The sequence below is a fragment of the Heptranchias perlo genome, chromosome 20 (genome assembly GCF_035084215.1).
Source record: "Heptranchias perlo isolate sHepPer1 chromosome 20, sHepPer1.hap1, whole genome shotgun sequence".
Taxonomy (NCBI): domain Eukaryota; kingdom Metazoa; phylum Chordata; class Chondrichthyes; order Hexanchiformes; family Hexanchidae; genus Heptranchias; species Heptranchias perlo.
The window spans coordinates 13,639,889-13,711,977 of record NC_090344.1 but is presented as its reverse complement, the minus strand read 5'-3'; the positions used below and the strand labels follow the sequence as shown (position 1 = coordinate 13,711,977).

At 44.2% G+C, this 72,089-nt stretch overlaps 8 non-coding genes across 8 annotated transcripts; 3 read left to right on the top strand and 5 right to left on the bottom strand.

The window, feature by feature from the left end:
* Positions 1-4,362: 4,362 nt before the first annotated feature.
* On the bottom strand, positions 4,363-4,455 carry trnay-gua (transfer RNA tyrosine (anticodon GUA)). The gene is made up of 2 exons: positions 4,419-4,455; positions 4,363-4,398 (listed from the first exon to the last, which is right to left on the bottom strand). It is a non-coding gene; the product is annotated as a tRNA-Tyr (tRNA).
* Positions 4,456-8,037: 3,582 nt separating this feature from the next.
* Positions 8,038-8,130, bottom strand: trnay-gua (transfer RNA tyrosine (anticodon GUA)). Its single transcript has 2 exons — positions 8,094-8,130; positions 8,038-8,073 (listed from the first exon to the last, which is right to left on the bottom strand). It is a non-coding gene; the product is annotated as a tRNA-Tyr (tRNA).
* A 3,584-nt stretch (positions 8,131-11,714) lies between these two features.
* trnay-gua (transfer RNA tyrosine (anticodon GUA)) lies at positions 11,715-11,807 on the bottom strand. Its single transcript has 2 exons — positions 11,771-11,807; positions 11,715-11,750 (listed from the first exon to the last, which is right to left on the bottom strand). It is a non-coding gene; the product is annotated as a tRNA-Tyr (tRNA).
* Positions 11,808-35,179: 23,372 nt separating this feature from the next.
* Positions 35,180-35,265, bottom strand: trnak-uuu (transfer RNA lysine (anticodon UUU)). The gene is given in 2 exon segments: positions 35,180-35,215; positions 35,229-35,265. It is a non-coding gene; the product is annotated as a tRNA-Lys (tRNA).
* Positions 35,266-41,565: 6,300 nt separating this feature from the next.
* Positions 41,566-41,637, top strand: trnaw-cca (transfer RNA tryptophan (anticodon CCA)). The gene has a single exon. It is a non-coding gene; the product is annotated as a tRNA-Trp (tRNA).
* A 17,314-nt stretch (positions 41,638-58,951) lies between these two features.
* Positions 58,952-59,025, top strand: trnai-aau (transfer RNA isoleucine (anticodon AAU)). The gene has a single exon. It is a non-coding gene; the product is annotated as a tRNA-Ile (tRNA).
* Positions 59,026-59,781: 756 nt separating this feature from the next.
* trnak-cuu (transfer RNA lysine (anticodon CUU)) lies at positions 59,782-59,854 on the top strand. The gene has a single exon. It is a non-coding gene; the product is annotated as a tRNA-Lys (tRNA).
* An 11,933-nt stretch (positions 59,855-71,787) lies between these two features.
* trnag-gcc (transfer RNA glycine (anticodon GCC)) lies at positions 71,788-71,858 on the bottom strand. The gene has a single exon. It is a non-coding gene; the product is annotated as a tRNA-Gly (tRNA).
* Positions 71,859-72,089: the final 231 nt, after the last annotated feature.

Below are 72,089 nucleotides of genomic sequence, written 5' to 3'. Positions count from 1 at the left end.
TCCACCATCTACAAGGAACAAGTCAGGAGTGTGATGGAATACTCTCCACTTGCCAGGATGAGTGCAGCTCCAATAACGCTCAAGAGGCTCGACACCATCCAGGAGAAAGCAGTCCGCTTGATTGGCACCCAATCCGCCACCCTAAATATTCACTCCCTTCACCAGCAGTGCCCCGTAGCCACACTGTGTACCATCCACAGGATGCACTGTAGCAACTCGCCAAGGCTTCTTCGACAGCACCTCCCAAACCCACGAACTCTACCACCAAGAAGGACAAGGGCAGCAGGCACATGGGAACAACACCACCTGCACGTTCCCCTCCAAGTCACACACCATTCCGACTTGGAAATATATCACCATTCCTTCATCGTCGCTGGGTCAAAATCCTGGAACTCCCTTCCTAACAGCACCGTGGGAGAACCGTCACCACACGGACTGCAGCGGTTCAAGAAGGCAGCTCACCACGACCTTCTCAAGGGCAATTAGGGATGGGCAATAAATGCCGGCCTTGCCAGAGACGCCCACATCCCGTGAACGAATAAAAAAAAACGACATTGATCATTTACTCCTTCCACCCAGTCAGCCCCATGTTTAATAGGGCTCGATGGGACAGAGACAGAAGTTTCAAAGATGAAAGCTTTTTGCGGACCAACAGATACCAACAATTTTGTCCCCACCATGAGCAACAATAGACCACAGACAAGAGAGTTGGGCCACGGTCCTTTTTCTCTCCATCTCCTTGGATCGTGGCTGGATTCATTATCGGAGACTCTTTATCAGCGGTCATCTGTCGGAGAAACAAAGTTTTCATCGCTCACTCCAACATTTTCTCCTTCTCCTGAATGTTGCTCAGATTTAAGCCGAGTCAAGCACATACCAGAAACCAAAAAAAAGACACCGCTGCTTGTGGAAGGCGTCAATTTCTTATCAGGAAGAAGACGGACCCAGACATCACTAACCAGTGTCACACAGCTTCTCACATTTTTCAATTAAACTTTTCTTTTAAAACTTTGCCAAATGAAAAAGAAAAAATATTTCCACTTTTTCAGTCTTTGTGCCTGCAAAAGATGCACAAAGGTCCTAATACAACTAAATCCGGATTTATTTTAAATTGTCTACTCTGTGAAACAATGCTGCAGCGCAATCTACAAGATTTCACCAGTTTGTTATCACAGAGACAGCAGTTGATCCTTTAATCATGAGGGAAAAATGTAGCGACAGCCAATACCATCGAAACATTGACACCGGCTTTTATAAAAAGACAGCATCACACCGACTTCCTACAGAGACAGGACACTGAAAACAAAAGAACTTCTGCCATAGGCTAAAGAATCTTAATGCTGTTTTTTTCCCCTCATTTCCCCTTCTGTATTCCAAACGTTTTAATTTGCGTTACATGCTTCCATGAGACGCCCAATTACCCCAAGTTGACAGCATATAAAGAGGGACCCAGCCTGTCAACGACTGCAAACCGAACTTTCAATTTTGTGGAACCAAAATGTACCAAAGGCCTTGTCATTCAGGACCATAACTTTCTGTCCAAGCTCCATTTCAGAAATATCTGACCTATCATCACACCGTACAATCCTACGGACAAGGTTAGTTTCATCAGTAGCTCCCACACTCACTTGTACAGCGAGGAGATGCTCTTTAAAGCGTTGCTTCCACTCCTGATACAAGACCTGTGTCTGATCATCAGGGGCAAATGGAGGAAGAAGATTCTTCCAGAATTGCATTGGACGGCCCGTGCTTCGTGCCAACCCTGTAGATTTGCACATTCCAGCACGGATCCGCATCAAAATAAGGGGAAGGACCAAGCCCCAATTGGAACAGGTCCGATTCAGAGATTTGACCAGTTCCTTTTTGATGGGGCCATTCATACCTTCCACTTGTCCTGCTGCTTGGGGTGGTAAGTAATATGGAACTTCTGATCAATCTCGAGTATTTACAGGATAACTTTTACCACAGCCCCGAAAAATGAGGATCCATTATCAGAATCCACTATCCGAGGAATTCCACACTGAGTAAAGACATCATAAACAAGTTTAGTAGCGGTAATTTCAGCTGTCTGATTGCAGGTGGGAAGACCCCTATGAATGGATCTCCACCAACCAGGAGATATTGATGACCGGGTGAGGTAGTCGGTCAGGGCCCTATATAATCAATCTGTATCCGATCCCATGGACCCGAGGGTGGTTGTCACATCCTAGCCCCCCGTTTGTGTTTCCTTACAGGGTCAGATCGAGCACCAATCACACATCCCGCCACAAGATCTTTAATATCCTGTCTCATACCCGGCCACCATCCAATTTATCCTAATTTTTCCTCCATATCTTCCCATTCAGGGTGTCCGCCTGCGTTAGAGCCACGGATCCACAGCATTTCCGAATCGAATTGGGAACCTCTTGAAGTAAATCACTCTCCTCCTCACAGTTTATTATCCTCACTGTTCACTACACTTTTAAGTTTTGTGTCATCTGCAAGTTTGGAAATTGTGCCCTGTATACCCAAGTCAAAGTCATTAATAAATATCAAGAAAACCAGTGGTCCCAGCACCGACCCCTGGGGAACACGACTGTATACCTCCCTCCATTCCGAAAATCAGTCATTCACCACTACTCTCTGCTTCATGTTATGCAGCCAATTCTGTATCAATGCTGCCACTGCCCCTTTTATTCCATGTGCTTCAATCTTGATGACAAGCCTATTATGCGGCACTATATCAAACGCCTTTTGAAAGTCCATACACACCACATCAACCGAATTGTCCTCATCGAATCCTCTCTGTTACCTTATCAAAAAACTGTATCAAGTTAGTTAAACACGATTTGCCTTTAACAAATCCGTGCTGGCTTTCCCTAATCCTTGTCCAAGTGACTGCCAATTGTGCCCGGATTATCGTTGCTGGAACTTTCCCCACTACCGAGGTTAAACTGGCTGGTCTGTAGTTGCTGGGTTTTATCTTTCACCCTTTCTTGAACAATGGTGTAACATTTGCAATTCTCCAGTCCTCTGGCATCACCCCCACACCAAGGGATGTTTGGAAGATTATGGCCAGTACTTCTGGAATTTCCACCGTTATTTCCCTCAGCAACGTAGGATGCATCCCATCCGGACCAGGTGACGTTTCCACTTTAAGTTCAGCCAGCCTTTCAAGTACCTCCTCTTTATGAATTTTTAGCCAATCCAGTATCTCAACGACATCTTCCTTTACTGACATTCTGGCAGCATCTTCTTCCTTGATGAAGACAGATGCAACGTGTTTATTTAGTACCTTCGCCATGCTCACTGCCTCCCACTGCTACTCCATCGCTATAACAGGGGCTGGTGGTGCAATGGATAACGCATCTGATTATGGATCAGAACACTGTAGGTTCAACTCTGATTTGGCTCGCATTTTTTTTTGCAAACTGTGCATTATTTTATGGCTTTCAATACGTTGCAAGCTGTCCAACTTGGTGGTGCTGCCTGGCTCCATAAGTGCCTTCTCAGTGCCAGCAAGCAGTGCATCATTGTCATAATCTGAGGGTCCTGAATTCAATCTTCAGAGAAGGCATCAGGGATTACGAAGCTTTTTTTCCATCTCTCACCTCATCATCCCATCTTTGCTGCAGAGCAAAATCAAGAGCTTTGCTGCCCCTTGACCACTCTGTACCCAAACAAACAGTGAAGTTTAGGAAGTTCATGGGCTATGGAATCGCTGACAACACTCTTGTTTCTGTATAATTGCACCAAGACAAACGGTGAGTGGAGAATATAATCAACGATCCCACTACTTCTCACATGCCAAGTGAGCGCTCTACCAGTTGAGCTAATTCCTCGTTTGCTGTTTGTAAATCGCCCTTCACAGTTCCCGCCTCGCACTCGCCTCCAAGCTGCTCCACGACCAGCAGAGAAATCTTGCCTTGGGTTGCCGCACCCTGAATATATGAAATACTTTGCTCCAATCAGCGGTATCGAGCATCAGCAAGTGAGGAACAGCAGAACGGGAAGTCACAGTAATCATGAATGATGCTGAGAAGAGCCCGAGCCTGCGGAACGAAGATGAGGTCACTGGAAAGCAACAGCCGCCCGAGCTTGAGGGAGCAGCGTGAGCCCTGACTGACTGACTGATCGAAGACCTTTTTGCCTGAAATTGAGGGCGATTTGAAGTGTTGCTGCTCAAAGGCACTCCCTGCTGGTGAGCAGAGGGAAATGCTCGAGTGAAACAGCCGTGCTTGGGCAGAAACAGAAAGCTTTCAGGTTTGAGAAAGGAAAAGTGGTGTCCTGTGACTCAGTGGCAACATGTTAATCTGGAAGGTGCCTGTAAAGTTCAAAGAGCGACCTTGAGGTAATTGCTGCTTATTCCAAAAGCACACTCACTCCTTCGAGCCGGAATTGAACCAGCGACCAAAGGATTACTTCAATTGTTTAATTCACTACAGTCCTCCGCTCTACCAGCTGAGCTATCGAAGGGAAGTGATAAAAATTGATGTCTGTGGTGATTATTCACCGTGTGCCTGTTGACATGTTCAGACTCATGGACTCCAGTGCTGATCGAAGACTTCTTTCACCTGAAAGCGAGAGCTGAGTGTTTTGAAGTATTGCTGCTCAAAAGCACTCCCTGCTGGTGAGCAGAGGCAAAACAGCCTTGTTTGGGCAGACACAGAAAGTTTTGCGGCTTGAGAAAGGAAAAGAGGCGTCCTGTGCCTTCGTGGCAACATGTTAATCTGTAAGGTGCCTGTAAAGTTAAGAGAGCGACCTTGAACTAACTGCTGCTTATTGCAAAATCACGCATACTCCTTCGAGCAGGAATTGAACAAATGACGTAAGGATGACTTTATCTTATTTTCCACGACAGTCTTGTCGCGCTACCAGCTGAGATATCGAAGGGAAGCGGCAAAAATGTTTCACTTTGGTGATTGTTCACCGTGCACCTTTGACACACCCGGACTCGTGGATTCCAGTGCTCATGACTGAGGCTGACTCGGGACCTGCTCATACCGCAGTGCTGTGGGAGTGTGAGCTGCTCTGTGTTCTCCACAGTCTGGGCCAGTGACACAATGAATAATGTGACTGATTATTGATCTGGAGATTGTGGGTTTAAGTTTACGGAGGGTGTCAAGTGGAAGGCCGGGCCTGGAGAGCATTGGAATAGTCGAGTCTAGAAGCAAACAAAGGCACGGATGAGGGTTTCAGCAGCAGAACTTCATTCTGGCAGTTGGGATTTGTTTCTGCTGATGTTAATAACCGCTATAACTGGGCTGAAATTCAATATTCTGGATCTATGTCAAATAAATCAACTTTGTTACAAACGGAATGGTTCAATTACTTGCTGAATTCAAGATAAGAGACTAATTGATGTCCTAATTACCGATTATTATGCCTATTCTCCTTTCTCACTTCAGATTATTTCAGCTCGCATACCTTCAATTACTCTCATGGCCAAGTCCCAGTTCCCCGGTCCTTCCTGGTTGCCTTATCCAGCCTTCAGATCCATGGAAGGTATCGGTAATGTACCCGGGATCACTAAACACAAAACCCAGTCTGTGAATCACTTTCAGCAACTGGACTTATCGTGTGTCCCACAGCATCTCTCTCACCTTCAATGCGTGAATAGAGCATCAGGCCTGGAAATCTCGTCTTCAATTTAAATACACTCATCAAATGTATTTAACAAAATACAAACAAGTAAACACATCACGGACCAATAATCCAGCACTAAATTCAAAGGAGTAAGTCTGTTATCAAACTCCTTGAGTGGACAGAATAAAGAAAAATCCCAACTCTAAGATTCCCTCGAATCCTTTGCAAATACCTTACAAATCTTGACAATAATCAACAAGTCTAATTTAATGTTGACCTTTATCTTGAGTGGGGTTGGAATACAGAAGTGATGCTTCAGTTGTAAAGAACCTTGGTCAGACCCCATCTGGAGAACTGGGCACTGAACCTAAGGAGAGATAAATCGGCCTTGGGAAAGATACAGTGCAGATTCACCAGAATGATGCCGGGGTTAAAAGGATTAAATTATGAGGATAGGTGGCATGAACTTGGTTTTTATTCCCATGAGTTTGGAACATTGAGATGTGATCTCACTGAGGTGTTTAAAATAATAAAGGTAGACAATAAGGTAGATACAGAGAAATTATTTCTTCTGGAGGGGGAATCCAGAACAAGTCAGTAATATATATCAAGAATAGCAGTGGTCCCAGAATCGACCCCTGGGGAACACCACTGTATACCTCCCTCCATTCCGAAAATCAGTCATTCACCACTACTCTCTGCTTCATGTTATTCAGCCAATTCTGTATCAATGCTGCTACTGACCCTTTTATTCCATGGGCTTCAATCTTGATGACAAGCCTATTATGCGGCACTGTATCAAACGCCTTTTGAAAGTCCATACACACCACATCAACTGAATGGTCCTCATCGACCCTCTCTGTTACCTTGTCAAAAAACTGTATCAAGTTAGTTAAACACGATTTGCCTTTAACAAATCCGTGCTGGCTTTCCCTAATCCTTGTCCAAGTGACTGCTAATTCTATCCCGGATTATCGTTGCTAGAACTTTCCCCACTACCGAGGTTAAACTGACTGGTCTGTAGATGCTGGGTTTTATCATTCACCCTTTCTTGAACAAGAATGTAACATTTGCAATTCTCCAGTCCTCTGGCATCACCCCCATACCATGGGATGTTTGGAAGATTATGGCCAGTACCTCTGCAATTTCCACCGTTACTTCCCCCAGCAAAGTAGGATGCATCCCATCCGGACCAGGTGACGTTTCTACTTTAAGTACAGACAGCCTTTATAGTACCTCCTCTTTATGAATTTTTCGCCAATCCAGTATCTCAACGACATCTTCCCTTACTGACACTTTGGCAGCATTTTCTTCCTTGGGAAAGACAGATGCAAAGTATTTATTTAGTGCCTCCGCCATGCCCACTGCCTCCTATTGCTACTTGCTCACTCTATCCTGGGCCAGTGGTGCAATGGATAACGCATTTGACTAAAAATCACAAGATTATAAGTTCGACTCCAATTAGGCTTGGATTTTTTTTTTGCAAACTGTGCATTATTTTATGGCCTTCAATACCTTGTAAGCTGTCCTACTTGCTGGTGCTGCCGGGCTGCATACCTGGTAAGTGCCTTCTTAGTGCAGCAAGCAGTGCATCAGTGTCATAATTTGAAAGTCCTGAATTCAATCTTCACAGAAGACATCAAGGATTACGAAGCTTTTTTTTTCCATCTCTCACCTCATCTTTCCATCTTTGCTGCAGAGCAAAATCAAGAACTTTTGCTTGCTGCAGCACATCAAAAGATTTGCTGCCCCTTGACCTCTCTGTACCCAAACACACAGCAAAGTTTAGGAAATACATGGGCTATGGAATCACTGACAACACTTGTTTCTGTATAATTGCACCAAGACAAACGGTGAGTGGAGAATATAATCAATGATCCCACTACTTCTCACATGTTAAGTGAGCGCTCTACCAGTTGAGCTAATTCCTCGTTTGCTGTTTGTAAATCGCCCTTCACAGTTCCCGCCTCGCACTCGCCTCCAAGCTGCTCCACGACCAGCAGAGAAATCTTGCCTTGGGTTGCCGCTCCCTGAATATATGAAATACTTTGCTCCAATAAGCGGTATCGAGCATCAGCAGGTGAGGAACAGCAGAACGGGAAGCCACAGTAATCATGAATGATGCTGAGAAGAGCCCGAGCCTGCGGAAGGAAGATGAGGTCACTGGAAAACAACAGCCGCCCGAGCTTGAGGGAGCAGCGTGAGCCCTGACTGACTGACTGATCGAAGACCTTTTTGCCTGAAATTGAGGGCGATTTGAAGTGTTGCTGCTCAAAGGCACTCCCTGCTGGTGAGCAGAGGCAAATGCTCGAGTGAAACAGCCGTGCTTGGGCAGAAACAGAAAGCTTCACGGTTTGAGAAAGGAAAAGTGGTGTCCTGTGACTCAGTGGCAACATGTTAATCTGGGAGGTGCCTGTAAAGTTCAAAGAGCGACCTTGAGGTAATTGCTGCTTATTCCAAAAGCACACTCACTCCTTCGAGCCGGAATTGAACCAGCGACCTAAGGATTACTTCAATTGTTTAATTCACTACAGTCCTCCGCTCTACCAGCTGAGCTATCGAAGGGAAGTGATAAAAATTGATGTCTGTGGTGATTATTCACCGTGCGCCTGTTGACATGTTCAGACTCATGGACTCCAGTGCTGATCGAAGACTTCTTTCACCTGAAAGCGAGAGCTGAGTGTTTTGAAGTATTGCTGCTCAAAAGCACTCCCTGCTGGTGAGCAGAGGCAAAACAGCCTTGTTTGGGCAGACACAAAAAGTTTTGCGGCTTGAGAAAGGAAAAGAGGCGTCCTGTGCCTTCATGGCAACATGTTAATCTGTAAGGTGCCTGTAAAGTTAAGAGAGCGACCTTGAACTAACTGCTGCTTATTGCAAAATCACGCATACTCCTTCGAGCAGGAATTGAACAAATGACGTAAGGATGACTTTATCTTATTTTCCACGACAGTCTTGTCGCGCTACCAGCTGAGATATCGAAGGGAAGCGGCAAAAATGTTTCACTTTGGTGATTGTTCACCGTGCACCTTTGACACACCCGGACTCGTGGATTCCAGTGCTCATGACTGAGGCTGACTCGGTACCTGCTCATACCGCAGCGCTGTGGGAGTGTGAGCTGCTCTGTGTTCTCCACAGCCTAGGCCAGTGACACAATGAATAATGTGACTGATTATTGATCTGGAGATTGTGGGTTTAAGTTTACGGAGGGTGTCAAGTGGAAGGCCGGGCCTGGAGAGCATTGGAATAGTCGAGTCTAGAAGCAAACAAAGGCACGGATGAGGGTTTCAGCAGCAGAACTTCATTCTGGCAGTTGGGATTTGTTTCTGCTGATGTTAATAACCGCTATAACTGGGCTGAAATTCAATATTCTGGAACTATGTCAAATAAATCAACTTTGTTTCAAACGGAATGGTTCAATTACTTGCTGAATTCAAGATAAGAGACTAATTGATGTCCTAATTACCGATTATTATGCCTATTCTCCTTTCTCACTGCAGATTATTTCAGCTCGCATACCTTCAATTACTCTCATGGCCAAGTCCCAGTTCCCCGGTCCTTCCTGATTGCCTTATCCAGCCTTCAGATCCATGGAAGGTATCGGTAATGTACCCGGGATCACTAAACACAAAACCCAGTCTGTGAATCACTTTCAGCTACTGGACTTATCGTGTGTCCCACAGCATCTCTCTCACCTTCAATGCGTGAATAGAGCATCAGGCCTGGAAATCTCGTCTTCAATTTAAATACACTCATCAAATGTATTTAACAAAATACAAACAAGTAAACACATCACGGACCAATAATCCAGCACTAAATTCAAAGGAGTAAGTCTGTTATCAAACTCCTTGAGTGGACAGAATAAAGAAAAATCCCAACTCTAAGATTCCCTCGAATCCTTTGCAAATACCTTACAAATCTTGACAATAATCAACAAGTCTAATTTAATGTTGACCTTTATCTTGAGTGGGGTTGGAATACAGAAGTGATGTTTCAGTTGCAAAGAACCTTGGTCAGACCCCATCTGGAGAACTGGGCACTGAACCGAGAGAGAGATCAATCGACCTTGGGAAAGATACAGTGCAGATTCACCAGAATGATGCCGGGGTTAAAAGGATTAAATTATGAGGATAGGTGGCATGAACTTGGTTTTTATTCCCATGAGTTTGGAACATTGAGATGTGATCTCACTGAGGTGTTTAAAATAATAAAGGTGGACAATAAGGTAGATACAGAGAATTTTTTTCTTCTGGAGGGGGAATCCAGAACAAGTCAGTAATATATATCAAGAAAAGCAGTGGTCCCAGAATCGACCCCTGGGGAACACGACTGTATACCTCCCTCCATTCCGAAAATCAGTCATTCACCACTACTCTCTGCTTCATGTTATTCAGCCAATTCTGTATCAATGCTGCTACTGCCCCTTTTATTCCATGGGCTTCAATCTTGATGACAAGCCTATTATGCGGCACTGTATCAAACGCCTTTTGAAAGTCCATACACACCACATCAACCGAATGGTCCTCATCGACCCTCTCTGTTACCTTGTCAAAAAACTGTATCAAGTTAGTTAAACACGATTTGCCTTTAACAAATCCGTGCTGGCTTTCCCTAATCCTTGTCCAAGTGACTGCTAATTCTATCCCGGATTATCGTTGATAGAACTTTCCCCACTACCGAGGTTAAACTGACTGGTCTGTAGATGCTGGGTTTTATCATTCACCCTTTCTTGAACAAGAATGTAACATTTGCAATTCTCCAGTCCTCTGGCATCACCCCCATACCAAGGGATGTTTGGAAGATTATGGCCAGTACCTCTGCAATTTCCACCGTTACTTCCCCCAGCAAAGTAGGATGCATCCCATCCGGACCAGGTGACGTTTCTACTTTAAGTACAGACAGCCTTTCAAGTACCTCCTCTTTATGAATTTTTCGCCAATCCAGTATCTCAACGACATCTTCCTTTACTGACACTTTGGCAGCATTTTCTTCCTTGGTAAAGACAGATGCAAAGTATTTATTTAGTGCCTCCGCCATGCCCACTGCCTCCTATTGCTACTTGCTAACTCTGTCCTGGGCCAGTGGTGCAATGGATAACGCATTTGACTAAAAATCACAAGATTATAAGTTCGACTCCAATTAGGCTTGGATTTTTTTTTTGCACACTGTGCATTATTTTATGGCCTTCAATACCTTGTAAGCTGTCCTACTTGCTGGTGCTGCCGGGCTGCATACCTGGTAAGTGCCTTCTTAGTGCAGCAAGCAGTGCATCAGTGTCATAATTTGAAAGTCCTGAATTCAATCTTCACAGAAGACATCAAGGATTACGAAGCTTTTTTTTTCCATCTCTCACCTCATCTTTCCATCTTTGCTGCAGAGCAAAATCAAGAACTTTTGCTTGCTGCAGCACATCAAAAGATTTGCTGCCCCTTGACCTCTCTGTACCCAAACACACAGCGAAGTTTAGGAAATACATGGGCTATGGAATCACTGACAACACTCTTGTTTCTGTATAATTGCACCAAGACAAACGGTGAGTGGAGAATATAATCAATGATCCCACTACTTCTCACATGCTAAGTGACAGCTTTACCAGTTGAGCTAATTCCTCGTTTGCTGTTTGTAAATCGCCCTTCACAGTTCCCGCCTCGCACTCGCCTCCAAGCTGCTCCACGACCAGCAGAGAAATCTTGCCTTGGGTTGCCGCTCCCTGAATATATGAAATACTTTGCTCCAATCAGCGGTATCGAGCATCAGCAAGTGAGGAACAGCAGAACGGGAAGCCACAGTAATCATGAATGATGCTGAGAAGAGCCCGAGCCTGCGGAAGGAAGACGAGGTCACCGGAAAGCAACAGCCGCCCGAGCTTGAGGGAGCAGCGTGAGCCCTGACTGACTGACTGATCGAAGACCTTTGTGCCTGAAATTGAGGGCGATTTGAAGTGTTGCTGCTCAAAGGCACTCCCTGCTGGTGAGCAGAGGGAAATGCTCGAGTGAAACAGCCGTGCTTGGGCAGAAACAGAAAGCTTCACGGTTTGAGAAAGGAAAAGTGGTGTCCTGTGACTGAGTGGCAAAATGTCAATCTGCAACGTGCCTGCAAAGTTCAGAGAGCGACCTTGTGGTAATTGCTGCTTATTCCAAAAACACACTCACTCCTTCGAGCCGGAATTAAACCAGCGACCTAAGGATTACTTCAATTGTTTAATTCACTACAGTCCTCCGCTCTACCAGCTGAGCTATCGAAGGGAAGTGATAGAAAAGATTGTCTTTGGTGATTGTTCACCGTGCGCCTGTTGACATGTTCAGACTCGTGGAGTCCGGTGCTGATCGAAGACTTCTTTTGCCTGAAAGCGAGAGCTGAGTGTTTTGAAGTATTGCTGCTCAAAAGCACTCCCTGCTGGTGAGCAGAGGTAAAACAGCCGTGTTTGGGCAGACACAAAAAGTTCTCAAGTTTGAGAAAGGAAAAGCGGCGTCCTGTGCTTTCATGGCAACATGTTAATCTGTAAGTTGCCTGTAAAGTTAAGAGTGCGACCTTGAACTAATTGCTGCTTATTGCAAAATCATGCGTACTCCTTCGAGCAGGAATTGAACAAATGACATCAAGATGACTTCAACTTATTTTCTACGATAATCTTGTCGCGCTACCAACTGAGATATCAAAGGGAAGCGACTAAAATGTTTCACTTTGGTGATTGTTCACCGTGCACCTTTGACACACCCGGACTCGTGGATTCCAGTGCTCATGACTGAGGCTGACTCGGTAACTGCTCATACCGCAGCGCTGTGGGAGTGTGAGCTGCTCCGTGTTCTCCACAGCCTGGGCCAGTGACACAATGAATAATGTGACTGATTATTGATCTGGAGATTGTGGGTTCAAGTTTACGGAGGGTGTAAAGTGGAAGGCCGGGCCTGGAGAGCATTGGAATAGTCGAGTCTAGAGATAAACAAAGGCATGGATGAGGGTTTCAGCAGCAGAACTTCATTCTGGCAATTGGGATTTGTTTCTGCTGATGTTAATAACCGCTATAACTGGGCTGAAATTCAATATTCTGGATTTATGTCAAATAAATCAACTTTGTTTCAAACGGAATGGTTCAATTACTTGCTGAATTCAAGATAAGAGACTAATTGATGTCCTAATTATCGATTATTATGCCTTTTCTCCTTTCTCACTGTAAATTATTTCAGTTCGCATACCTTCAATTACTCTCATGGCCAAGTCCCAGTTCCCCGGTCCTTCCTGAGTGCATTTTCCAGTCTTGGGATCCAGGGAAGGTATCGGTAATGTACCCGGGATCACTAAACACAAAACCCAGTCTCTGAATCACTTTCAGCTACTGGACTTATCGTGTGTCCCACAGCATCTCTCTCACCTTCAATGCGTGAATAGAGCATCAGGCCTGGGAATCTCGGCTTAAATTTAAATCCACTCTGCAAATGTATTTAACAAAATACAAACAAGAAAACACATCACGGCTCAATAATCCAGCAATAAATTCAAAAGAGTAAGTCTGTTATCAAACTCCTTGAGTGGACAGAATAAAGAAAAATCCCAACTCTAAGATTCCCTCGAATCCTTTGCAAATACCTTACAAATCTTGACAATAATCAACAAGTCTAATTTAATGTTGACCTTTATCTTGAGTGGGGTTGGAATACAGAAATGATGCTTCAGTTGTAAAGAACCTTGGTCAGACCCCACCTGGAGAACTGGGCACCGAACCGAGAGAGAGATCAATCGGCCTTGGGAAAGATACAGTGCCGATTCACCAGAATGATGCCGGGGTTAAAGGGATTAAATTATGAGGACGTGTTGCATAAACTTAGTTTTTATTCCATTGATTTTAAAACATTGAGATGTGATCTCATCGAGATGTTTAAGATAATAAAGTATAACAATAAGGTAGATACAGAGAAATGATTTCTTCTGGAGGGGGAATCCAGAACAAGAGGGCAAAAGAAATAGAAGCAGGAGTGGGGATACGGCCCCTCGAGCCTGCTCTGCCATTCAGTAAGTACATGGCTGATCTTCTATCTTAACTCCACTTTCCTGCCTGATTCCTTGATTCCCTTGGTGTACAAAAATCTCTTGATCTCATTCTTGAATATACTCAATGACTGAGCATCCACAGCCCTCTGGTGTTGAGAATTCTAAGGATTCACAACCCTCTGATTAAAGAAATTTTTCCTCATCTCAGTCCTAAATGGCCGATCACTTATCCTGAGACTATGCCCCCTCATTCTAGACTTTCCAGCCAGTGGAAACAGCCTCTCAGCATCGACCCTGTCAAGCCCTCTAAGAATGTTAGATGTTTCAATGAGATCATCTCACATTCTTCTAAACTCCAGAGAATATAGGGCCATTCTACTTAATCTCTCCGCATACAACAACCCTCTCATCTCAGGAATCAATCTCGTGAACCTTTGTTGCACCCCCTCTAAGGCAAGTGTATCCTTGCTCGGGTAAGGAGACCAAAACTCTACACAGTACTCCAGGTGTGGTCTCACCAAAGCCCTATATAATTGCAGCAAGTCTTTCTTACTCTTATTCTCCAACCCACTTAAAATAAAGGACAACATATTATTTGCTTTCCTAATTGTTTGCTGTACCTGCATGTTAACTTTCTGTGCTCTGTGTACAAGGACACACAAATCCCTCTGAACACCAACATTTCTTAGACTCTCACCTTTTAAAAAATATTCTGCTTTTCTATTCTTCCTACCAAAGTGAATAATTTCCACATTTCCCCACATTGTACTCCATCTGCCACCTTCTTCATAATCTTAAAATTAGAGCGAGGTCATTTACGAGCAAAATAAGGTGGCAATTTTTCACACAAACTCACTTCCCTGAGAGGCTGTGGATGCTGGGGCTCGATTGAAATTTTCAATATTGAGATTGATAGATTTGTGTTGTGTGAGGGTTGCAAGGGATATGGAGCAAAGTCAAGTAAATGGAGTTGTGATACAGATTAGTCCTGATCCAATTGAACGGCGGAGTAGGCTTCAGGGGCTGAATGGCTAATTCCAGTTCCTGAACCCAGTCATTGACACCAATCGCCTCCAGTCTGATAAAAAAAACACCACAGGCACTGACACAAATCTCCTCCGAACTGATTAAAACCAACTCCACAGTCACTGATACCAACATCCTCCTGTCTGATATAATCCAACCCCACAGTCACTGACACCCATCTCACTGAATGGTGGAACAGGCTCGAGGGGCTGAATGGTCTACTCCTGTTCCTTATGTTCCGATGCCACACTGAATTTGCTAACATTCCTCTTCACAGTTCATAATGCTCCCTATCTTGGTGTTGTCTGGAAATGTTGATCTTATGCCCTTGTTCCCAAGCCCAGGTCATTTCTCGATATTGAGAAGAGCAATGGTCCCAACACTGCCCCTGGGGGACACCACTGTTTACATCCCCACAGTCTGAAAAACATCCATTAACCACTACTCTGCCCTTTATCCAACTTCCCATCCACACTGACCCACTCCCTTTAATACCGTGAGCTTTAATCTGATCAACAAGCCTCCTGTCCGGCATCTTCTCAAACACTTTTTAACAATCCATCTTCACAACATCCATTGCATTTTATCCCTACACTGTGTTATTTCCTCCAATAATCCCTGCTGTCTGTCCTGAATTAATCCATTTGATTCCCAATGTTGAAATCTTTGCTCCACCCACACGGTTCCATCTGTTTTTCGCCATAACAGAAAGGGCCAGTTTTCCCCAAGAGTTTCACACCAATCAGCTTTCAAAATGAGGCAGAGTTTCAGCCAATGAGGGAGATCCGGGCTCAGCCCCGCCCACTCGGTGCCGCAAGTCCCGCCCCTCACACACTCCCATTGGTTGGAGGACCAACCGCCCGCTCGGTCCTCCAGTCCCTCTCCGCTCTTCCTATTGGTCCGGAGCTCCCGTCAATCACCCGGGCAGTGTGAGCTGAGCATGCGCGGCGGGCGGCGAGTGAGGCCGAGATCGTGTCCGCAACAGGTAAGAGATGGGCGGGGGGAGCGGGTTAATAAACCCCGGGGGAGGAGGCGGGGGCTTCACAAACCCCGAGTGCGGCCCCGGGCCCGAATATCAAACAGTGAACATTCTCCTCTCTCTCTCTACACTCCGGGGGCTCCGGTTTAGATCAGACCGGAAACTCAACAAACGGCCCGCGGCCTCCGAGCATGCTCAGTGTCAGCGTCAAACCTCGTGACTCATCGAATCAGGGAGCGTCTGTAAATGAAGGAGAAATGGTGATCGGTCAGGGAGCGTCTGTAAATGAAGGAGAAATGGAGATCGGTCAGGGAGCGTCTGTAAATGAAGGAGAAATGGAGATCGGTCAGGGAGCGTCTGTAAATGAAGGAGAAATGGTGACCGGTCAGGGAGCGTCTGTAAATGTAGGAGAAATGGTGATCAGTCAGGGAGTGTCTCTAAATGAAGGAGAAAAGTTGACCGGTCAGGGAGCGTCTGTAAATGTAGGAGAAATGGTGATCGGTCAGGGAGCGTCTGTAAATGAAGTAGAAATGGTGACCGGTCAGGGAGCATCAGTAAATGTAGGAGAAATGGTGATCGGTCAGGGAGTGTCTGTAAATGAAGGAGAAATGGTGATCGGTGAGGGAGCGTCTGTAAATGAAGGAGAAATGGTGATCGGTTAGGGAGTGTCTGTAAATGAGGGAGAAATGGTGATCGGTCAGGGAGCGTCTGTAAATGAAGGAGAAATGGTGTTCGGTGAGGGAGCATCTGAAAATGAAGGAGAAACAGTGATCGGTCAGAGAGCGTCTGTAAATAAAGGACAATAGTGATCGGTCAGGGAGCAACTCCAACCCCCTTGCAATAAATTCTAACTTTCCATTTGCCTTCCTGGTTGCTTGTTGTACCAGCAAGTTAACTTTGTGTTTTTTGTACGAGGGCACCTTAATTTCTCTGAACACGAACATTTAATATTTTCTCACCATTTAAAAAGTATTCTGTTTTTCTATTCTTCCTACCAAAGTGAATAACCTCACATTTCCCCACATAATACTCTATCTACAACCTACTTGCCCATTCACTTAACCTGTCTATATCCCTTTCCAGACTCTTTGTGTTCTCCTCACAGCTTACTTTCCCACCTAGCTTGATATCATCAGCAAACTTGGATACATTACACTCAGTTCCATCATCTAAGTCATTGATATATATTGTAAGTAGCTGAGGCCCAAGCACTGATCCTTGCGGCAGCCCACTGGTTACATGTCTAGGTCATTAATATATCTCAAAAAGACTCATGGTCCAAATACCAACGCCTGTGGAACATCACTGTATACTTCCTTCCAGTCTGTGAAACAATGATTCACCACTGTTCTCCACATTGTCTGGCAGCAAATTTTGTATCCATGCTCCCATGGGCTTCAATTTTACTAACAGTTCCATTAGGTGGTATTTACCAAACGCCTTTTAAATGTCCATGTACACAACATCGAGTGCAGTACCCTCATCAACCCTCTCCGTTATTTCTTTGAAGAACTCAATCAAATTAGACAGACATGATTTTACTTTTAACAAATCTATATTGACTGTCATTTATTAACCCACGTTCTTCCAAGTGAGAATTAATTTTGTCCCGGATTCTGGCCTCTAGAAGTTTCCCACCACCGACGTTAGGCTGACTGGCCTGTAATTGCCGGGTTTATCCCTCTCCCACAATTTTGAACAGGGGTGTAACACTTGCAATCCTCCAGTCCTCAGACATCACTCCCATATCCAAGGAGGATTGGAAGATTGTGGTCAGAGCCTCCGCTATCTACACCCTTACTTCCCTCAGTAATCTCGGAGGCATCCCATCTGGACCGAAAGACTTTTTTACTTTGAGCACTGCCAATCTTTTAAGTACCTCCTCTTTACCTATTTTTATCGTCTCCAATATCACGACTACCTCCTCCTTAACTGTTACAATGGCAGAATCCTCTTCTCTGGTGAAGACGGATGTAAAGTATTCATTTAGTGCCTCAGCCATGCCCTCTGCCTCCACAAGAAGATCTCCTTTTTTGTCCCAAATCGACCCCACCCTTCCTCTGACTCCCCTTTTACTATTTGTAAAAGACTTTTGGATTCCCTTTTATGTTAACCACCAATCTATTCTCATAATCTCTCTTTGCACTTCTTATTCCCTTTTTTAGATCTCCTCTGTACTTTCTTTGTTCAGCCTGGTTCACTACTGTATTATGAACCTTAAATTCGTCATAAGCCTCCTTTTTCTGTTTCATTTTAATCACTATCTCTTTAGTCATCCAGGGAGCTCTAGCTTTGGATGCCCTTCCTTTCTCCCCCGTGGGAATCTGTCTGCTCTGTACCCGAACCATCTCTTCCTTCAAGGCCTCCCATTGTTCAATTACTGTTTTGTTCCCAATTTTTGATTCCAATCCACCTGGACAAGATCCCTTTTTAACTCACTGAAGTTAGCCCTCCTCCAGTCACGTCGTTTCACATTTGTTTGTTCCTTTTCCTTTTCCGTAACTATTCTAAACCTAATGAGATTATGATCACTGCTGCCCCACTGAAACATGCTCCACCTGCCCCACTTCATTCTTCACACCGAGCCCACTGCTGTACTCACATTCACTCTCTCACATTCACTCTCTCACATTCACTCTCTCACGCTCTCTCACCCTTTCACTCATGGTTTAGGACCACTGAAAGATGATGCAATGGGTTTGGATTTCAGCACAGGGAGAAGGGAGAGTGTGTGGGACGGGTATTTATAGCTTTGGGGGAACAAGAGAGGAAAGAATATTCCATAGCAACTGGATTAGCCTGTTCTGAATTTCCATCCTGTACTTTCAGTGATGACTTTTGTAAATTCAATTTACAGGGTATTGGAAGGGGAGGATGTGCAGACGGGAAACTCAAACCAAAGACCACGTCAAGATCTGACAGAGTCACTCGATTCATCAGGACCTGAATATCATCGGTCTTTGAATGTGGAAGGAGAAATGTTTCTCTGTTCTATCTCTGGGAGAAGATTTCAAACATCAGTGTGAAAGGAAAAGCACCGAGACACACACACCCGAGTGAGAGTGTTCCAGTGCACTGACTGTGGAAAGAGCTTTCACCAGTTACACAGCCTGAAAAAACACCGCACCATTCAGAGCGGGGAGAAACCGTACACGTGTTCTGTGTGTGGACGAGGCTTCAACTGATCGTCCAACCTGGAGAGACACAAGGACACCCGGACCACGGAGAAACCGTGGAAATGTGGGGACTGTGGGAAGGGATTCAATTCCCCGTCACAGCTGGAAACTCATCGACGCAGTCACACTGGGGAGAGGCCATTCATCTGCTCTGTGTGTAAGAAGAGATTCACTCTGACATACAGCCTCCTGATACACCAGCGCACTCAAACTGGGGAGAGGCCATTCTCCTGCTCCGTGTGTGAGAAGAGATTCACTCGGTCATCCAACCTGCTGAAACACCAGCGAGTTCATTCCGATAATAGACCTTTCAAATGTTCTGACTGTGAGAAGAGGTTTAAAAGCAAATGTAATCTGCTGAAACACCAACACACTCACACTGGGGAGAGGCCGTTCATCTGCTCCATGTGTGGGAAGGGATTCATTATTTCATCTGAACTGCTAATGCACCAGCTAGTTCACTCTGGGGAGAGACCTTTGAAATGTTCTGACTGTGAGAAGAGCTTTAAAAGCAGAAACGAACTGTGGAGACACCAACGCACTCACACTGGGGAGAGACTGTTCACCTGTTCCGTGTGTAAGTTGAGATTCACTCGGTCATCCCACCTTCTGTCACACCAGCGAGTTCACTCTGGAGAGAGACCTTTTAAATGTTCTGACAGTGAGAAGGGCTTTAAAAGCACAAATGATCTGCTGAAACAGCAACGCACTCACACTGGGGAGAGACTGTTCACCTGCTCTGTGTGTGGGAAGGGATTCACTAATTCATCCCACCTTGTCAGACATCAACTTGTTCACATTGGGGAGAGACCTTTTAACTCAGTGACTGTGAGAAGAGCTTTAAAAGCAGAAACGAACTATGGAGACACCAGCGCACTCACACTGGGGAGAGACCGTTCACCTGCTCCGTGTGGAAGAAGAGATTCACTCGGTCATCCCACCTTCTGTCACACCAACGATTTCACTCTGATGAGAGACCCATTAAATGTTCTGACTGTGAGAAGAGCTTTAAAAGTGGAAACGAATTGCTGAGAGACCAACGCACTCACACTTCGGAGAGGCCGTTCACCTGCTCCATGTGTAAGAAGAGATTTACTCAGTCATCCCACCTTCTGTCACACCAGCGAGTTCACACTGGGGAGAGACCTTTAAATGTTTTGACTGTGAGAGGGCTTTCAAAGCACAAATGATCTGCTGAAACACCAACACACTCACACTGGGGAGAGACTGTTCACCTGCTCCCTGTGTGGGAAGGGATTCACTTTTTCATCCCACCTTCTGAGATGGGTTGCACCCAAGCAGAACCGGGACCAATATCCTCGAGGGGGCTTTTGCTAGTTCTGTTGGTGACGGTTTAAGCTATATCGCAGAGGAATGGGTAGCAAAGGGCAGGTAAAGATAGGACAAATTCAGACCAGGAAACGGGAAGTAGAAAAGCAGTTAGTTACGTAGTTAGCGACTTAGAAAGGCAAAAGAAGCAAAGGTTAAATAGTGTTCAGCACAGGAATTTGACGGGGTTAAAGGGCATATACTTCAATGCAAGGAGTATTACAAACAAAGCGGATGGGGTGATATCAATAGTGTACAAAATTATGAGGGGCCGAGATAAAGTAGACAGGAAGTACCTGTTTCCCCTAGCGGAGAGTTCAAGAACTGGAGGACATAGATTTAAACTGATTGGCGGAAGGATGATAGGGGACATGAGGAAAAACTTTTTTACCCAGAGGGTGGTGGGTGTATGGAATTCACTGCCCGAATTGGTGGTACAGGCAGGGACCCTCAACTCATTTAAAAAGTACCTGGACCTGCACCTAAAGTGCTGTAAGCTGCAGGTCTACGGACTGGGTGCTGGAAGGTGGGATTAGAATGGGCACCTCATTGTTCTTCGAGCCGGCGCGGACACGATGGGCCGAATGGCCCTCTTCTGTGCTGTATTTATTCTATGTTTCTATGGTTCTATGAGCTGAGGGCACAGATAGACACATGGCGGCATGATATCATTGCTTTAATGGAAACCTGGGTGAAAGAGGGGGATAATTGGCAGCTCAATATTGGATTGTTTCGCAGGCTATTGAGTTTTCAGGCAGGATAGAGTGGGTGATAAAATGGATGGTGGTAGCATTATTGGTTAAAGAGTCAATTACAGTTGTGAGGAGGGGTGATATGCTAAATGGATCATCAATTGAGGCCATATGGGTTGATTTAAGAAATAAAAAAGGGGCTGTCACACTACTAGGCGTGTACTATCGACCCCCGAATAGCAAAAGAGAGATAGAAGAACAAATATGTCGGCAAATTTCTGAGTGCAAAAACAAGAGGGCAATAATAGTCGGGGACTTCAACTATCCTAACATCAACTGGGATTCAAACAGCGTGAGGGGCACAGAGGGCGCAAAATTCTTGATCGGTGTCCAGGAGAACTTTTTGAGCCAGTACGTGACAAGCCCAACAAGAGGGGATGCAATTCTAGATTTAGTCTAGATGGGAAATGAAGATGGACAAGTGGGTGAAGTGACAGTGGGTGACTATATTGGGGATAGTGACCATAATTCAGGTAGTTTTAGCATTATTATGGAAAAGGACAAAGTTAAATCAGGAGTAAACGTTTTAAATTTGGGGAAGGCAAATTTTACAGCTCTAAGAGGTGATTTGGCAGAAGTGGACTGGACACAACTACTTGAAGAGAAATCAGTGGCAAGCCAGTGGGAGGCACTAAAAAGTGAAATTCTATGGGTGCAATGCAGACACGTCCCCTCAAAGAAAAGGGTGACACTGCCAAATTTAGAGCCCCCTGGTTGTCTAGAAGTATACAGGGCAAGATAAAGCAGAAAAAGAAAGCATATGACTGTCACAGAAAACAAAATACTACAGAAAGCCTAGGGGAGTATGGAAAGTACAGGGATGACGTAAAAAAGGAAATAAGGAAAGCAAAGGGAGGGCATGAAAAAATATTAGCTGGTAAGATTAAAGAAAACCCAAAGATGTTTTATCAGTACATTAAGAACAAGAGGATAGCGAAGGAAAAGGTGGGACCTATCAGGGATGATAAGGGTAACTTGTGTGTAGAAGCAGAGGATGTGGGTAGGGATTTAAATGAATATTTTGTCTCCGTATTCACAAAGGAACAGGATGATCTGGACGTAGTAGTTGAAGAGGAGAGTTGTGAAATATTGGATAAGGTAAACATAACGAGAGAGGAAGTACTAGAGGGACTGGAATCCTTGAAAGTTGATAAGTCACCAGGGCCGGATGGATTGTTTCCTCGGCTATTGAAGGAAGCCAGGGAGGAAATAGCGGATGCTCTGAGGATCATTTTCCAATCCTCACTAGATACAGGGGAGATACCGGAGGACTGGAAGACTGCAAACGTAGTACCATGGTTTAAAAATGATACGAGGGAAAGGCAGAACAATTATTGGCCGGTCAGTCTTACCTCGGTGGTGGGCAAACTATTCGAATCAATACTGAGAGATGGGATAAACTGTCACTTGGAAAGGCATGGTTTAATCAGGGATAGTCAGCATGGATTTGTTCAGGGAAGGTTATGCCTTACAAATCTGATTGAATTCTTTGAGGAAGTGACAAGGAGGATTGATGAGGGTAGTGCTGTTGGATGTTGTCTACATGGATTGTAGTAAGGCATTTGACAAGGTCCCACGTGGCAGACTGGTCAGAAAGGTAAAAACCCATTGGATACAGGGAAATGTGGTGAATTAGATCCAAAATTGGCTCAGTAACAGGAAACAAAGCTTATAATTCGATGGATGTCTTTGCGAATGGAAGTCCATTTCCAGTGGTGTGCCGCAGGGCACAGTGTTGGGTCCCTTGCTGTTTGTGGTATACATTAATGATTTGGACTTGAATGTAGGGGGCATGATTAGCAAATTGCAGACGACACACAAATTGACCGTGTAGCTGATAGTGAAGAGGATAGCTGCAGACTCCAAGAAGATATGAATGGGTGAGTGGAATGGGCGGAAAAGTGGCAAATGCAGTTCAACCCGGAGAAGTGTGAGATAATGCACTTCGGGAGGGCAAACAGTAAAAGGGAATACGCAGTAAACGGGAATATATTGAGAGGGGGAGAGGAAGTGAGATACCATGGAGTGCATGTGCACAGGTCCCTGAATGCGGCAGTACAGGTAGATAAGGTTGTGAAGAAGGCATATGGAATGCTCTCCGTTATCAGCCAAGGTATAGAATACATAAGCAGGGATGTAATGATGGAATTGTATAAAATGCTGGTAAGGCCACAGCTGGAATATTGTGAGAAGTTCTGGTCACCACATTACAGGAAGGATGTAATTGCTCTGGAGAGAGTGCAGGGAAGATTTAGAAGAATGTTGCCAGGGTTTGTAAATTGCAGCTATGAGGAGAGATTGGATAGGCTGGGGTTGTTTTTCTTGGAGCAAAGGAGGCTGAGGGGAGACTTGATTGAGTTTTACAAAATGATGAGGGGACTGGATTGAGTCGACAGGAAGTATCTGTTTCCCCTAGTGGAGAGGTCAAGAACTAGAGGACATAGATTTAAGATGATTGGCAGAAGGATTAGAGGGGACATGAGGAAAAACTTTTTTACCCAGAGGGTGGTGGGTGTTTGGAATTCCCTGCCTGAATTGGTGGTAGAGGCAGGGACCCTCAACTCTTTTAAAAAGTACCTGTACCTGCACCGAAAGTGCTGTAAGCTACAGGGCTATGGACCAGGTGCTGGAAGGTGGGATTAGAATGGGCAACTGGTTGTTCTTCGAGCCGACGCGGACACGATGGGCCGAATGGCCCCCTTCTGTGCTGTATCTTTTCCATGGTTCTCTGGTTACCCTATATCCAGTAATACCAGGTTTTGGCTGTTGTCAGAAATAGTCCCTTCGTGGTCGTCAATTGTAGGATTTAAACCACTATTTTCAGGATTATAATCTAATCCAATCTAAGGACTGGTTCCTGACAACAGCAAGATCACCACTGGTACTGGTATTGTGGATGAAGGCAAAACAGATTTATTAAGCACATCACAATTAGTACAAAAAAGGTGATACTTAAAAAAGAGAAAAAGTCACAGTCTGTTCCTTGAAACCTCGGAAGTATCCCTCCAAGTGACTACGGTGCGGTCTCTCTCTCTCTCTCGCTGTGATCTGTTGACTGAAGAGTTATCTTCTTCCTTGCCAGAATCTTGTGCGCCTTCCTCAGATTTTGAGGTCTCTTCTTATCCCCATTTTCAGTCAATGTGGCAGTTCACTATCACATCCACATCTCTCAGCCTCACCATTATTCATGTCTCTCAACCTTCAGAAGTTACATTCCAAGCATAACTCCCGGTATCATCCGTGTCTTGTTGTTACAGAATTAACAGTACCTTATCTTAGAGTTTACATTGCCAGCCTTCACAGAACCGTTTGTATAAACAGACTTCTATTCACTAGCTTGTGGAGGCTCGAGATAGAGAGGCCTAAGCCTGCGTGACTCCTTGATTTAATTAACCTTCAGTCCCTTTATCGACATGTCTTTTAGACATTATGCTATTCCAGCACATCCTCCCTTAGTGCCTCTGATTTACCCACAGTCTGTTCATTCCCACTTTAATGTTATCAGCATTCTATTAGTTTTAACTGCAAACTTGACTATAATAACCATCATGCATCCTTCTCGGCCCACCAGCACTTTCTTATTGAATACACGTTACATGGTTCATACTATATTAATACACAGTACAGTTTACATTAAAAGACACACAGATTCATGGTACATTTCATTCTACTTCTCCTATTGATTATAATTATACTAAATTATATCTGTTAATGGGTTAATCCTTACACATTGTTCTTGTTCTTCCTGACTCGAAACACCGTTGTACAGGAGCCTTCTGTTCCGTTCCGAGGAGCCCTGAACCATAAAAGGGAGCGGCTGGGACACATTTCTTACACGCCTCAAGATTAACCCGCACGGCGACTTTGCTGTCAGGGAAGAGAGACGAGAAAGACCAAAGTGCCATTTGCCCCTCTCAGTGTGGCCCTGAAGGACTGTCTCCAGGCTGAAGTTCTGTTCCCACCGGACGATCCTCCCCCCAGATTGTCCTTTCTGAGCTCCAGTCAGGTGATGCTAAACACTCAGGTGGGAAAGACCAAAATCTACAAGGTATTTGAAACTAAGCTGATTTATTTAACATGTATCAAGAAAATTAAACTCCAGCCCAGTTATAGGGGTTATTAACATCAGCAGAAACAAACCCCAACTGTCAGAATGAACATGGTTCAGTCCTGGATGTGATTAACAGCAGAATCCAACCCCTGCAGTCATATGTGAACTCGTTGGTGTCTCAGCACGTGTGATGACTGAGTGAATCCCTTCCCACACACGGAGCAGGTGAACAGTCTCTCCCCAATGGGCATGTGTTGATGTGTCAGCAGTTCATTTCTGCTTTTAAAGCTCTTCTCACAGTCAGTGAATTAAAAGGTCACTCAATAGTGTGAACAAGTTGATGTCTCAGAAGATGAGATGAATTAGTGAATCCCTTCCCACACACGGAGCAGGTGAACAGTCTCTCCCCAGTGTGAGTTTGTTGGTGTTTCAGGAGATCATTTGTGCTTTTAAAGCCCTTCTCACAGTCAGAACATTTAAAAAGTCTCTCCCCAGGGTGAGTACGTTGGTGTGTCAGCAGATTCCTTTTGCTTTTAAACCTCATCTCACAGTCAGAACATTTAAAAGGTCTCTTATCAGTGTGAACTCGCTGGTGTCTCAGCAGGGTGTATGAACGATTAAATCTCTTCTTACACACAGAGCAGGAGAATGGCCTCTCCCCAGTGTGAGTGCGTTGGTGTGTCAGCAGATTAATTTTGCTTTTAAACCTCTTCTCACAGACGGAACATTTAAAAGGTGTCTCATCTGAGTGAAGTCGCTGGTGTATCAGCAGGTTGGATGACTGAGTGAATCTCTTCCCACACACAGAGCAGGAGAACGGCCTCTCCCCAGTGTGAACTCGCTGGTGTCTCAACAGGTGGGATGACCGAGTAAATCTCTTCTTACACACGGAGCAGGAGAACGGCCTCTCCCCAGTGTGAGTGCGTTTGTGCGTCAGCAGATTAATTTTGCTTTTAAACCTCTTCTCACAGTCAGAACATTTAAAAGGTCTCTCATCGGAGTGAAGTCGCTGGTGTATCAGCAGGTTGGATGACTGAGAGAATCTCTTCCCACACACAGAGCAGGAGAACGGCCTCTCCCCAGTGTGAACTCGCTGGTGTGCCATCAGGTGGGATGAACGAATAAATCTCTTCTTACACAAGGAACAGGAGAACGGCCTCTCCCCAGTGTGAGCGCTTTGATGTCTCAGCAGATTAATTTTGCTTTTAAAGCTCCTCTCACAGTCAGAACATTTAAAAGGTCTCTCATCAGTGTGAACTCGCTGGTGTCTCAGCAGGTTGGATGACTGAGTGAATCTCTTCTTACACACGGATCAGGTGAATGGCCTCTCCCCAGTGTGACTGTGTCGATGAGTTTCCAGCTCTGACGGGTAATTGAATCCCTTCCCACAGTCCCCACATTTCCACGGTTTCTCCGTGGTCCGGGTGTCCTTGTGTCTCTCCAGGTTGGACGATCAGTCGAAGCCTCATCCACACACAGAACACGTGTACGGTTTCTCCCCGCTGTGAATGGTGTGGTGATTTTTCAGGCTGTGTCACTGGTTAAAGCTCTTTCCACAGTCAGTGCACTGGAACACTCTCACTCGGTGCTTTTCCACTCACACTGATGCTTGAAATCTTCTCCCACAGACAGAACAGAGGCCGTTGATATTCAGGTCCTGATGAATCGAGTGACTGTCAGATTTGACGTGATCTTTGGTTTGAGTTTCCCTCTGCAAATCCTCCCCTTCTCATACCCTGTAAAAGGTTATAAAAGTTATCACTGTAAGTAGAGGATACAAATTCAGAACAGACAATTCTAGTTTCGATGGAACATTCTTTCCTCTCTTTTTCCTACAAAGATGTAAATCCCCGTCCCACACACTGTGGTGAAATCCAAACCCATCGCATCACCTTTCAGTGTCCCAAAACCATGAGCAAAAGGGTGAGAGAGCGTGAGAGAGTGAATGTGACAGTGGGTGAATGTGGGAATGTGAGAGTGAGCGTGAGAGAGTGAATGTGACAGAGGGTGAATGTGAATGTGAGAGAGTGAATGTGAGAGGGTGAATGTGAGAGGGTGAATGTGAGAGAGTGAATGTGAGAGAGTGAATATGAGAGAGCGAATGTGAGTACAGCAGTGGGCTCGGTGTGGAGAATGAAGTGGGGCAGGTGGAGCATGTTTCAGTGGGGCAGCAGTGATCATAATCTCATTAGGGTTAGAATAGTTACGGAAAAGGACAAGGAACAATCAAATGTGAAAATACTTAACTGGAGGAGGGCTAATTCCAGTGAGTTAAAAAGGGATCTTGTCCAGGTGGATTGGAATCAAAAATTGGCAACAAAACAGTAATTGAACAATGGGAGGCCTTGAAGGAGGAGTTGCTTTGGGTACAGAGTAGACCGATTCCCACGAGGAGGAAAGGAACGGCCTCCAAAGCTCGAGATCCCTGGATGCAGAGATCACCATTTCTCCTTCATTTAAAGACGCTCCCTGACCGATCACCATTTCTCCTTCATTTACAGACGCTCCCTGACCGATCACTATTTCTCCTTCATTTACAGACGCTCCCTGAGAATTCCCAGTTTACACCGCGCATGCGCGGGGCCGCGGCCTTTTGTTGAGAGTTGGTCCGGAGCGAAACGGGAGAAACCGGAAACCGGCGGGTAGTGAGGGGGGGATAATGTTCACTGTTTTATATTCGGGTCTGGGGCCGCACTTGGGGTTTGTGAAGCCTGAGCCTGGGCCTGAGCCCGGACCCGGGCCCCGGGGTTTAATGATCCTCTTGCTCCGATCCTCTCACCTGCACCGAACGCGCTCCTCCCGCAGCCTCGACTGACCGCGCATGCTCAGGACACACTGCCCGATAATGAGTCATACTGCGCCTGCGCACTGTGCTCCACTGATTCAGATAGGGCACAATCTGTACCGCGCAGCATGCTGGGTGATGCAGCCGCCATTGATGGTCTTGATATCTGGCCGAAAAGGGAATCGATTGGAAGCAGGGAGAGCGCGTTTGGACCAAGGATCAGAAAATAAACTGAAACTCCAGCCCTTCGTGCCATTTTAACCGGCAAAAACACACAGCGTTGACGCGCCCACCCTCCCCACACTTTGGTGAACTCCAGAAAATATTTTTTTCGGTAACTTTTATCAAATTTGTTTTATTAAATATTGCAACTGACGGGTTCAATTAAGGTTTATTTTCCAACTGCACCTCAGGACCGCCAGTCTCACCATTAACCCCGTCATGGTGGTAAATTTATAGGAATTTCCAATAACTAGTGGGGTGCCGCAGGGATCAGTGCTGGGGCCTCAACTATTTCCAATATGTATCAATGACTTGGATGAAGGAACAAAGTGTCTTGTGGCCAAATTTGCTGATGATACAAAGATAGGTGGAAAAGCAAGTTGCGATGAGGACACAAAGTGTCTGCGAAGGGCTGCTGACAGGTTAAGCGAATGGGCAAAAATTTGGCAGATGGAATATAATGTGGGAAAATGTGAATTCATCCACTTTGGGAGGAAAAAATAAAAAAGCAAAATATTATTTGAATGGAGAAATACTCCAAAATGTTGCGGTACAGAGGGATCTGGTGGTCCTCTTGCATGAAACACAAAAAGTCAACATATAGGTGCAGCAGGTAATCCGGAAGGCAAACAGAATATTGGCGTTTTTTTCGAGGGGGTTGGAGTATAAAAGCAGGGAAGTCATGCTACAAGTGTACAGGGTGCTGCTGAGACCACATCTGGAGTACCGCGTACAATTCTGGTGCCCTTATTTAAGGAAGGACATACTTGCATTGGAGGCAGTTCAGAGAAGGTTCACTCGGTTGATTCCGGATATGGAAGGGTTGTCTCATGAGGAAAGATTGAACAGGCTGGGTCTATACTCAGTGGAGTTTAGAAGAAGGAGAGGAGATCTTATTGAAACATACAAGATTCTGATGGGACTCGATAGGGTAGATGCTGAGAGGATGTTACCCCTCATGAGGGAATCTAAAACTAGGGGACATAGTCTCAGAATAAGGTGTCGCCCGTTTAAGACAGAAATTCCTTCTCCCAGAGGGCCGTGAATCTTTGCAATTCTTTACCCAATGAAATGTGGAGGCTGAGTCATTGAATACATTCAAGGCTAAGTTAGACAAATTTTTGATCAGCAAGGGATTTAAAGGATATGGGGAAAGGGCGGGAAAGTGGAGTTGAGGTAAAAATCAGATCAGCCATGATCTCATTGAAAGGCTGAGCAGGCTCGAGGGGCCGAATGACCTATTCCTGCTTCTATCTCTAAGGTCTTATGGTAAATTGACTGGAGGGATGAGCGGACAGTTGGTCCTCCAACCAATCGGAGTGTGTGAGGGTTGGTGTTGCGGCACCGAATGGGCGGGTCTAAGCCCAGATGTCCGTCATTGTCTGAAGCATCATTTTTAAAAATTAATTTATCTTAAGCTCCAGGAGAAAACTTGACCTTTCTGTTGTGGCTTGAAACAGATGAAACCAGATGAGGTGGAGCAAACATTTCAACATTTGTTAGAAAAACACATTAATTAAGAACAGCCATCATGGATTATTTTAGATAACTCAAGCTCATTGATAAAGGGAATGTTGTGTAGATGGATTGTGAAAAGGTGTTTGATAAGATGCCGGACAAGAGGCTTGTTGATAAAAATGAGACTCACGGTATTAAAATGAATGAGGCAGTGTTGGTAGGAAGTTGTGTGAAGGGCAGAAAACAGAGAGTAGTTGTTAATGGATGTTCTTCAGACAGGACAGATATAAACAGTGGTGTCCCCCAGGGTCAGTGTTGGGACCATTGCTCTTCTCAATATAGAGAATGATCTGAGCTAGGGTATGTGGGACACAAGGTGAAAATCTCTAGATGACGCCAAAATTGGCAGCGTGGGGAACTGTGAAGAGGAGTCAGTGACTTCATTGTGACGTCCACAGGTTCGGAATCAGGCAGGTGAAGTTTAATGGAGAGAAATGTGACGTCATACATTTTGAGAGGAAGAAAAATGAGATTAAATGTAAACTAAATGGTCACAGTTTTAAAGTAGAGGAGCAGAGAGACTTAGGGATGGAAGGTTCTAACTAATGCATTGTCTTATTAATTAACACGTCTGAGAGTCAGCAACTTTAATTCCTTATTAAGAAATATATGAGCAAATTCTCTTCCATCTGCCGTACCAGAGTAAACATGCAAGTCCCCCTGTACACGAGATGATCCCGCTGGATGGAACCTCAGGCACCCTGAGCTTGATCTCCAGTGTCTCCAGTCCCGACTGCCCCTTACATCAGTATCCCGTCACTTTTATACACTGTAGTGACCCACCCCTGTCACTGGAGCTGGAATTTCCATAGTCTGCAGTTTACAAGAACACATTGCTTGGTTCCCAGCAGTTATTTTTCTTCAGAAGCGTCCCCATGACCCCTGAACTACCCTGCTTACTGTTAATTAGAATCATGGAATCAAAGGAATTTACGGCACAGAAAGAGGCCATCGTGTCTGTGCCAGCCGAAAAAGAGATATCCAGCTGAATCCCACTTTCCAGCTCTTGGTCTGTCGCCTTATAGTTTACAGCACTTCAAATACATACCGACGTACTCTTTAAATGCGATGAGGGTGTCCGCCTCTACCATCCTTTCAGGCAGTGAGTTGCAGACCCCACAACCCTTGGGCGAAAGAATTTCTCCTCAGCTCCCCACGAATCCTCCGACCAATCACTTTAAATCTATGCCCCTGGTTATTATCCTCTCTGTGAAGGGAAATGGGTCCTTCCAATCCACACTCGGCCCCTCATAATTTTGTACAACTCAATTAAATCTGCATTCAGCCTCTTCTGTTCCAAAGAAAACATCCCCAGCCTATCCATTCTTTCCGCTTGGCTAAAATTCTACAGTCCAGGCAACATCCTTGTAAATCTTTCTTGCCTTGTATAAAATGTCTGCTATTTGAAAGTCGTGACATTGATCAAAGTCCGCGTTCCTTTTTCTTGCCATTTCTGTCAAGATTTGGAAAAGATTTAAATGTTGCCGACTTTAACTGTAGCTCACAGTGTCTGAACAGTTACTGTTATCATTGGCGTTTTATGTATCTTCTTGTGCTCCGTCTCCTTAACAAAACAAGCTGATCACAGCAATGTTTTCATCAAATGGAATCCCAGTGTTAAAAAATGCACAATTTCAGAGCGAAGCAACATATGCAAGATTGGTGGGAGATGCGACTGGAGATAATGGGCCTGGGGCAGTGAGAACATCTATTGAGCATTAAGATATTCAGTATCCGAAGAAGCTGGGAGATGAGGTCGTTGTGTCTATTTATCCAGGTATCTGCAAAATCCATCGTCTCTCAATGCCCAGCATCATTCTTCCCCTCTCCTGCTTTCCAGTTAAGGTTTTTTTCTCGTTCAGTCGCATTATTTGCTTTGAACATCTATTTCACCGGCATCTGGTGGAGCAGAGGAAACTGGAGATAAAGTAGTGACAGAAACAGAAGGAGATGGCAGGTGATGGCAGAATCTTGTTTGTGCCAGTTGCTTCAAGTGAGACATGACAGCCCTGCGTTACCTTGCACCTTTCCCAGGAGCTGCACTGATTCGGTGCGTGTGTTTTGGAAATGGAAACAGTTACACCAGCAGCTTGTGGTAATATTTCCCCTCACTGTCCATTTCATGTACCTGCCAACCCGCACTTGGTGCTGTCGTTGTCTGAACAAGTCTTTCATGTTCTAACAGTAAATTCCATTTTGTGCGAGCAACTTGTCTGGGGCGAAAGTGCCTTGAGTTTCAAAGGAACAAGTCGGAAAGGCAGCGTTGGTCTGCTTGCTTGAATGAAAATTGCAGCAGATTCGCTGGTGGTCGAGTGCTGAGGATTGGGCGCTCTCGCCGCCGCGGCACCATATTTGATTCCCGATCAGGGAACTTGACTTTCCTGGTGTTGTTCAGAATAGCACCAACCAAATTCCCCCGACTGAGCGCAAAGCTCGCTCCTGATCAACATTAGCAATTTCACCGCTCCTGCCTGAAGAGCCAGCAGCCCATAATTCTTCAATTTTACAACCCATAAGAGCGATAAACAATGCACCTTCTTGCCTTCTGTAAAATGCCTCCTGTTCGAAAGTCGTGCTGTTGATCAAAGTCTACATGAAATGTTCTTGCCATTTCTGTCATGATTTGGAAAAGATCTGCTGCCTGACACTTTAAATGTTGAAGAACTTTTAACAGCAGATCACAGTGTCCGAACAGTCACTGTTATCAATAGCCTTTTGTGTATCTTCTTTTACTCCATTTCCGGAACAACACCAGCTGATCACAGCATCGTTTTCTTCAAATTGAATCCCAGTGTGAAAAAATGCATAATTTCAAAGCTAAGCAACGTGTGCAAGATTGGAAGGAGAGTGCGAATGGAGATAATTGGCTTGGATCAGCGATCTCTTGAGCATTAAGACATTCATTATCTGAAAGAAGCACGGAAATGATATTTTTGTCTCGATTTATCAGTGTGGAAAAGAAGCAGGGAGTTGAGATCCGTTTGTCCATTCATCCTGCTATCTACAAAATCCTTCGCCTCTCAATGCCCAGCATCTTTCTTTCCAACTCCTTGCTCTGCAGGGAAGTCTTGGTTTCATTAATTCTCCGTGTTTGCAGCAAACATCTCATTCACCTGGCAGATCTGGCCTTGTCTTCCAGTCATAATACGTGCCATCGTGCTGACATCATGTTAGCAACTCAAGATAAGCTGACTTATGTTGATGGAATGCATTCGAGCCAGTTTTCTAGATCAATATGTCGAGGAACTAACAATGGAACAGGCTATTTTAGATCTAGTATTGTGTAATGAGACTGGATTAATTAGTAATCTGAAAGTAAATGATCCTCGAGGGAAGAATGATCATAATATGATAGAATTTCAGATTGAGTTTGAGAATGATGTCGTTAAGTCCGAAACTAGGGTCTTAAATTTAAACAAAACCAATAACGGAGTTATGAGGGGTGAGTTGGCTGAGATGGTTTGTGAAATTAGATTAAAAATATGATGGTAGATAATCAATGGCGAACATTTAAATAAATAATTCATAATTTCTCAACAAAATTACATTCGCTTGAGGATTAAAAACACCACCGGAAAAGTAGAGAAATTAATGATAGAATTCGGGTAAAAGAGGCTTATATTTTTCCCAAAAAGAGTAGTAAGCCTGAGGATTAGGAGGGTTTTGGAAATCAGCAAAGGATGACCAAGAAATTGCTAAAATGGGAGAATATAGAAAGAGGATAAACCAGCAGGAAATGTAAACATGAATTGTAAGATCTTCCACAAGGGAATTAGGGGTTACAGGGAGCGGGCAGGAAATTGGACATGAATTTAGATTTGAGGTTAGGATCAGATCAGCCATGATCTTATTGAATGGCGGAGCAGGCTCGAGGGGCCGATTGGCCTACTCCTGCTCCTATTTCTTATGTTATTATGTTCTTAAGAATGTTTAAAGGAAGAGATTAGCGTATGTAAACATGGGTCCTTGGAGACAGAGACAGGAGAATTTATATTGGAGAATAAGGAAATGGCAGAGACGTTAAACAAGTATTTTGTATCTGTCGTCACAGTAGAAGACACAAAAATCATACCAGCACTATTGGGGAACCAAAGTTCTAATGAGAGTGAGGAACCTAAAGCAATTAAGATTAGTAATGAAAAAGTACTGGAGGAATTAATGGGACTAAAAGCTGACAAATTCATTGGCCCTGGTGGCCTACATCCAGGGTTTTAAAAGAGGTGGCTGCAGAGATAGTGGATGCATTGGTTTTATCTTCCAGAGTTCCCATGATTCTAGAAAGGTCCCCATGGATTGGAAGGTACCAAAAGTAGCCCCGCTATTCAAGAAAGGAGGGAGAGAGGAAACAGGGAACTACAAGCCATTTAGCCTGACAATAGTAGGAGGGAAAATGTTAGAATCTATTACTAGGGACTTGATAACAGGACACTTAGATAATCATAACATGATTAGGCACATGCAACACGGTTTTGTGAAAGGGAAATCGTGTTTGACAACTCTGTTAGAGGTTATGAGGGTGTCGATAGCAGGGTAGATAAGGGAGAACCAGTGGATATAGAATATTTGGATTTTCAAAAGGTAATCGATAAGGTGCCACACAAAAGTTTGTTAGAGAAGATTAGGGCCCATGGGATAGTGGGTAAGATATCAACATGGATTGAGGATTTGTTGATGTGCATAAAATAGAAAGTCGGAAGAAACAGATCATTTTCGGGTTGGCAGGTTGTAACTAGTGGGGTGCCGTGAATATCAGTGCTTGGGCCTCAGATATTTACAATCGATATTAATGACTTAGATGAGGGGACCGAGCGTAATGTATCCAAGTTTGCTGACGATACAAAACTAGGTGGGAAAGTAAGCTGTGAGGAGGACGCAAAGAGGATGCAAAGTGATACAGACAGGTTAAGTGAGTGGGCGAGAAGTTGGCAGATGAATTATAACGTGGGGAAATGTGAGATTATTCACTTTGGTAGGAAGAATTGAAAAGCAGAATATCTTTTCAAAGGTGAGAGACTGCGAAATGTTGGTATTCAGAGGGATTTGTGTGCTCTTGCACACGGATCACAGAAAGTTAACATGCAGATGCAGCAAGCAATTAGAAAAGCAAATGGTATGTTGCCCTTTATTGTGAGGTGGTTGGAGTACAAAGATAAGGAAGCCTTGCTCTAATTATATGGGGTTTGGTAAGACCGCATCTGGAGTACTGTGTACAGTTTTGATCTCCTTACCTGCGGAACGATACACTTGCCTTAGAGTGGATGCAACAAAGGTTCACTCGATTGATTCCTGGGATGAGAGGGTTGTCTTGTGAGGAGGGATTGAGTGGAATGGGCTATATTCTCTGCAGTTTTCAATAATCAGGTGATCTCATTGAAACATGTAAAATTCTTAGAGGGCTTGACAGGGTAGATGCTAGGATGCTGTTTCCCCTTGCTGGAGAGTCCAGAGCTAATGGTGATAATCTCAAGATAAGGGGCCGGCCATTCAGTACAGAGATGAGGAATAATTTCTTCACTGAGAAGGTTGTGAACTATTGGAATTCTCGACCCCAGAGGGCTGTGGATGCTGAGCCATTGAATAGATTCAAAACTGAGATAGATAGAATGCTGGACACGAAGGAACTCAAAGGATATGGGGACAGGTCAGGAAAGTGGAGTTGAGGTCGAAAATCAGCGATGACCTTATCAAATTGGCGAAGTTGGATCGAGGGACTGGATGGCCAACTCTTGCTCCTTTCGCTGATTTTGCTCCGCTGGAAAAGCAGAACTTGCCAGCTATTTTAAAAGTTTTCGCCTGAACAGGGACTTGAACCCTGGACCCTCAGATCACTACCCGTTCTTAAAAGTCTGATGCTCTACGGACTGAGCTATCCAGGCTCGCTGTTGGATTAGCTTCCATCATACAGATTCATGGTCGGACTCTGAATTATCCCTGTCGATGTCGAATTCGGGAGAGTGTCCCTTTGAAACAAATTTCAGCAACGTGTTGAGGAGAATCCTTGTTTCCGTTGAACATGATGAAAGAAACATGGACAGCGAACTCGTGATTTAGCAATTCTTCTTGTTTGTACAAAATGTCTTGTCATTCGTTAGCAGCAATTAAAAATAACACTTTACCCAATGGCTCCAAAGCTGAACTTGTTCCACACGGGAGCTGGAAAAGGCCTCTCGACATTTCAGCCGATCAACAATTGAAAGCTGAATAATTTCAACCGTCACACCGTGACACCAGGCAGCAGATTTACCTCCCGAATTTTCCCGACACGACACTTCAAACCGATGAAAACCTGCTTCACGGAAAGAAGAATTGTGTTTTTGGTTCTTTCGATTTAAAGTTGTCGTGCCGGCTGCTTTACCATTTCAGTTGTCGCCAATTGCCCACTCTCACTCCTTTTAACAAATAAACTCTCACCTGCTATTGCAAGACGGTCGGCCAGAGGAGCCTCAGTGCCCACATGGGGACATGAAGAAGTCGATGCGTTATGGAACCGGTTTTACCTTGAACTCCAGTCAAAATGTTGAGAAGTTTCAACTACCTTCGACGGCGCTGGAGCTCACAACCCCAGCATTTCTCGAGCATATAATTATTGTGGAAATAACGCGCGCTGACCCATTGCGCCACTGGAACCGCGCACGGTCTGTGTCACCAGTGCTCCCATCAAACAGCTTCATCCTGGGGTTGATAAGGGTCGATTTCAATTATTTGAAATCTCACCACGTGACCCGAAGATTGACCGCAGAATCGAGTTTTTCCTGTAAGTCCTGAATTGAAGGAAAAGGCGCAACAAGCAGGTCGGAGAAATGAAGAGCAGAAAATGTGGATGAAACTTGCACGAGTGAAAATCCCTGTATGTTGGAAGACTCAGTCCCCAGTGGTGGAGAGGATTGGGATTTCAAGCTGTTTCACAGCTCACACACACACCATTGGTTCATTTAATCACCTTCAACAACTCGATTAGATCATCACTTAATCTTCTATACACAATGAAAAACAAACCTTTTCTATGCAACTTGTCCGCATAATGTAAACATTTTAGCCCCGGTATAATTGTGGTGAATCCGCGCTACACCCCCTCCAAGGCCAATATATCCTCCCTGAGGTGTGGTGCCTCGAACTGAATGCAGTACTCGAAATGTGGTCTCAGCAGAGTTTATATAACTGTAACATAACTTCCACCCCTTTGAATTCCAGCTCCCTTAAGATAAAGGCCAAAGTTCCATTAGCCTTTTAAATTATTTTTTGGAACTGCCCACTGACTTTTCATGATTTCTGCACTTGGACCCGTGAACATCTTTCCTCCTCTGCAGTTCCTAGTTTCTCACCAGTTAGAAAATATTCTCATCTATCTTGCTTAGGTCCAAAGTGGATGACCTCACACTTCCCCATATTGAAAGATTGAACAGTCTTCGGCTCATTTCCACGGAAAATAGAAGGCTGAGGGTGACCTGAAATAGGACTTTAAGATTATGCAAGGGTTTGATAGGTCAGAGGTGTTTGCAATTTTGTGGGGAGGAGAACAAAATTGGGGCCATATATATAAGATAGTCACATTTAATCCAATATGGCATTCAAGAGAACCATATTTACAATGAGACTCGCTAGAATGTGCAACTCGCTACCACAAGGAGTAGTTAAGGCGAAAAGCATCGATGCATTTACGGGGAAGCGAGATAAACACATGGAGGAGAAAGGAATATTAGGGTTTGCTCAGTCATTCTTTCCCTAATAACAGATACTGGTAAATTCCCCACAACAGACGTTATACTAATAGGTCTGTAATTTTCTACTTTATCTCTCCTCCCCTTCCTGAATAATGAAGTGACTTTGGAAATTTTTCAATCCACGGAACAATTCCTGAAACAAGAGAGTTTTGAACGATCATGACTTAAGGATGTAAAATTTCCTCACCTATTCCTCTTAGTTCCCTGGGGTGGAGATTTTCTCTATCTTTAGTCGAATTATTTTCTCCAATACCGTTATTTTACTTAGACTGATTTATTTCTGGGCTCGATCAGGTAGGGGTATAATTCTCGATTCGAGGTTCATACCCCGGAGAAGCCATAATTTAGCCCTGGACTTTTGTTCTTGAGCTGCGGTACAAACTTTTGCAAAGTGGGAAAAGAAGTCCCCAAATCACTCCACCTGAATCTCAAGCGCTTTCGGAAGAAGTTCAATTCAAACAATCAGGAACTTAAAGGCATCTCAGTGACCTGCATTTTCATTGAACGAGCTTTATTTGCAGTTGCCTTTCACCTTGAAACCGCTCTGGGCTTTCATCTCACTGAAACTGAGTTTGGCCGCTTTGTATCTGTGAGCATGTCGGTGACGAGGTTCGCTCTGATATGGGTCGCTTTCAATTTTGAAGATCTCGCCAATCTCAGGGGAAGAAAAACGAGAATCGAATTGTCTCTGTAAGTGATGAATTGAAGGGATTGATGCTTCAAGCAGATCTGGAAAATGCACAGTGCGGTCGATCAGGAGTTCCAAATCCATCCTCTCGCCACTCGGTAATCATATAACTGAACTTTACTCTGGCCCAATGTCAGCGCGCTGAAATTGAGTATTTCTCCGGCACGTACCTCTTAACTTCACAGTTGCTGGTTTGAGAGTGAAGACCGGCTCGTTGGATTTTCAGTCCTGCAAGCTTCAACCATTCATTTTAGAAATGTAACCTCTCAGTGGACAGACAGCTGTTATATTGGTCGCTGCAACCTCAAGGTTTAGCTCAGTGAATTGTTGGTTTAGCAGGTGACCTCTTCACTTGTCTCGATGGTGCTATTGGTAAGATTGATTCGAGCACCTATTTTATTTTTCCTGAGGATTCATCGCTTCAAAGTTCCAGGGTTTCAATGTGTGTTTTGTCTGCAAGAAAATGTACCGTGATCATTGCCGGCTGAGCATGGCTGTTAGTCCAACATTTACCCCGTGGACTAAACAAAAACCTTGTGATCGCATAGCAGGCACATGAAACTTATAAAGGAATGGAACATTGGTTTCACGTAAATCACAATTCATCTTGACAGACAAGGTCCCGAAAGGCTAATTCGCTGTGACATGGAGATTTCTGTAGTGAGCGAGACCAGACTGTTTCTATGTTCAGAGAATAAATGTCACACTCTTTATGTTGGAAAAGCAAAACGGGTGGGGATGTTTGTCGTCGCCCGATGCCTTTGTGTTGAATCAGATGCTTCTCGTTGCGTTACTTTCATCTTGATCGCATATTCGGTTAGGGCGTTTCTGTGATAAACGGCGACAATTGCCTGTTATTGATAAATTTAACAACGGCTGCAGCAGATTCCTGGTGTCATAAACACTGAACTTTTAATCGCACTCTTAAGATACAGTCTTTAAAATGGTGAAATCTCATCACATGCAAAGCACAAAAATCAACGATTCCAACCACTCGCTGTGGAAAGAAGTTTTGCTCATGTCACCTTTGGTCCTTTTGCCAATCACCTTAAATGTATGCCCTTTGGTTCATGTCCCTTCCGCCAATGGGAACAGTTTCTCTCTATCTACTCTGTCGAGGCCTTTCATGATTTTGAATATCTCTATCAAATCTCCTCTGAACCTTCTCAGTTCCAAGGAGAACAATCCCAGCTTCTCCAGTCTATCCATGTAATTTAAGTCCCTCATCCCTGGAATCACTCCAGTAAATCTCCTCTGCACCCTCTCAAGGCCTTCACATCCTTCCAAAAATGCGCTGGATACAATATTCGATTTGTTTTATAAAGGTTCATCATGACTTCCTTGTTTTTCTACTCGACGCCCCTCTCTATAACCCCAGGATCCAGTCTGCTTTTTAAGCCGCTTTTTCAAACTGCCCTGCCACTTTCAACGATTTGTGCACATATACCCCCAGATCCCTCTGTTCCTCTCACCCTTTAGAATTGTGCCCTCCAGTTTATATTGCCTCTCCTCATTTTCCCACCGAAATGCATCACCTCGCATTTTTCCGTGTTAAACTGCATCTGCCACGTGTCCGTCCATGCCACCGACGTGTCCATATCCTCTTGAAGCCTATCCACCTCACTGTTCACTATCCTTCCAAGTTTTGTTTCATCTGCAAATTTTGATATTGTACCCTTTACTCCCAAGTCCATGTCATTAATATCTATCAAGAAAAACAGTGGTCCCAGCATCGACCCGTATGGAACACCACTGTACACCTCCCTCCAATCCGAAAAACAACCATTCACCACAACTCTCTGTTTCCTGTCATTTAGCCAGTTCTGTTACCATGTTGCTATTGCTCCCTGTGTTCCACGGGCCGCAATCTTGAGCGCAAGCCTACCACGTGGCACTTTATCAAACGCTTTTTGAAAATCGATATACACCACGTCAACTGCATTGACCTCATCTACCCTCTCTGTTACCTCATCAAACAATTCTATCAAGTTGGGTAAACACGATTTTCCTTTAATAAATATGTGCTGGCATTCCCTAATCAATCCATACTCGTCCAAGTGACTGTTAATTCACTCCCGGATTATCGTTTCCAAAACTTTTCCCATCACCGAGGTTAAACTGACTGACCTATAGTTGCTGGGTTTATCTTTACACACTTTTTTGAACAAGGTTGTAACCTTTGCAATTCTCCAGTCCTCTGGCACCATCCCCATATCTAAGGATGTCTGGAAGATTATGGCCAGTACCTCTGCAATTTCCCCCTTTACTTCCCTCAGCATCCGAGCGTGCATCCCATCCAGACTAGTTGACTTATCTATTTTAAGTACAGCAAGCCTTTCTAGTACTTCTTCTTTCTCATTTTTCAGCCTATCCAGTATCTTAACTATATCTTCCTTTATCGAGAATCTGGCAGCATGTTCTTCCTTGTTAAAGAACAATGCGAAGGACTCATTTAGTACCTCTGCCATGCCAATGTGTAGATCGCCGTTATGATCCCTAATCGTCCCCGCCCCTCCTCTTACTACCCGTTTACTGTTAACATGTCTGTAGAAGACTTGTGGATTCCCTTTTATGTTGTCTGCTCTTCTTATACTCTCTCTTTGCCCCTCTTATTTTTTTTTCACTTCCTCTCTGAACTTTCTATATTATCTCGGTGTTATCAGCTTGACACCTGTCATACGCCTCTTTTTTCCACTTCATCTTACTCTCTATCTCTCTTATTACCCACGGATCTCTGGCATTAGTTGCCCTACCTTTCTCCCTCGTTGGAATGTACCTTCTCTATACCCGAATCATCTTTTTAAAGACAAACCACTGTCCAATTATAGTTTTGCCTGACAATGTTGGATTCCAATTTACCCAGGCCAGATCTGTTCTCATCCCACTGAAATTGGCCCTCCTCCATTTGAGTATTTTTACTAAGAGTGGACAAAGTCCATTTCCATAGCTATTCTAATCCTTATGATACTGATCGCTGCTCACTAAATGCTTCCCCACTGACACTTGCTCCAATTGGCCCGACTGATTCCCTTGAACCAAGTCCAGCAATGCCTCCTTCCTCAGTGGGCCAGAAACGTACTGGTCGAGAAAGTTATCCTGAACACATTTCAAAAATTCCTCCCCTTCTTTGCGCCTTATATTATTGTTATCCCAGTCTATATTAGGATAGTTGAAATCCCCCGTTATCACTACTCTATGGCTTTTGCACTTCTCTGTAATTTCCCTGCACATTTGCACCTCTATATCCGTCCCACCAGCTGGTGGCCTATTGAATACACCCAGTAGTGTAATCGCACCTCTATTGTTCCTTAACTCGAACTCAGTACCCAGGAGAAATTCCCGAGTTCCTGGGCACTTTTTATTGAGCAGAAGTTAGCAGCAAAATGTGTTTGTAGTGGGCAACCTGTAAAACAGAGCTCCAAGTATCGGTTTAAATGAAGTCCTGAACTGACAAAGGGGAGGGCAGATGAGGATTGAATTAAATCCCAATTAATTGAATCTAAGGTTTAAAGAAGTGAATCTGTCAGGAGCGGGATTCCTGATCCTGTGTGTGAGCTGAAACAGGATCGGTACCGTTCTGTAAAGAGAGAGCGGCAGGCGGCTCCCAGACAGGGCTCAGGCCGGGACCGGTAACTCACCACGGGCGGCGGCTGGATTGGAGAGCGGGGCTCTTGCGCTGTTGCTGCTGCTGCTTCCGCCTCTGAGAGTCCCTGTGGCGTTCAATACCGATCTCCCTCCCATGGATCCGGCTCAAACGGTGCTGTATGGACCTCGTGGCGCAACGGTAGCGCGTCTGACTCCAGATCAGAAGGATGCGTGTTCGAATCACGTCGGGGTCATAAACATTTTCACGGCGTTTCAGTGTCTCGCTGACTCTGTTTCACAGCGGATGGTGTGTTCACTATTTGTAAAATAACAATTATCATGGAATCATACAATGGACCGTCCGACCCATCAATCCCGTACCTGCCTTTTGTAAGAGCAATCCAGTTCTTCCCATTCCCGGGCACTTTCCCCGTTGCTCTGCATTTTCCCCATCAAGTGTTTATCCATTCCTTTTTAAAAGCCACGATTGAATCTGCTTCCACCACCCACACAGACAGCGCATCCCAGATTATAACTATTCACTGCTTTAAAAAGTTTTCCCTCATGTTGCCTTTGGTTCTTTTGCCAATCACCTCAATTCTGTGTCCTGTGGTTCCAGACCATTCCGCAAATTAGAAAAGCTCTTCTTTCTTTATTTCATCTGAACCCTTCATGATTTTGAACACTTCGATCAAATCTCCTCTGAATTTTCTCTGCTCGAAGGGGAACAACTCCAGCTCGCGGCAAATGCGGTTAATTCGTTCCAATTCATTTATTTGAGCATTGAACAGACCTTTTAATAGTGACCATTGGACCCTGTTCCGAAGTTACTTATTGGTGCAGAATGCAAAACGTTCCTACATTGGCTGGGAATCGAGCCCGGGTCTCTCATACGGCAAGCGAGAATTCTACCCCTGAACCACCAATGCTCGTACCGAGCGTTCCTGCATGTGTCCATTTGGAATTCTGTCTGCACGAACATGGGGTTGACAGCTGCGATGGCCGAATGGTTGAAACGTTGGGCTCAAAATTCCAATTGGGGTTTTCCAGCGTAGGTTTGAATTCTGTTGGAAGCGCTACTGTTTAAAGATCTCTTCAATGCTCTCCTAGCATGACAGATACATCAGCGTGGCCGATGCTTTCAATTGGATGTTAAAACTTCTCTTGCAAGATCCGGAGACGGAATCTGTAACTTAAATTCTGCTGGTTTGCTAAACCTGACATTTATACACCTTATTTTCTTTGCATTCATCCCTCTATATCTCCCTGTCTCTGGCTCTTCTCTCTCTGCGTTGTCCCCGATGGACTTCTCAGGTTTCCTTGAACGGCGAAGGCTGATGTAACCTGCAACACCAGCAGAGAAGGGTAAAGAAATAAAAGACTGAGACAGTAGGAACAGTAAAGTTGCAAGCCAGCTGCTGCAGCCAATGCCGACACATCAATGTCTCTTCGCTCTCACAGTGAAACAAAACACTAATTTGATTGAAGTATACTTATGGTAGAGTGTATATTATCACAATGCCGAGAAGTTTACGTGTGAGCATTGGAGTTTGAGGGGTAGAATTCTTGCTTGCAGTAATTCTATTCCTGTAAAACTAGCTCCTGAAGTCTAGGATGGAAAGTATCCTGGCTGAGCGGTCGAAGGCGCTGGTTTAAATTTCCAGTTAAATCCCACGATTTGTAAATAGATGAAAATCATAGTTTGCGTCTCCAAAACCGCAGCCTCCCTCCTGTAAACAAGTAATACTAAACATCTTCATCTGCTATTGCAACAGCGTGGTCCGGAGGAACCACATGGCAATTCAAATAAGTTGATACATTTTCGAACACACCAATTGTACCTTCAACTCCGGTCGAAATGTTCACAAGCAAAAGGATTGTTTGATCCAGCTGAGACTCGAATTAACAACCTCGGCATTTCCCCAGAATCTACGGCATAAAAAGAACGCGCACTGACCGATTGTGCCGTTAGAGCCCGGTCACTCTGATCACCTGTCCCACTCTGCTGGAAAGAATCTTAAGGTGAGATGTCCTTACCTGTGGAAACGTGTCCTGTCCCCGTGATGAAACTAATATCTGCACTTTCACTTTCAGCTTCTTTCACATCCTCTTCTCCATCGCTCTACAATCGGGTTTTCTGTGAACAGGTCAAAATGAACATTGCCAAAAATTCTGTCAGTGGTGAAATTTGAACGCAGAAACAACACAGACATTGGATCCAAGCGCTTCTGACCACCAGATCAGGCTTCCATAAAACATGGCCACTGTTTAAAGGTCCGTTTAATGCTCACATAAATGAATTGGAACCAATTGACCGCATTTGCCGCGTGCTGGGATTGTTCCCTTAGAGCAGGGAAGGTTCAGAGGAGATTTGATAGAAGTGTTCAAAGTCATGAAGAGTTTAGATAAAGTAAATAAAGAGAAGCTGTTCCCATTGGCGGAACTGTCGAGAGCCAGAGGACACAGATTTGAGGTGATTGGGAAAAGAACCAAAGGCGACATGAGGAAAATCTTTTTTACGCAGCGAGTAGTTATAATCTGGAATGCGCTGCCTGAAAGGGTGGTGGAAGCAGATTCAATCGTGGCTTTCAAAAAGGAATTTGATAAGTACTTGAAGCGGAAAAAATGCAGGGCTACGAGGAAAGGGCCTAACTGAGTTGCTCTTACATAATGCCAGGAATCTTACAACACCAGGTTATAGTCCAACAAATTTATTTTAAAATCACAAGCTTTCGGAGATTATCTCCTTCGTCAGATGATTGAATGAAAAGGTTCTCAAATCGCATATCTTATACGATGTTGGGACAGCATCACACCAATCAAAAGGTGTCGTTGTTATTCAAACAGGCCAGTCACGGAGAACAGCACGTCCCAGTACACTCGATATACATTGTGTCTTTTACACAGGCAGGCAGAAAGAAACTCAAAATGGCAGAGAGAGAGAGAGAGAGAATCGTCGAGCAGAAGTTGATAGCCAAGTTCCGCACCCATGAGGACGGCCTCAACCGGGATCTTGGGTTCATGTCACGCTACACGTAACCCCACCAGCAAAAAGGGGGAAAAATTTATATGTTTTTTAAAATTCTCTCTCTCTCTCTCTGCCATTTTGAGTTTCTTTCTGCCTGCCTGTGTAAAAGACACAATGTATATCGAGTGTACTGGGACGTGCTGTTCTCCGTGACTGGCCTGTTTGAATAACAACGACACCTTTTGATTGGTGTGATGCTGTCCCAACATCGTATAAGATATGCGATTTGAGAACCTTTTCATTCAATCATCTGACGAAGGAGATAATCTCCGAAAGCTTGTGATTTTAAAATAAATTTGTTGGACTATAACCTGGTGTTGTAAGATTCCTTACATTTGTCCACCCCAGTCCATCACCGGCATCTCCACATCATTACATAATGCCGGCATGGGTTCGATAGGTCGAATGGCCTCCTTCTGTACTGTGTCCATTCTATGATTCTACAATAATTATTATTTTACAAACATTGAACAGCCCATCCCAAAAAGACGGCACCGCTATAAAACAGAGAGACATTTAACCGCCGTGGAAACGTGAATCGAACACGCATCTTTCCGACATTGGAATCGGACGCGCTACCGTTGCGCCACGAGGCCCACATCCAATAGCTGGAGCCGTATCCATAAGAGGGAGATCAGTACCGACCGCCGCACGGACTCACAGAAGCGGAAGCAGCAACAGCAACAGCGCAGGAGCCCCGCTCTCTCATCCAGCCGCTGCCCGGTCCCGGCCTGAGCCCTGTCTGGGAGCCGCCTGCCGGTCTCTCTTCACTGAACGAGATCATTAAAGGCTCCTGCAGCGCTGTCTCGGCGAATAGCAACAGTTCAAAACCGCATTCCAGATGCGACAACAAAACCATCAGTTTTCTGCTGTTCGCCAGCTCCCGGAGTGAGAGAGGCTGCGACATCAGGATTTATGGAGGACCGAAGAGAGTGAAACTTTATTTGGGCTTTAGTGGGAAATCCAGTGAAAGTGAATAAGAGCTCCTGGATTTGAACCAGTGAAATTGCCTGAGCGGGAATCAGATCCAAAGATCAACTGGCAACAGAGCCGTGCAGCCAATGTAAAATTTCGCTGTCACGCAGCCGATTAGCCATCCTTCCAGAACACAGTATCCGTCCATTCTCGCTTTCTTCTACAATATATGATATACAGCGATATCAGATTCAACACTTATTATTTCAAGTCAACAATATTATCCTCTCTTCACCAAATTCGTTTTGAATGTACGACTTGCATTATCATGAAACACTTTGCTGAATGAATTGCTCTGAAGCTCCATAAATGTGGAGACATTGGCTACGAACTCATCAGCTGCGTTTTAACTTTACTTTTCCTACCGTCTCAGCCAGCTGGTGTTGCTGGTTAGATCAGCTTTCACCATTCAAGGAAGCCTGAGAATTCTATCAATTGAATTATTTGGATAATAAATTAAACGATTGAATTATTTGTATAATAAATTAAATCCTTTAATTTATTATATAATTACATTTTAAAATTTATTTATAACAATTAAACACGTGAATTATTTATATAATAAATTATACACTTGAATTATTTATATAATAAATAAACCAATTGAATTATTTCAATTATAAATTAAATTAATGAATTATTTTTATAATAAATGAAACTATTGAATTATTTATATAACAAACTATTGAGTAATTTTTATAATAAATTGAACATTTTAATTATTTTGATAATTAAACATTTGAAGTGTTTATATAAAAATAAACACTTGAATAAATTGTATAATAAATGAAACAGTTAAATTGTTTATACTGTAAATTAAACAATTGAATTATTGATATGATAAAATAAACAATTGAATTATTGATATGATAAAATAAACAATTGAATTATTTGTACATAAAAATAAAGGATTGAACTATTTATACAATAAATTAAACAATTGATTTAGTCATATGATAAATTAATCAATTGAATTATTTAGATAACCAATTAAGCTATTGAATTATTTATATAATAAATGAAACACAAATTATTATAAAAGAAATTAAACAATTGAATTTTGTATGAACAAATTAAAGACTTGTGTTCTTTATATAATAAATTAAACAGTTGATGATATAACAAATTTTAAAAATGAATTATTTATATGATAAATTAAACACGAAGTATTTATGCAATCAATTAAACAATTTCATTATATAATACATTAAACAATTCAATTATTGATATATTAAGTTAAACTATTGAATTATTTATATAAGTTAAACAATTGAATTATTTAGATAATAATTTAAACACATGAATTATTATATAATATATTATACACATGAATAATGTATGTAAAACATTAAACACTTGTCGACAAGAGACAGAGTCAGTGACGGATACAGAGATGCAAGGAAATAAACAAAGAGTATAAATGCCAGGTTCTGCAATCTAGCAGAATTTAAGTTGCTGATTGGGAGATAATACTTCTCGTGTCTTGAAATCTTGAAAGAAAGCATTGGTCGCCCGCCACGGTGGAATGCCTCTCCTGCTTTGAAATAGGTAAACGCGGTCAATTAGCTCTAGTTTATTCATTTGGACATTGAACAGATCGTTAAACAGTAACTCACCGAGTAGAATTCAAACCGGGGCAAGAAAACCCGAGTGGGGTGAGTCCAACGTTTCAAACACGAGGCCATTGCAGCTGCACAAAGTAATTCTTGCACAGCTGTGGGTCAGAATGAGGAGGGGGATCACAGTACCTCCGTCAGACTGCATGTGCTTTAAAAGAGGATTCCAAACGGACACATGCAGCAAATGGCCATGGGAGGATTGGTGGTATTGGCATTGAATTCTCGCCTGCTTATCAAGCGATTCGAGCTTGATACCTGGCCAATGCAGGATCGTTCCAAATTCTGCACCAATGAGGAACACGGGATCAGGAGTCGGCCATCTCGCCCATCGAGTCTGTTCCGCAATTCAGTCCACAAAAAGCAGAACAAATCGAATCCGGCCAATTGCCGCACCATAAGTCTGCTCTCAATCATCAGCAAAGTGATGGAAGGTGTCGTCGACAGCGCTATCAAGCGGCACGAACTCACCAATAAGCTATTAATCGATGCTCAGTTTGGGTTCCACCAGGACAAATAGGCTCCAGATCTCATGACAGCCTTGGTCCTACCATGGACAAAAGAGCTGAATTCCAGAGGTGAGGTGAAAGTGACTGCCCTTGACAGCAAGGCAGCATTTGACCGAGTGTGACATCAAGAAGCCCGAGTAAATTTGAAGTCAATGGGAATCAGGGAGAAAACTCTCCAGTGGCTGGAGTCATACCGAGCACAAAGGAAGATGGTAGAGTTTGTTGGAGGCCAATCATCTCAGCCCCAGGACATGGCTGCAGGAGTTCCTCAGGGCAGTGTCCTAGGCCCAACCATCTTCAGCTGCTTCATCAATGACCTTCCCTCCATCATAACGTCAGAAATGGGGATGTTCGCTGATGATTGCACAGTGTTCATTTCCATTCGCAACCCCTCAGATAATGAAGCCGTCCGAGCCCGCATGCAGCAAGACCTGGACAACATCCAGGCTTGGGCTCATAAGTGGCAAGTAACATTCGCGCCAGACAAGTGCCAGTCAAGAGACTTTCTAACCACGTCGCCTTGACTTTCAACGAGATTACCATCGCAGAATCACTCAAATCAACATCCTGGGGGTGACAACGGATCAGAAACTTAACTGGACCAACCACATAAATACTCTGGCGACAAGAGCAGGTCAGCGGCTGGGTATTCTGTGGCGAGTGAATCACCTCCTCATTCTCCAAAGCCTTTCCACCATCGACAAGGCATAAATCAGGAAGGTGATGGAATAATCTCCACTTGCCTGGATGGGTACAGCTCCAACAACACTCAAGAAGCTCGACACCATCCAGGACAAAGCAGCCCGCTTGATTGGCACCCCATCCTCCACACTAAACATTCATTCCCTTCACCACCGGTGCACAGTGGCTGCAGTGTGTACCTTCCACAGGGTGGACTGCAGCAACTCGCCAAGGCTTCTTCAACAGCACCTCCCAAACCCGCGACCTCTACCACCTAGAAGGAAAAGAGCAGCAGGCACATGGGAACAAAACCGCCTGCACGTTCCTCTGCAATTCACACCCCGTCCCGACTTGGAAATATATCGCCGTTCCCTCGTCGTCACTGGGTAAAAATCCTGGAACTCCCAACCTAACAGCACTGTGGGAGAACCTTCACCACACGGACTTCAGCAGTTGAAGAAGACGGCTCACGACCACCTTCTCAAGGGCAGTAAGGGATGGACAATAAATGCTGGCCTTGCCAGCGACGCCCACATTCTATGAATATTTTAAAAATGTCTGACCTGTGACCTAACTCCCTATAACCGCCTCAGCCCCATATCTCTTCGTAACTTCGGTTAACAAAAACCTGTCAATCTAAGATTTAAAATTTACAATTGAGGTCGCTTCAACTGCCGTTTGCTGAACCGTGTTCCAAACTTCTACCAACCTTTGCGTGTAGAAGTGTTTCCTAACTTTATTCCTGAAAGTCCTGGCTCTAATTTTTACGCTATGTTCCCTCATCATAGACTCCCCAACCAGCGGAAATAGTTTCTCTCTATCTACCCCTTCAGTTCCCCTTAATATCTTGAAACTTCGATCAAATCACCCCTTAATCTTCTGAATTCTAGGGAATGCAACATAGGAACAGGAATAGGCCATTCAGCCCCTCGTTCCTGCTCTGCCATTTGATAAGATCATGGCTGATCTGTGATCTAATTCCATGTACCTGCCTATGGCCCATATCCCTTAATACCTTTGGTTGCCAAAAAGAAACTGTCCATCTCAGATTTAAATTTAGCAATTGAGCTAGTATTAATTGCCGTTCGCGGAAGAGAGTTCCAAACTTCTACAACCCTTTGTGTGTAGAAATGTTTTCTAATCTCACTCCTGAAAGGTCTGGCTCTAATTTTTAGACTGTGCCATCTACTCCTAGAATCCCCAATCAGTGGAAATAGTTTCTCTCTATCCACCCTATCTGTTCCCCTAATAAACTTCGATCAGATCACCCCTTAACCTTCGAAACTGTAGAGAATGCAACCCCAATTTGTGTAATCTCTCCTCGTAACTTAAACCTTGAAGTCCGGGTATCATTCTAGTAAACCTACGCTGCACTGCCTCCAAGGTCAATATGTCCTTCCGAAGGTGCGGTTCCCAAAACTGCACACAGTACTCCAGGTGTGGTCTAACCAGGGTTTTGTACGGCTCTGGCATAACTTCTGCCTCCTTGTACTCTAGTCCTCTAGTTATAAAGGCCAGCATTCCATTAGCCTTCTTGATTATTTTCTGCACCTGATCATGACACTTCAATGATCTATGTACCTGAACCCTTAAGTCCCTTTGGACATTCACTGTTTTTAACTTTTTTACCATTTAGAAAGGACCCTGTTCTATCCTTTTTTGATCCAAAGTGGATGACCTCACATTTGTCTACATTGAATTCCATTTGCCACAGTTTTGCCCATTCACCTAATCTATCAATATCGCTTTGTAATTTTATGTTTTCATCTACATTGCTTACAATGTCACCAATCTTTATGTCATCGGCAAACTTAGATATGAGACTTTCGATGCCTTCATCGAAGTCGTTAATGAATATTGTAAATAATTGAGGCCCTAAGACAGATCCCTGCGGGACTCCACTGGTCACATCCTGCCAATGTGAGTACCTACCCATCCCTACTCTCTGTCGCCTTTCGCTCAGCCAACTTTCTAACCAAGTCCGTACTTTTCCTTCGATTCCATGGGCTTCTATCTTCGCTAACAATCTCTGATTTGGGACCTTATCAAATGCCTTCTGGAAGTCCATATGAATAACATCCATTGTCATTCCCTTGTCCACTACTTTAGTCACCTCTTCAAAAAATTCAATCAGGTTTGTCAAGCACGACCTCCTTTCACAAATCCATGCTGGCTCTCTCTGATTAACTGTAAATTCTCGAGGTGTTCAGTCACCCTATACTTAATTATAGACTCCAGCATTTTCCCCACAACAACCCTAGTTTGTGTAATCTCTCCTCATAATTTAGCGCTGGGAATCCAGATACCATTCTGGTAAATCTATGCTTCATTCCCCCCAAGGCCAATATATCACTCCTAAGGTGCGGTGCTCAGAACTGATCACAGTACTCCAGGTTTGGTCCAACCAGGAACTTTGTATAACTGAAGCATGACTTCTAACCCCTTGTATTCTAACCCTCCAGATATAAAGGCCAACATTCTATTTGACTATTTGATTATTTCCTGTACCTGTCCATGACAGTTTAATGATGTATGTACATAGACCCCGAAGTCCCTTTGGACCTCAAGAGTTTCGAGCAATTCACCATTTATAAAGTATTCTGATGTAACATTTTTAGGTCCAAAGTGGACGGCCTCACACGTGCCTACATTGAAATCAATTTGCCACAGTTTTGCCCATTCACTTAATCTAGTAATATCTCTCTGTAATCTCATTCTTCCACCTACACTGCTTACAATTCTGTCATCGGCAAACTTGGACATGTGATTCTCGATCCCGTCATCTAATATCAATGAGACCGCCTAAATTGGGCTAAATTCACATTCAGCTTCAATCTCCACAGCATCTTGAGACATTTTATTTACTACGTGTGTGTTGCGCTTTGGAAACTTCCACACTCTGTCCTCTGGAGCTCAAATATAATTCAATTCTAATAACTGCAAAGATATCAAAATCCAATTGGTGACTTCGAACACAGAAACAGTGACAAAAAGGGCTCGTCTGGGATTTGAACCCGGGACCTCTCGCATATTCACGTCGTTGAAATACCCGAAGCGAGAATCACACCACCGTCTTCAGCCGATTGGCCATCCTTTCAGACCTCTTCTGTCCATCCAATCTCGTTTTCTATTCCAATGTGCAGCAATATCAAGTTGTACACTAACTATTTCCAGTCACCAATATTAGTCTCTCTTTAAAAAATTCGTTTCCAATGAACGACTTGTTTTATCAAATAAGACTTTTCAGAATTAGTTAATCTGAAGCAACATTGTAATCTGTCTCTGCATCGTCATAGAATATAAGTTACCATCAGTGTACTTCACTTATAACGCTGTTTTCTTTCACTGTGAGGGCGAAGAGACATAAATGTGGAGACATTAGCTCCGAATTTATCAGCTGGGTTGCACCATTACTTTTCCTGCCGTCTCGGTCTTTTTTTTTCATTACCTTTCCCTGCTGGTGTTGCAGGTGAGATCAGCTTTTACCGTTCCAGGATGCCTGAGAAGTCCATCAGGGGACAACATAGAGACAAGAGACAAGGAGAGATAGAGAGATTCATGTAAATAAATGGTGGTTCTGCAAAGTAGCAGAATTTTAGTTGCAGATTGGGCAAGATTCTTTCTTGTGTATTTGAATGTTGCAAGAGTACATTGGGCACCCAATTAAAAGCGCCGGCCACGCTCGAGTATCTCTCATGCTCTGAGAGAGATAAATGAAGTGAATTAGATCCAGTTCATTCATTTGAGCATTGAACGGATCTTTAAACAATAATTCAGCGAGCAGAAATCAAACCTGCGAAGGAAAACTCCATTTGATCTTGAATTTAACGCTTCAACCACTCGGCGATCGCAGCGGCACATGGCAGTATGGCTGTGGATCAGACTGAGTTGGGTGATCACAGGAGCTCTGTCCGACTGCATGTTCTTTCAGATAAGATTCCAAAAGGACACATGCATTTACTGATCATGTAAGTATTGGTGGTTCAGGGGTCGAATTCTCGCTCACCACCTGAAAGGTTTGATTTCTGACCAATGGGGCTCCTTTAGCGTTCCAACAGCATCCACCGAAAATCGGACCACGTGAAACTTTCTTGGCGCCTCATTGGGCAAATCAGGGTCAGTAAATCACAGTTTCGGAGTTTGGATCGCCTCGCGGGTCGAAGGCGCTGCTTTTAGGTCTCCACCTCTCCTCGAGGCGTGGGTTGGATTCTGAATTCCGGCATTTAATCCTTTACAAAGACGGAGATATTTTTTGTTCCTTTGGCTTTGGTAGATTTTTCTGAGCTGTTGATTTGATCCTTCCAGAAAATCAACCCGATATCCGTCCACGGTAGATTTGTTTTCAAGTAAACCAGCAAAAAATATAAGAACGGATTGTCCTTCACAGCAGCTGCTTCGCACTCGGCTCCAAGCAGCTCCACGACCAGCAGCGAAATCTTGCCTTGCTCTCTGAATACATTAATTACTTTGCTACAATCGGCGGTATCGAGCATCAGCAAGTGAACAACAGCAGAACGGAAAACCACATTAATCATGAATGATGCTGAGAAGAGCCCGAGCCTGTGGAAGACAGACCAGGTTACCGGAAAGAAATAGCCACCCCGAGCTTCAGGAAGCAGGGAGAGCCTGTCTGTCTGACTGACTGGGAGAAGATTTTTTGCCTGAAAGTGAATGCGGTTTGAAGTGTTGCAGCTCGATGGCACTCCCTGCTGGTGAGGAGAGGCAAATGCTCCAGCGAAACAGCCGTGTTCGAGCAGACACAGAAAGCCTTAAGGTTTGAGAAAGGAAAAGAGGCGTCCTGTGCCACAGCGCCAAAATGTTAAGCTGTCAACTTACGAGAGCGGCCTTGAGCTAATTGCTGCTTGATCGCTCCTTTGAGACGGAATTTAACCAACGATCATAAAGATCTACTCCTTTGAAGTGTTCTGTTCGACCAGCAAAGCTGTCGTCGGCCGGAAAAAAAACGTACCTCTCTTTGGTAATTGTTCAGTGAGCGCCTTTTGATGCCCTCAGACTCGTGGTGTCCCGTGCTCATGACCGAGGCTGACTCGGGACCTGTTCATCTCGCAGCGCTGTGAGAGTGTGCGCTGCTGCTTACCTTCTGCAATCTGAGCCAGCGGTGCAGTAAATAACGCATCTTCTAATAGGTTTAAAACATTATAGGTTCGACTCTAACTCAGTTTAAAGGCTTCTGATTTTTTTGTATTACTTTATGACTTACAATGTGTAAAATGATAAAAATTCATCACATGCAAAGAGCAAAAATCTTATTAAAGTTTTGACTGTCTCTGGATGACCATGTCAGTATCTCCTTCAGTCTGAAATAAAAACGTATCTGTTGATTAATGTTGATTCAAACAATGATGCAACGACGAACTGCGATTAATTTGCTTCATGCAGTTAATTCAATAGGTTCTTAATTCTTGTATAACGTTCATTCCCTGACTGGGAATCGAACCACGTGGCGGTGAAATCACCGAATTCGAACCACCAGCCCACCGGGGAGTTCTCAACATTCCGCACCAGACACTGTGGAACTGATGACATTTATTTCTCTTTCACTCTTTCGTGATTCATTCAGCTCTGTGTTTATTCTCAGGCCTCTGATCTCTCCATTCCTTTCAGCATTTAATTCCGGATATTCTTGTAGTTAAATATGAATAAGATACCATATCTCACAGCCCCGGTATAATTGCTGTTTCTCTCTGCAGTTCTGTACAAAATCAAACTGTACGCAGATACCGACAGTCTCTCTCTCTCTCTCACTCCCCACAGAAGCAGCAGGAGATGCCACTTTAAACTGCCAGTTGCTTCAAACGATGCCCGATAGACCTGCGTTGTCTTGTAGCTTTCCCAGGAGCTACATTTGATTCGGTGCGTTAATTTTGGGAAATTGAATGAAATTCACCGGTAGCTTGTGGTAGTATATTACCTCACTTTCTATTTCGTGTATATGGCTACTTGCACTTGGTGCTGTCATTGACTGAACATCACCTTTTGTCCCGATCGTAGTTCGAATAGAAAATGCTGTTTTGTGCGAGCAGCTTGCCTGGCCCGAAAATGACAAGTGGGAAAGGCCGCGTTGGTCTGCTTGTTCACAGCAAAGAATGTTCAGCGTTACCTTGTGATCTAGTGTTTAGCATTGGGCGCTTTCATCGCCACGACAACAGTTCGATTGGTGTCTGTCTCAACATCTGCCGATTATACGCTCTTCCAAAAGTACACTGTACTCAAATTGCTGATTTTTTTCACTGTGAGGGCGAAGAGACATTAGTGGACATTAGTTATGAATTCATCAGCTGGGTTGCAACTTTGCTTCTCCTACCGTCTCAGTCTTCCTATCTTTACACTTCTCTGCAGATTCAATCATCCTTGGCCGTTTAATAAAGCCTGAGAGGTCCATGAGGTGAAAACACAGAGAGTCAAGACACAGATTAAAGTATAGAAACAAAGATCAAGTTCTGCGAACGAGCAAGAATTTAACATGGAATTCGGGAGAGATTCCTTCAAATGTCTTGTAAGAGACTATTGGACACTCGTCTGCTGAAATATCTGTTTGAAGGAGAGAAATGTGGTTGGTTAAATGTGGTTCATACTTATTTGAGCTTCAAACAACATTGAAAAACTGGACCTCGCTCAGAATCAATCGTCAAATATTCCAAAGCGAGAATCACACTCCAAGCCTAACAAGCCATCGGTAACAAACCACCGGTAATAAACCACCGGTAATAAACCACTGCAGCCAAGGGACAGAGACAGGCCTGTGACAAAAGGCGAAGGCAGGAACTCAGAAATGTGGCACTTCAGGGCCACAAATGGGCAGACAGTCACAGTCATTGATTCTGACACACGGCCCGGTAGTTGTTCAGTCAGTCGGGGAGCGAGGCCTGCAGCCAGCAAACAAAAAGCCTGAGAATAAGACAGAGACCCAATCAAACGGATAAACAGACAGATAGACGGACAAGTGAGTTAGATCCAGTTCATTCATTTGAGCGTTGAACGGATCTTGAAACAATAATTCAGCGAGCAGAAATCAAACCTGCGAAGGAAAACTCCATTTGATTTTGAATTTAACGCTTCAACCACTCGGCGATCGCAGCGGCACGTGGCAGTACTTACATGGCTGTAGATGCTACTTTAAACTACCAGTTGCTTCAAACGATGCCCGATAGACCGGCGTTGTCTTGTAGCTTTCCCTGGAGCTTCATTTGATTCGGTGGGTCAAGTTTGGGAAATTGAATGATTTTCACCGGCAGCTTGTGGTAGTATATTACCTCATTTTCATTACCGGTAATGAACCACTGCAGCCACTGCAGAATTCGGTGCCACCCACGGCCGATCGGCCATCCTTTCAGACCTCTTCTATCCATCCAATCACGTTTTCTATTCCGATGTAGAGAAATGGCGAGTTGCAAACTAACTATTTCCTCCGTTCTATTTCGCAAACATATCACTGAACAAAACTTCACAAGTCACTCAGGAAAAATAATTCAGTTCAAAATCATGAGCTTCCGAAGGACCTGCGAGGACAGACTGACCAAACCTGCGTTCAGTCGTGAAGCTTGTGGGTGTGTTGTGATCCGAAGGGACAGAGACAGGCCTGCGACACAGAGCGAATGCAGGAACTTAGAAATGTGGGCATAAATGGGCAGACAGTCAGTCACAGTCATTGATTCTGACACACGGCCCGGTAGTTGTTCAGTCAGTGGGGGAGCGAGGCCTGCAGCCAGCAAACAAAAAGCCTGGCCTGAGAATAAGGCCGAGACCCAATCAGACGGATAAACAGACAGACAGATAGACAGACAGACATCTGACTCAACGTCAAAACGCAGCGTGATCGAATCACGTTGCGGTGATATCATTTTCACAGTAGCTCAGGGTCCTGCCCACAGGTTTTATAGCGGGGCAGTGTTTTATGGATGGGCTGTTCATTGTTAGTAAAATAATATTGATCGGAATTTAATTTGTTACATTAAAGTGCTCTTTGTTTGTTAATTTTGATCTACATCCTCGACAATATATACAGAAAAAAGTATCAATGTTTAATTTACGTGGTTTATTCAATATTCGTTGGAAAATCTTGTCAGCTGGTGTAAAAATAAACACAAACTACCCAACACGCGGGTAAGCCCATAAAGCTAATATGTGTACATGGCCGTTTAGCTCAGTTGGTTAGAGCGTGGTGCTAATAACGCCAAGGTCGCGAGTTCGATCCCCCTACGGGCCATATGGTTTCTATTGCAATATTTTGTTAACTTTTAAAAGTTTGGCAGACTTTCGAAACAAGCGAATCCACACAAAATGTCATAAGGTTAATTTTGTCGAGTGACATCCATTGATATATTTTCTGATCTATCTTTTTGAAGTCCAAAGTGGACGGCCTCACACTTGCTTACGTTGAAATCCATTTGCCGCAGTTTTGCCCATTCACTTAATCTCGTAATATCTCTCTGTAATCTCATTCTTCCATCCACACTGCTTATAATTCTGTCTATCTTTGTGTCATCGGCAAACTTGAATATGTGGTTCTCGATCCCGTCATCTAATATCAATGAGACCGCCGAAATTGAGGGAAATTCAGATTCAGCTTCAATCTCCACAGCATCTTGAGACATTTTATTTACTCCGTGTGTGTTGCGCCTTGGAAACTTCTGCACTTTGTCCTCTGGAGCTCAAATATAATTCAATTCTCACAACTGCAAAGATGTCAGAATCCAATTGGTGACTTTTCACGAAAAAGCAGTGCGCTAACAGGGCTCGTCTGGAATTTGAACCCAGGACCTCTCGCATATTTCATTAGAAAAACGCCAAAAGCGAAAATCATACCCCTACGCCCAAAGCGAGAATCATACCCCTAGATCAACGAGCCGCTTGCTCGAAAGGCCTGCAGCCGTTCTAAAATTTCACCATTGTCTTCAGCCGATCGGCTATCCTTTCCAACCGCTTCTGTCCACCCAATCTCGTTTTCTATTCCTATATGAAGCAATATCAAGTTGTACACTTCCTATTTCCATTCACCAATATTAGCCTCTCATTACTAAATTCGTTTACAATGTACGACTTGTTTTTTCAAACAATACTTTTCAGAATTAGTTAATCTGAAGCTACATTGGCATCTGTCTCGGCATCGTCAGAGGATACAAGCTGCCATGAGTATATTTTACTCACATTGCTGTTTTCTTTCACTGTGAGGGCGAAGAGACAAAAATGTGGAGACATTAGCTACGAATTTATCAGCTGGGTTGCACCTTTCCTTTTCAGACCGTCTCAGTCTTTATTTTCTTTCCCTTTCCCTGCTGGTGTTGCAGGTTCGATCAGCCTTCACCGTTCCAGGAAGCCTGAGAAGTCCATCAGGGGACAACATAGAGACAAGAGACAGGGAGAGATAGAGAGATTCATGAAAATAAAGTCGAGTATAAATGGGTGGTTCTGCAAAGTAGCAGAATTTTAGTTGCAGATTGGGCAAGATTCTTTCTTGTGTGTTTGAATTTTGCAAGAGTACATTGGGCACCCAATTAAAAGCGTCGGCCACGCTCGAGTATCTCTCATGCTCTGAGAGAGATAAATGAAGTGAGTTAGATCCAGTTCATTCATTTGAGCATTGAACGGATCTTTAAACAATAATTCAGCGAGCAGAAATCAAACCTGCGAAGGAAAACTCCATTTGATCTTGAATTTAACGCTTCAACCACTCGGCGATCGCAGCGGCACATGGCAGTACTTGCATGGCGGTAGATGCTACTTTAAACTGCCAGTTGCTTCAAACGATGCCCGATAGACCGGCGTTGTCTTGTCGCTTTCCCACGAGTTTCATTTGATTCGGTGGGTCAAGTTTGGGAAATTGAATGATTTTCACCGGCAGCTTGTGGTAGTATATTACCTCATTTTCATTACCGGTAATCAACCACTGCAGCCACTGCAGAATTCGGTGCCACCCACAGCCGATCGGCCATCCTTTCAGACCTCTTCTATCCATCCAATCACATTTTCTATTCCGATGTAGAGAAATGGCGAGTTGCACACTAACTGTTTACTCCGTTCTCTTTCGCAAACATATCACTGAACAAAACTTCACAAGACACTCAGGAAAAATAATTCAGTTCAAAATCATTAGCTTCCGTAGGACCTGCGAGGACAGACTGACCAAACCTGCGTTCAGTCGTGAAGCTTGTGGGTGTGTTGTCATCCTAAGGGACAGAGACAGGCCTGCGACACAGAGCGAAGGCAGGAACTCAGAAATGTGGCCATAAATGGGCAGACAGTCAGTCACAGTCATTGATTCTGACACACGGCCAGGTGGTTGTTCAGTCAGTCGGGGAGCGAGGCCTGCAGCCAGCAAACAAAAAGCCTGGCCTGAGAATAAGGCAGAGACCCAATCAGACGGATAAACAGACAGACAGAAAGACAGACAGATATCTGACTCAACGTCAAAACGCAGCGTGATCGAATCACGTTGCGGTGATATCATTTTCACAGTAGCTCAGGGTCCTGCCCACAGGTTTTATAGCGGGGCAGTGTTTTATGGATGGGCTGTTCATTGTTAGTAAAATAATATTGATCGGAATTTAATTTGTTACATTAAAGTGCTCTTTGTTTGTTAATTTTGATCTGCATCCTCGACAATGTTTTCAGAAACAAGTAACAATGTTTAAGGGATGTGGTTTGTTCAACATTCGTTCAAAAACCCTGTCAGCCGGTTTAAAAATAAACACAAGCTACCCAACACGTGGGTAAGCCCATAAAGCTAAGCTGTCTACATGGCTGGTTAGCTCAGTTGGTTAGAGCGTGGTGCTAATAACGCCAAGGTCGCGGGTTCGATCCCCGTACGGACCATGAGATTTTGGTAACTTTTAAAAGTTTGGCGGACTTTTGAAACAAGCGAATTCGCACAAAATGTCATGAGGTTAATTTTTTGGAGTAACATCCATTAATATGTTTTCTTATCTATCTTTTTGAGGTCCAAAGTGGACGGCCTCACACTTGCTTACGTTAAAATCCATTGGCCGCAGTTTTGCCCATTCACTTAATCTCGTAATATCTCTCTGTACTCTCATTCTTCCATCTGCACTGCTTATAATTCTGTCTATCTTTGTGTCATCTCTCTCGATGTTGGCGGAATCCATAATGAGGGGTTTTAATCTTGAAATTGGAGACAGACCATTCAGGCAAGAAATCAGGAATTACTTTAGCAAACAAAATACGGCCGAAAGCTGGAACTCTCTCGGCCAAAAGGATGTGGATTGTGGCTCAATTCAAATTTTCAAGACTGATATTGATAGATCATTTCTCGGTTTGGGTTCCAAGGGATTTGTGTCCAAGGCGGGGATGGAGAGTTGAGTTGCAGATCACGTCATGATCGAATTGAATGGCACAGCAGGAAGAGGGGCTGAATGGCCCTCTCCTGTTCCGATGTTCCTTTTCAGCTCAGCGTGGTGCTGAATGACGTGCAAACGGCATCAGACTGACTCCAGAATGAAAATCAGGTGCACAGAAGGAGAAACCCTGAGATTGCAGAACGAACTGAACCCCTGCAGCAAAGCCAACAGCTGTCTCTCTACAATAATAGAATGGGAAGAATTTTAGCAACCAGCCCGGCTTGCTCAGTCGGTAGAGCATGAGACTCTTAATCTCAGGTGCGTGGGTTCGAGCCCCACGTTGGGCGATTTGTGTTCTATTTTGCACAATGGGTAATAAAATTTTCAAATTGCAACCTCTTTTCTCGAGTTCATGAAATCCAGTTAAAAAACAGACACAACACTGAGCTGTGTGAAATGAAACCTTGAGCGTTGCCAAATATCCAGTCTCTCCCGATTCTACCTTCTCATTCCCTCCAGATGGGACACGGCAGATTATCGGTTCAATCGGCTTCATTTATTGCTGTGATCAAAAATGTTGAATGTTCGAAATTGTAATATTTAGAAGATGACATCTCTGGATCCATTCGCCTCTCTGATACATCCTGAGCCCCCCTTACCCTCTTTGATTCTCGCTGAGCTCCTTAACTTCTCTGATACACTTTGTCTCTGACCTCAGAGAGTCCATGATCATCTTTGAACCTTGTCAGCGTTCTTTACCTTCTCTCATACCCACTGAGTGCCCCTTACACAGATCTGCCCTTAGCCCCCTTACACTCTCTCAGACTCGGCAGTCCTTCCCCTCTCTCAGTTCTTAATGTACTCTCCGATGCCCTCTGACAGTCCCTTCCCTTCTCTGAGCCCCCTGACACTTTCTGATGACATCTGATTATCCCTTTTCCGCTCTGAGATCCCCTTACACTCTCTGATACCCTCTGACAGTCCCTTCCCCTCTCTGAGATCCCCTTGCCCCGATGGATCGCCACTGAGAAGCCATTAGGCTCCCTGATACATTCTCAGAAACCATTACCCTCCCTGATATCCAAGTGCGATGTAATTTTACATGTGGATCGACCGGTCTGTGTTAAGGATGAGATCCAGAATTTGTTCGGTCGCTGCTACTTCGGACTCTCGGAATCTGAGAGCTCTATCGGCGATCGGTACCGATCTGCTACTATAAACTGGGTGTGGGTGTATGAGCGCGCTGTTGCTTTATAAACCGAATGAGTTTATATATGAGAGCGATGTTTATATATGAACTGTGGGTGTATATATATATGAGTGCGATGTTTATATATGAACTGTGGGTGAGTATATATGAATGCGATGTTTATAAGTGAACTGTGAGTGAGTATAAATGAGCCACAGCAATGTGGTTGATTCCTAATTGCCCTCTGAAAAGGCCCAGCAAGCCACTCAGTTGTAAAATCTCGCTAATAAAAGTAATAATAACAATAAAACCGGACGGACCACCCGGCATCGGACCACTAGGCACCGGACACGACAAAGGCAAACCAAGCCCAGTCGACCCTGCAAAGTCCTCCTCACTAACATCTGGGGACTTGTGCCAAAATTGGGAGAGCTGTCCCACTGACTAGTCAAGCAACAGCCTGACATAGCCACACTTACAGAATCATACCTTTCAGCCAACGTCCAAGATTCTTCCATCACCATCCCTGTGCATGTCCTGTCCCACCGGCAGGACAGACCGACCAGAGGTGGCGGTGCAGTGATATACAGTCAGGAGGGAGTGGCACTGGGAGTCCTCAACATTGACTCTGGACCCCATGAAATCTCATGGCATCAGGTCAAACAAGTGCAAGAAAAGCTCCTGCAGATTACCACCAACCGCCCTCCCTCAGCTGATGTATCAATCCTCCTCCATGTTGAACACCACTTGGGGGAAGCACTGAGGGTAGCAAGGGCACAGGATGTGCTCGAGATGGAGGACTTCAATGTCCATCACCAAGAGTGGCTCGGTCGTATCACTGCTGACTGAGCTGGCCGAGGCCCGAAGGACATAGCTGCCAGACTGGAACTGCGGCAGATGGTGAGAGAACCAACACGAGGGAAAAAGTTACTTGAACTCGTCGTCACCAATCTACCTGTCGCAAATGCATCTGTCCATGACAGTATTGGTAGGAGTGACCACCGCACCGTCCTCGTGGAGACGAAGTCCCGTCTTCGCACTGAGGATACCATCCAACGTGTTGTGTGGCACTATCAGCGTGCTAAATGGGATAGATTCAGAACAGGTCTAGCAGCTCAAAACTGGGCATCCATGAGGTGTTGTGGGCCATCAACTGTAGCAGAAATGTATTCCAGCATAATCTGTAATATCTTGGCCCGGCATATTCCTCACTCTACCATTAATAAACAAGCCAGGGGATCAACCCTGGTTCAATGTGGAGTGCATAAGAGCATGCCAGGAACAGCACCAGGCGTACCTAAAAATTAGGTTCCAACCTAGTGAAGTTACAATTCAGGACTACATGCATGCTAAACAGCGGAAGCAACATGCCATAGACAGAGCTCAGCGAATCCACAACCAACGGATCACATTAAAGCTCTGCAGTCCTGCCACATCCAGTCGTGAATGGTGGTGGACAATTAAACAACTAACGGGAGGAGGAGGCTGTGTAAACATCCCCATCCTCAATGATGGCAGAATCCAGCACGTAAGTGCAAAAGACAAGGCTGAAGCGTTTGCAACCATCTTCAGGAAGAAGTGCCGAGTAGATGATCCATCTCAGCTTCCTCCCGATATCTCCACCATCACAGAAGCCAGTCTTCAGCCAATTCGAATCACTCCACGTGATATCAAGAAACGGCTGAGTGCACTGGATACAGCAAAGGCTATGGGCCCCAACAAAATCCCAGCTGTAGTGCTGAAGACTTGTGCTCCAGAACGAGCTGCGCCTCTTGCCAAACTGTTCCAGTACAGCTACAACACTGGCATCTACCCGACAACGAGGAAAATTGCCCAGGTATGTCCTGTCCACAAAAAGCAGGACAAATCAAATCCGGCCAATTACCGCCCCATCAGTCTACTCTCAATCATCAGCAAAGTGATGGAAGGTGTCGTCGACAGTGCTATCAAGCGGCACTTACTCACCAATAACCTGCTCACCGATGCTCTGTTTGGGGTCCGCCAGCACCACTCGGCTGCAGACCTCATTACAGCCTTGGTCCAAACATGGACAAAAGAGCTGAATTCTAGAGGTGAGGTGAGAGTGACTGCCCTTCATTTCAAGGCAGCATTTGACCGAGTGTGGCACCAAGGAGCTCCAGTAAAATTGAAATCAATGGGAATCAGGGGGTAAACTCTCCAGTGGCTGGTGTCATACTTAGCAAAAAGGAAGATTGTAGTGGTTGTTGGAGGCCAAACATCTCAGCCCCAGGACATTGCTGCAGGAGTTCCTCAGGGCAGTGTCCTCGGCCCAACCATCTTCAGCTGCTTCATCAATGACCTCCCCGCCATCATAAGGTCAGAAATGGGGATGTTCGCTGATGATTGCAAAGTGTTCAGTTCCATTCGTAACCCCTCAAATCACGAAGCAGTCCGAGCCGGCATGCAGCAAGACCTGGACAACACCCAGGCTTGGGCTCATCAGTGGCATGTAACATTGGCGCCAGACAAGGGCCAGGCAATGACCATCTCGTACAAGCGACAGTCTAACCACCTGCCCTTGACATTCAACGGCATTACCATCGCCGAATCCCCCACCATCAACATCCTGGGGCTCACCATTGACCAGAAACTTAACTGGACCATCCATATAAATACTGTGGCTGCAAGAGCAGGTCAGAGGCGAGATATTCTGCGGCGAGTGACTCACCTCCTGACCCCCAAAGCCTTTCTACCATCTGCAAGTCACAAGTCAGGAGTGTGATGGAATACTCTCCACTCGCCTGGATGAGTGCAGCTCAACAACACATAAGAAGCTCGACACCATCCAGGACAAAGCAGCCCGCTTGATTGGCACCCCATCCACCACCCTAAACATTCACTCCCTTCACCACCGGCGCACAGTGGCTGCAGTGTTTACCATCCACAGGATGCAGTGCAGCAACTCACCAAGGCTTCTTCGACAGCACCTCCCAAACCCGCGACCTCTACCACCTAGCAGGACAAGGGCAGCAGGCACATGGGAACAAGACCACCTGCACGTTCCCCGCCAAGTCACACACCATCCCGACTTGGAAATATATCGCCGTTCCTTCATTGTCGCTGGTTCAAAATCCTGGAACTCCCTTCCTAACAGCACTGTGGGAGAAGCTTCTCCGCACGGACTGCAGCAGTTCTGGAAGGCCAATTCGGGATGGGCAATAAATGCTGGCCTCGCCAGCGACGCCCACATCGCATGCACGAATAAAAAAAATGCGATTTTAATATATAAGCTGTAGGTGACTATCAATGAATGCGCTATTTATATATGAGCTGTGGGTGAGTATATATGAATGCAATGTTTAGATATGAACTGTGGGTGTTTATATATGCGTGCGATGTTTATATATGAAATGTGGGTATGTATATATGAGTGCGATGTTGATCTATGGACTGTGGATTTGTATATGTGGGTGCGATGTTTATATATGAACTGTCGTTGTATATATAGGTGTGCGATGTTTAAATATGAACTGTGGGTGAGTGTATTTGAGTGAGATGTTTATATACGAACAGTGGATGTGTATATATGAGTGCAGTATTGACATATGAACTGTGGGTGTGCATATATGAGTGCGATGTTTATATATGAACTGTGGGTATGTATATATGAGTGCGATGTTTATATATGAACTGTGGGTGTGTATATATGAGTGCGATGTTTGTATATGAACTGTGGGTATGTATATATGAGTGCGATGTTTATATATGAACTGTGGGTGTGTCTATATGAGTGTGATGTTTATATATGAACTGTGGGTGTGTATATATGAGTGCGATGTTTGTATATGAACTGTGGGCATGTATATATGAGTGCGATGTTTATATATGAACTGTGGGTGTGTATATATGAGTGCGATGTTTATATATGAACTGTGGGTGTGTCTATATGAGTGTGATGTTTATATATGAACTGTGGGAGTGTATATATGAGTGTGATGTTTATATATGAACTGTGGATGTATATATATGAGTGCAGTATTGACATATGAACTGTGGGTGTGTTTTATGAGTGTGATGTTTATATATGAACTGTGGGAGTGTATTTTTGAGTGCGATGTTTATATATGAGCTGTGGGAGTGTATATATGAGTGTGATGTTTATATATGAACTGTGGATGTATATATATATGAGTGCAGTATTGACATATGAACTGTGGGTGTGTTTTATGAGTGTGATGTTTATATATGAACTGTGAGTGTGTATATATAAGTTCGATGTTTATATATGAACTGTTGTGTGTCTGTGAGTGCGGTTTTATATCTTGAACAGTGGATGTGTAGATATGAGTGTGGTGTTTATCTATGGACTGTGGTTGGGTATATATAAGTGTGATGTTTATTTATGAAGTGCAGTAATGAACAGTAAGGCGTCGCTGGGGTGATATTTTCTTGCAAGACAATGGCGAAAAGTTGCATTTGCTTTGGTGTCCCAATAGCTCAGTCGCGGTTGCATTGGACGGAAAACTTAAAGGTCTTTGGTGTCATCCAGTGTTTGGCTGTTTTTGGTTATTTGGTTTCTTCTTCTTTGGGTCGATTCTCGCATTTATTTGCAGTGAAATTTTATCCCCGCCACTGAAGGATTGGGGATGGAACAGAGAGACATCAAGGATGGGAAATATTTATATCGTCTGCATTTGGTTTTTATTTCTCTGTTCCCTTCTGCCTTTTCCTCTTGGTTTTTCCTCTCTCGGTGCCGGGTGACCTTTTGATTTGATGCATTTGTTCTAAACTGATCCTTTTTCCACATCTCGGGGCGGTCAGACCCGCTCTGTCTTTCTGTTGTTGCTGATGATCATTAATGGGAACAGGCCGCGAGTTAAACGTTTCTCTGCAAACCGGAGAAAGAAAAAGAAAAAGAAAGACTTGTTTCTCCGGCCCAGGGGTAAAGTTACAATGGATGTTATTCAATAAAATTGTCCCGTGAATTTGTCTGTGGATCTGATTGTAAAGCTTGGATTTTAAAATTACGAATACCCAAAACAAAGCCCCTTATCAACCCATACAGGAATCAAACCCGCGATCACGACATTGTGGCATGTTTTACTTTAGCAAGCTGTACAACCAGTCTCCTAAAATGCAGTCTGAAAAGCGTTTCACATACAAAACAAATCATTATTAAACTTGTGACTGTCACTCGGTAACCACGTTGGCGTCTCTTTCAGTCTGCAACAGAATGTTATAGGTTGGTTAATGGTGTTTACAGAAATATTCCTCTTTTCGTCGAGTTTATTTGGTTTCATGTAATTAATTCTATAGGTGTGAACGCCGAATCATAACCACGAGCCCACCAGGCACCTGTACGGACAGTTCACCCAATCCGGTTACTTTGATGATCTGCCCTACTCTGCTAGAAAAACAATAGGATGAACAGCCCTTGTCTGTGAAAAGGTGTCCTCTCTCCTTGATCAAACTAATGTGTGCAATTGATGAACTGGAGTGAATTGCGCTCGAAGCAGATCTGGAAAATGCGCAATGTAGCCGCACAGGAATTCCAAATCCACTCTCCGTGGAGGAAAAGGAGTGACAGAAACAGAAGGAGATGCCACGTGAAAGATTTGGACCCGGACCTGCTGCATGAGACTTTAAATGTTGTCAGCCTTTAACTGTAGCTCACAGTGTGAGAACAGTCATTGTTATCATTTGCCTTTTATGTATCTTCTTGTAATGCATCTCTTCAATATCCCCGGGTTGTAACAGCACTGCTTTCTTCAAATTAAATCCCATTGTGAAAACATACACGATTTCAAACCAAAGCGAGGTGTGTGAGATTGGAAGGAGAGTGTGCGTGGGGATCATGGGCCCGTGCTTGCGTGCATTTTGGAAATGGAAACAGAGACATCCGCTGCTTGTTGGAGTATTTCACCTCACTTTTCCATTTCACGCTCAGGCCTACCCGCACTCGGTACTGTCATGGCCTGAACAAGTCTTTCGTGTTCTCACAGAAAATGCCACTTTGTGCGAGCAGTTTGTCCGGCCTGGGCTGCAATGAGGTAGGACACTGGGAGTATTCAATTAATGAAATCAGTACTTCAAACAGAAAACATTCTTCACTCACTCATCCTGATACATTAGGGTCTCCATACTTGAATTATTGTTCCATTCATTGGAACTTGGGAACATGAGTAGGCCATTCAGCCCCTCGAGCATCCTTCCTGAGGTGGGTGCCCGGAACTGAATGCAATCCTCCAGATGGGGTCTCACCAGAGCTCTGTGCAGCTTTAACATAACATCCACCCCTTGTTTTCCAGCCCTCTTGAGATAAACGGGGAGAGTCAGAGCTCAAGAGAGAAAGCGAGAGTGAGCAAATGGGAGAGAGAGAGAGGACGATGCATTGCACAAACCGTCCCTGTGTCGATTTCTCAGGAGCGCTGTGAATCCCCACTGAGCTTTTGAACCACTTACTGCACCGCAGAAAAAGTTCCAAAGCAGCATATGGGTAACGTGAAATAACCTAATCGACAGCCGATTTGTGGTGCCATGGATAGCACGTGGGACTTCTTCAAATCACTGCAAAGATTGTGTGTCCAAATCTCACCATCGTTGAATTTTAGTTCAGGGTTCGGTGATTTCGGCGCTGGGAAGTGAAATTTTGCAGCAAAACCGCAAAAGGATCATTAATTGCTCGTCAAGGAAGGGAAATATCCCCCTCCACTTCATCTGATACAAGTGGCTCCAGTCCCACCCGAATTTATAATGCTTAATCCTCTCTGAGCTGGATTGGCGAATCACTCTCAAGATGGAGGCACATCATCTGCTCACCGCAAAAGTCAATCTGCTGGACTTCCGGCTCTGTCAGACTGCATGTTCCTTCAGTCAGGTTTCCAACTGGACACATGCATCCTGCTGCCTGCGAGCATTGGTGCTTGAGGGGTAGAATTCTTGCTTGCAGTAATTCTATTCCTGTGAAAGTCGCTCCTGAAGATCGCAAGATGGAAAGTTTCGTGACTGAGCGGTCGAACGCGCAGGGTTAAAGCTCAAGCTAAATTCCATAATTTGTAGATGGATCAAATTCATAGTTTGCGGCTCCAATACCGCAGCCTCCCTCCTGTAAACTAATAACACTAAATATCTCATCTGATATTGCAACAAGAGGAACCACGTGGCGATACAAATAATTGATGCATTTTGGAACAGTCAATTATACGTTCAGCTCCGTTCGAAATGTTCACAAGGAAAAGGATTCGTTGATCTTGGTGAGACTCGACTAACAACCTCGCCATTTCCCGACCTTGTACGGTCATATAAGGACCGCGCACTGACTGATTGCGCTGCTGGAGCCCGGTCACTTTGATCACCTGTCCTACTCTGCTGCAAAGAATCTTAAGGTGAGAGACCCTTTCCTGTGGAAACGTGTCCTGTCCCCGTGATGAAAATAATATCTGCACTTTCACTTTCAGCTTCTTTCACATCCTCTGCTCCATCGCACTACAATCGGGTTTTCTGTGAACAGATCAAAATAAACTTTGGCAGAAATTCTAACAGCAGTGGGATTCAAACCCACGCCTCTATAGAAATTAAATTTAACACCTTCGACCGCGAGGCCGCGCTACCATAATGTCACAGTAATGTTTAAAGAGCTGTTTAATGCTCCAATAAATGAATTGAAGCTAATTGACCGCATTTAGCCGGTGCTGGGGTTGTTCTCCTTCGAGCAGAGAACGTTAAGAGGAGATTTGATCGAAGTGTTCAAAATCATGAAGGGTTGAGATAAATAAATAAAGAGAAACTGTTCCCATTGGCGGAAGGGTCGAGAACCAGAGGACACAGATTTAAGGTGATTGGCAAAAGAACCAAAGGCGATATGAGGAAACACTTCTTTACCCATCGAGTAGTTATAATCTGGAATGCGCTGATTGAAAGGTGGCTTTCAAAAAGGAATTGGATAAATACTTGAAGGGAAATAAATTCAGGGCAAACGGGAAGGAGCGGGGGAATGGGACTATCTTGACTGCTTTAACAACGAGCCGGCACGAGCTCGATGGGCCGAATGGCCTCCATCTCTGCTGTAACCATTTTATGATTCTTTGATTCTGTTTATACTCTTTATTTTCTTTGCATGCATTTCTCTATCTCTCCCTGTCTCTGTCTCTTGTGTTGTCCTCTAATGGACTTCTCAGGCTTCCGTGAACGGCGACGGCTGATCGATCCTGCAACACCAGCAGAGAAGGTTGAAGAAAGGTTGAGACGGTAGGAAAAGTAAAGGTGCAACCCCGCTGCTGCAGTCAATGTCTAAACATTAAGATCTCTTCGCTCTCACAGTAAAACAAAGCACCAATTTGATTAAAGTTTACTTATGGGAGAGTGTATGTTATCACCATGCCGAGACAGACGGCAAAACATATAATAGAATCATTAAAATTTACGTTAGCGGAGGCCATTCGGCCCATCATGTTTGTACCGGCCGGAAAAGCGATATCCAGCATCACCCGACTTACCAGCGTTTAGTCCGTAGTCTTGTCGGTTACGGCTCTTCAAGTGCATATTGAGGTCCTTTTTAAACCCGATGAGGGTTTCTGTTTCTCCTACCCTCTCAGGCAGTGAGTTCCAGACCCCCACCACCCGCTGGGTGGAACAAAATTCCCCTCTGCTCCACTCTAATCCTTCTACCAATTACCTTAAATCTATGACCCTTTTTATTGAACTCTCTGCTGCGTGAATCAGGTCCTTCCTATCCACTCTATCGAGGCCCGTGATAATTTTATACACCTCAATTAAATCTCGCCTCAGCCTCGTCGGTTCCAGAGAAAACAACCTCAGCCTATCCAATCTATCCTCATAGCCAAAATTCTCCACTCTTCGCAACATCGTCGTAAATCTCTGTACCATTTCGAGTGTAGTCCCATCTTTCCTGTAATGTGGTGACCAAAACTGTACGCAATACTCCAGCTGTAGCCGAACTCGTGTTTTATTCAGTTCCAGAATAACCTCCCTGATCTTACATTCTATGCCTCGGCTAATAAAGCAAAGTATCCTTGATACCTTTTTAACCACCTTAACCACCTCTCCTCTTCCCTTCAGGGATCTGTGGACATGCACTCCAAGGTCTCTCTTTTTAACGACACCTCTCAGTATCCTCCAAAGCAATGTCGTTTCCGAGCAACTAATTCTGAAACATCTTGCTTGATAATATAAGTCGTAGAGACGAAACCAATTTAGTAAAGGGAAACTAATATTGGTGACTGGAAATAGTTAGTGTACAACTTGATATTGCTGCACACCGGAATAGAAAACGAGATTGGATGGACAGAAGAGGTCTGAAAGGGTAGCCGATCGGCTATGGGAGACAGCGAAACTTTACACTGGCTGCATGATGTAAGTAACAGCGTCTGGTTGGTCTAGATGTATGATTCTTGTTTCCGGGGCTTTGGTTGATTAATATCTGAGAGTCCCGGGGTAAAATCCCCAACAAGCTCTTGCTGTTCAGCTACGTTGAGTGTAAAATTCACCAATTGGCTTCTGACATCTTTTCAGTGTTCCTGTTTGTAGGATTAAAGTGCATGTTTGAGCTCCAGAGGACAGAGTGCTGAAGTTTCCAAAGTGCAACACATGTGAAGTAAATAAAATGTCTCAAGATGATGCAGAGATTGATGCTGAATGTGAATCTCCCCCTATTCAGGTGGTCTCATTGATATTCGATGACGGGACAGGGAACGACATATGGAAGTTTGCCGATGACACCAAAATGGGCAGCGTTATAAGCAGTGCAGATTATATAGGAAGAGGAACACAGGAACAGGAGTAGGCCATTCAGCCCCTCGTGCCTGCTCCGCCATTTGATAAGATCATGGCTGATCTGTGATCTAACTCCATATACCTGCCTTTGGCCCATATCCCTTAATACCTTTGGTTGCCAAAAAGCTATCTATCTCAGATTTAAATTTATAAATTGAGCTCGTATCAATTGCCGTTTGCGGAAGAGAGTTCCAAACTTCTACAACCCTTTGTGTGTCGAAATGTTTTCTAATCTCGCTCCTGAAAGGTCTGGCTCTAATTTTTAGACATTGCCCCCTACTTCCAAAATCCCCAACCAGCGGAAATAGTTTCTCTCTATCCACCCTATCTGTTCCCCTGAATATCTTATAAACTTCGATCAGATCACCCCTTAACCTTCGAAACTCTGGAGAATGCAACCCCAATTTGTGTAATCTCTCTTCGTAACTTAACCCTTGAAGTCCGTGTATCATTCTGGTAAATTCCAGAGAGACATTAATAGAATGAATGAATGGGCAAAACTGTGGCAAATGGATTTCAATTCAGGCAAGTGTGAGGTCATCCACTTTGGACCTCAAAAGGATAGATCAGAATACTTTATAAAAGGTGAAAAATTCGAAACTGTGCAGTTCCAAAGGAACTTAGGTGTCCATGTCCATAGATCAATAACATGTCATGGACAAGAACAGAATATAATCCAAAAGGCTAATGGAATGGTGGCCTATATGTTTAGAGGATGAGAATAGACATTATGCTACAGCTACACAAAGCTCTGGTTGGACCACACCTGGAGTACTGTGTTCAGTTTTGGGCACCGCACCTTAGGAAGGATATATTGGCCTTGACGGGAGTGCAGTGTGATTTACTAGAAAGATAACTGGACTCCAAGCGATAAATTACGAGGAGAGATTACACAAACTATAGTTGTATTCCCTTCAATTTAGTAGATTAAGGGTTGATGTGATCGAAATGTTCAAGATATTAAGAGGAACTGATGGGGTAGATGGATAGAAACAATTTCCGCTCGTTGGGGTGTCAATGACTTGGGGACATAGGCTAAACATTAGAGTCAGACTTTCAGGAGTGAAGTGAGGAAACACTTCGACAAGCAAAGTGTTGGAGAAGTTTGGAACTCTCTTCCACAAACGGCAGTTGATGCGAGCTCAATTGTTAATTTCAAACCCGTGATTTATCGATTTTTGTGAACCAAAGATATTTCGAGATATGGGAGTAAGGCGGATACAGGGATTTCGGACATAACTCAGTCATGATCGTATTGAGTTGCGGAACAGGCTCGACGGACCAAATACCACAATCCTGTTCCGAAGTTCCTCATTGGTGCAGAATGCAAAACGATCTTGCATTGGCCGGGAATCGAACCCAGGTCTCCCGCGTGGCAGGCGAGAATTCTACCCCTGAACCACCAATGCTGGGTTGTAGAAGTTACATGCTCCTATATGGAATGCTGTCTAAACGAACATGCCGTTTACAGCTGCGATGGCCGAGTGGTTCAAGCGTTGGTCTCAAAACCCCATTTGGGTTTTCCTGCCGAGGTTTGAATTCTGCTCGCAACCCCCAACTGTTTAAAGATCTCTGCAATGCTCAAATAGATTAATTGGAGTTAATTGACCGCATTTACCTCTCTCCCAGCATCAGAGATA